The 66,624-nt window shown below is 37.5% G+C and overlaps 1 protein-coding gene and 1 non-coding gene across 2 annotated transcripts; both read left to right on the top strand.

Moving 5' to 3' along the window:
* The first annotated feature begins 23,567 nt into the window (after positions 1-23,567).
* ZC3H15 (zinc finger CCCH-type containing 15) lies at positions 23,568-44,662 on the top strand. The gene is made up of 10 exons (XM_061433398.1): positions 23,568-23,784; positions 32,015-32,116; positions 36,451-36,562; positions 37,200-37,352; positions 37,812-37,903; positions 39,057-39,239; positions 40,632-40,778; positions 41,091-41,192; positions 41,980-42,103; positions 43,852-44,662. Exons 1-10 carry the CDS (start codon positions 23,710-23,712, stop codon positions 44,040-44,042), a joined length of 1,281 nt encoding a protein of 426 aa, XP_061289382.1. The 5' UTR covers positions 23,568-23,709; the 3' UTR covers positions 44,043-44,662.
* Positions 44,663-62,242: 17,580 nt separating this feature from the next.
* On the top strand, positions 62,243-62,315 carry TRNAG-UCC (transfer RNA glycine (anticodon UCC)). Its single transcript has one exon. It is a non-coding gene; the product is annotated as a tRNA-Gly (tRNA).
* Positions 62,316-66,624: the final 4,309 nt, after the last annotated feature.

Raw genomic sequence — 66,624 nt, 5'->3', positions numbered from 1 at the left:
AATGGGTATATCTTTCCCTTTCTCCTTTGCTTTTTGCTTCTTTTCCTTTCACAGCTGAGTAAGGCCTCCTCATGTAGCCATTTTGCTTTCTTGTATTTCTTTTTCTTGGGGGTGGTCTTGATCCCTGTCTCCTGTACAATGTCACAAAGCTCCATCCATAGTTCATCAGACACTCTATCATATCTAGTCCCTTAAAACTATTTCTCACTTCCACTGTATAATCGTTAGGGATTTGATTTAGCTCATATCTGAATGGCCTGGTGATTTTCACTACTTTCTTCAATTTAAGTCTGAATTTGGCAACAAGGAGTTTACGATCTGAGCCACAGTCAGCTCCAAGTCTTGTTTTTGCTGACTGCATAGAGCTTCTCCATCTTTGGCTGCAAAGAATATAATTAATCTGATTTCGGTGTTGACCATCTGCTGATGTCCATGTGTAGGGTACTCTCTTGTGTTGTTGGAAGAGGGTGTTTGCTATGAACAGTGCATTCTCTTGGAAAAACTCTATTAGTCTTTGCCCTGCTTCATTCTTTACTCCAAGGCCAAATTTGCCTGTTACTCCAGGTGTTTCTTGACTTCCTACTTTTGCTTTCTGGTCCCCTATAATGAAAAGGACAGCTTTTTTGGGTGTTAGTTCTAAAAAGTTTTGTAGATCTTAATTCAGCTCAGTCGTGTCTGACTCTTTGTGACCCCATGAATCGTAGCATGTCAGGCCTCCCTGTCCATCACCAAATCCCGGAGTCCACCCAAAACCATGTCCATCGAGTTGGTGATGCCATCCAGCCATCTCATCCTCTGTCATCCCCTTCTCCTCCTGCCCCCAATCCCTCCCAGCATCAGAGTCTTTTCCAATGAGTCAACTCTTCGCATGAGGTGGCCAAAGTACTGGAGTTTCAGCTTCAGCATCAGTCCTTCCAAAGAACACCCAGGACTGATCTCCTTTAGGATGGACTGGTTGGATCTCCTTGTAGTCCAAGGGACTCTCAAGAGTTTTCTCCAACACCACAATTCAAAAGCATCAATTCTTCAGCACTCAGCTTTCTTCACAGTCCAATTCTCACATCCATATATGACCACTGGAAAAACCATAGCCTTGACTAGACAGACCTTTGTTGGCAAAATAATGTCTCTGCTTTTGAATATGCTGTCTAGGTTGGTCATAACTTTCCTTCCAAGGAGTGTCTTTTAATTTCATGGCTGCAATCACCATCTGCAGTGATTTTGGAGCCCAAAAAAATAAAGTCTGACACTGTTTCCACTCTTTCCCCCTCTATTTCCCATGAAGTGATGGGACCGGATGCCATGATCTTAGTTTTCTGAATGTTGAGCTTTAAGCCAACTTTTTCACTCTCCTCTTTTACTTTCATCAAGAGGTTTTTAGTTCTTCTTCACTTTCTGCCATAAGGGTGGTGTCATCTGCGTATCTGAGGTTATTGATATTTCTCCTGGCAATCTTGATTCCAGCTTGTGCTTCGTCCAGCCCAGCATTTCTCATGATGTACTCTGCATATAAGTTAAATAAGCAGGGTGACAATATACAGCCTTGACGTACTCCTTTTCCTATTTGGAACCAGTCTGTTGTTCCATATCCAGCTCTAACTGTTGCTTCCTGACCTGCATACAGATTTCTCAAGAGGCAGGTCAAGTGGTCTGGTATCCCATCTCCTTCCTGGATATGGATGTATATTTCTTTCCTCAAGTTAAGGAAATTTTCAGCCATTTTTTCTTTGAATAAGCTTTCTACCCCTCTTTCTCTTTTCATTCTTTGGCCCCTTTAGGGTAGATATTGGTGCCCCTTAAGTCTCATAAGCTATCTTCACTCTTTTTTGTTTTTCTTTTTCGTTTGTCTGATAGCATGAATTCCATTTCCCTTATTCAAGTTTTCTGTTCCTTTCTTCTACTTTATCTATCCTTTTCTTAACTCCTCTACTGAATTTTTCAGTTCAATTATGAGTTTCCTTCAACTTTATGATTTCAGGATGATACTTTTATTTATATATTTATATTTTGATTTATCTACCTCCTTATTTTGTCTAGTACTTATATTTCTCTACAGTGAAATTCTTGTTTTATTCATGCATTGTTGTCTTGACTTCAGTGAGGACATCTTTATGCCCATTATTTTGAACTACTAGGTAAATCATGCCTCTCTATTGATATTGGTTTCAGGATATTTATCTTGATCATTTGTTTGAAACATATTCCTTTGTTTCTTCATTTTCCATGACTCTCTGTGTTGGTTTCTGCATATTAGATAAAACAACCACCTCTCCAGAAGTCTGTCAAGTCTTCTTGTCTGTCAGTCTTGACAGACTTCTGTACTTCTGTAGAGCTTGAATCTCATCAGTCAGCTTGATTGGAGCTCTGTTTTCCTCTCAGATCTTTGTAATTGTGCAAGTTGGCATCTTTGTTCTTAATAGTTCCTAATATTTAAGGATGTGTTGAGACTCAGCAGTGTCCTGAAGGGGAGGATGGCAGTCAGCACCTAGATGCAGGCTGCATAGAATCCAGACCCTCAAGCAACAGCTGGGGAAGTATGCAGTTAAACTCTTCCAGGGAGAAACTGCTGGATGGGCATTTTGGCATGCTCCCCTTAGGCCGAACCCAGGTGTATAGCCAGGGTTGGAATAGAGTGCTTCCGCACCCACTTAAAAACTGCTTTTTTTGTTGGGCTATAGTCTTGTGGGACTTGTAAATACAAACATTGTTCGCTATCAAAGCTATAGGGTTTGGGGACTTGTCCCTTAGGTCCCTGGGATTTTCCAGGCAAGAGTACTGGAGTGGGTTGCCATTTCTTTCTCCAAAGGATCTTCCCGACCCAGGGATCGAACCCAGGTCTCCTGCATTGTAGGCAGACACTTTACCATCTGAGCCACCAGGGAAGCCTGATCATCCCTTAGGAAGTGGCCATAAAATCTGGGACACCGTATATGTGGACAAGGGACAAAACTATGCCATTCCCTTTCCTGTAGGTTCCCACAACAAAATAGCTTTAATATTATACAAGGTAATGTATTCAGAGATAAAAATAGCCCTTTAACACAAATGCAGCATCTTCACTGTATTGGTCTTCTTTTCTAGCTTCGTGCATTATGAATTATGAATTTAACCAAAAAAGTGTGGTATCCAAAAAAACCTGTTATCAGTTCTGATATATTTCTTAAATAACATCATTAGTATTTTATGTGCTTAATTTTAACACTTCTGAAATATTCATTAATATTACAATTTATTCATTAATCCTACTGCTCTATAGGTAATTCTAGGTCAATATTCTGGCAGAAACCAATGCTCTGAAGGCAGGGAGAGAGAGGAGAGAGAAATGTATTCAATTTGCCTTATAAAATACTCTGAAGAATCTCTTTAAAGCACACTTATACAATGAAATATCCATATTTAGAATTTCAACAGTTTTATGCTTTTAGTGATTGCTTCAATGCTGATGTTATTAAAATAGAGAAATCACATTAAAATTACCATAATAAAGCATCAACATAATTCATTTATTTCACAAAAGATGTTGGCTGCCATCTCCTGGACTATGTCAGTATTATACTTTCAAAAAGAGCAAACAAATTAGGTCTTCAGGCTTTTTTCATTGTTCAGTCACTCATTCAGGTCCAACTCTTTATGACACCCTGGACTGCAGCACGCCAGGCTTTCCTGTCCTTCACGATCTCCCGGAGCTTGCTCTAACTCATGCCCATTGAGTCAGTGATACTATCCAACCTGACATCCCCTTCTCCTCCTGCTTTCAATCTTTCCCAGCAGCAGGGTTTTTTCAGCTTCAGGCTTTACATGGCTAATATTTCTTCAAGAAGGAAATAAGAGGACTTCCCTGGTGGCACAGTGGATGAGAATCCACCTTGCAATACAGGGGACATGGGTTCGATCCCTGGTCCAGGAAGATTCCACATGCCTCAGAGCAACAAAGCCCATGCTCCACAACTATTAAGCCTGTACTCTAGAGCCGTGGAGCTGCAAGTGCTGAGCCCGTGCTCTGCAGGTACTACAGCCAGCACACCTAAAGCCTGTGCACCACAACAAGAGAAGCCGCCAAAATGAGAAGCAGCACACCACAGAGCAGATTAGCCCCTGGTCACCACAACTAGAGAAAGCTGGTGCAAAGCAATGAAGATCCAGTGCCGCTAAAAGTAAATTTTAAAAAAGGAGGAAATAACAAAAATTGTAAAGAGCAACAAAAAATATTATTTGCATATACATATTTCATTAAAAATCTGGCTTCTACAGTATTTATATGTAGTTAAATTTTCCTAGTTGCGTTCAAAGAGATTTATCCAAAGAGGTGCACATGCACACATGTGCACACACACACAACACACACACACACACAACACACACAACACACACACACACAAAGTATACATTATCCTAACTTTAAGCTTTATGGGTTTTTTTAAACAATACTCGTCACATATTTCCATTCAGTGATTCTTTTATATTCTCATATAGTTATAGCTACAACACGGGTCATTTCTCTCCTTAAAATATTGGTTATTAAGGTGCCAAGGCTGATTAGTTTCCTCTGAAGCTAGTTGACAATTGAATCCTCAAGAGATAATTATTGTTTCTCATTAGGATCAAGTTTATTTTTTATTTTATGTACATCATATAGCTGGAATTAATAGGACAAAGAGAAGGATTAATTATTGGTATAAAACTAGAGTACATCTAAATTATACTCACTTTATGGAAGTTAGTGATAAAAACACACACTTTAATCTTTTCGTTACTTAGTCCTTCTGTATGATATCTGTATTTTTAATATTTTATAGATTAGCGATTTTCTAAAAGTTGAGGAGAAAATATTTGAGATGCTTCAGTCTCTAAATACGGAGAAGGCAATGGCACCCCACTCCGGTACTCTTGCCTGGAAAATCCAATGGATGAAGGAGCCTGGTAGGCTGCAGTCCATGGGGTCGCTAAGAGTCAGACATGACTGAGCTACTTCACTTTCACTTTTCACTTTCATGCATTGAAGAAGGAAATGGCAACCCACTCCAGTGTTCTTGCCTGGAGAATCTCAGGGATGGGGGAGCCTGGTGGGCTGCCGTCTATGGGGTCACACAGAGTCGGACACGACTGAAGTGACTTAGCAGCAGCAGTAGCAGCAGCAGTCTCTAAATATGTATATTTAGTTTTACCTAGGAAATACTTAAAAGTACAAGACTGAAAATTAAAACCACAGAATATTAAAACAAAAGCAATTTATCCTTAATTAACCTGCAAATAAGTGAACATTTTAAAATGATTCTGCCTTTCAAAGTAAAAGCGTTAATGAGCTCAAATATAATCTATTTAGTCTTACTGTATGTGAGAAAAGTAAAAATGATGGCAATAAGTAAATTGCAGTAATAGGTATGAAAATTAAAGCACATTTTGTCACTTAAAAAATTTGGTTTTCTGTTTTTAATGTGTTCTACTAAACAATTTGAAAAGGTAAAAAGAACACCATTTAATTGTGCCTGAGGTAGTGAAAATTGCCCAAGTATTTAAAATGATCTAACATGAAAATAATTTTTATTATGTTGTTGAGTATTGCAAGTGCATGTAATTATGAATTATTCTCCCTCTCACTAGGCAGATCATCTCAGGATTACAGAAAAAGTAAGGAATAATGCATCTCACATGCACATCATTTTGAATTCTGACTCATTTGTTTAAGTAGTAAAATCTACTTTGCTTGATTTCTTAATTAGGCAACAAATTCAAGGGAAATTCTGAACACATGGAAAGTCAAAAATACATCAATAGAAATAGAATCCTAACAACTGATATCAAGAGAAGAAAAGTTGTTGATGTCACGGTCTTAAAGTAATAAGCTCATTGTGACACCTGGTGGATATTGTTGAAAAGGCAATTAATAGCAGTTTGGTTCCAACACAGCAGCCACTTGCCTTGTGGCCACTGAGCACTTGAAATGTTGCTAGCCCAAACTGAGATGTGGTATTGAAAGACAATATTTTTAAAAGGCATGATATCTCCCCCATAATGTTCCATATTGATTATATGCTGAAATGATAATACTCTGGGCATAGTGATTAAATAAAACATATCATTAAAATTTATTTTGAAAGTTAAAATGTTAGTCACTCAGTCTGATCCAACTCTGCAACCCCATGGATTGTAGCCTGAGAGGCTCCTCTGTTCATGGAATTCTCCAGACAAGAATACTGAAGTGGGTAGTCATTCCCTTCTCCAGAGGATTTTCCTCACCCAGAGATCAAACCCAGGTCTCTTGCATTCAGGCAGATTCTTTACCATCTGAGTCAAAATTAATTTTATTTGTTTCTATTTACTTTTTCTTATGTGACTACTAAAAATAAGGCTTTTATGTGGTTCACATTTGTGGCTTACATTATATTTCTACTAAACAATGCTGTGATAGCATCTAAGCCTTAGATATTGTATAGGCATTACAGAATTTCTCAACTTCTTTGTGAAAATAGGAAATATATTTGTAATTTAAGATCGATATATGTGGTAGGCAGAATTTTAGGATGACTCCCAGTGATCCACACCCTTGGATAATCCCGACCTGTTGAGTAGAAGCAGGGCCTTCAAATATGGTGGGATAGCATCCCTTTGGTTGGTTACACTATACAGCAAAGCTAAAGGCATTTTTCAGATGTAATGATGGTGACTAATTAGTTGACTGTCAGTTCATCAAAACTGTGCTGTGTGGTGATCTGCCCTAATTAGATGAGCCCTTAAAAGAGGCTCAAAGCAACAGCAGACACCATCGCATTGGTCTAGAAGCAAATTGCTGCCATGTTGTGGAGTCAGGGGAAGGATGGCAGGCAGTCCCCAGGAGTAAAGGGCCTTAGTCCTTCCACTCTAAGAAACTGAATTCTCAGCAACTTTGGCAAATTTGAAAAAAAAAAAAAGCCAAGCCTCAGATGAGTTGCAGCTCCATCTGACAGCTTTACTGCAGCCTTCCAAGACCCTGAGACTGAGGACCCAGCTAAGCTGTGTCTGGACTTCTGACTCATGGAAAGTGCAAGATATAACTGTGTGTCACTTTAAACTACAAAGCTTATGATCATTTGTTATGTAGCAATGGAAAACTAATACATTATGCCTTTGAGTATTTTTAGTTTATTTATTTGTTACATTATTATAGTTCATATTTTTTGTTCTTTTTTCACCTGACATATTCATCACAAGAAGTCAAAATCAGCGGTGAAAACCATAACTGTATTATAACATACACTTTACTGTAACTTGATTCTAGCAGGTGCTTTATCATAGTAAGCACAATGGAAACAGAAATAAATACAAGGAAATAATAGAAAGGCTAATATAAACTTCTCATTAGAGCTGTGCTGCTATATAAATCATGGTAACTCCAACCCAGAGCTCTTTTAAATTTAAGCAGTGATGCATTTTTTTCTTCATCATTTAGTGCTGTTTTGACATTTAAGGTCCCTTGACTTCTAATGCTGAAGAGACAACGGGGTGCTGGTACAGGAAAATGTGGATACGTAGAGAGGTGAAACCAATCCCCTAACCTAAGCTGGGACATTTAAACAGAACTCCTAGCTATATAAAAGTTCATCCATTATCAGAGACCTTTCACTCTGCTGCTTTGAATTCCCGAAATTTATAGCATACTCTTGATCCAAGTTCCTCAAGTTGAAGATTAGCTCAAAGAACAAGAAAGATTAACTCAAAGACTTGTGCCCTGTGACCTCGCCAATGATTCTAAAGGTGACAGCTGTCACTAGCTCCTCCAATCAACTTCCTGTTCATCAAACTCACCATAATTTTTCTATGCTCTTGAGCCTTTGCACATACATTTTGCTTTTCCTGGAATAAATTTTCCATTGCTTCCATGCCTGGGAAAGAGCACTTTTCTTGAGAACTTTTCCCACTATCCTCTGTTGACTTCCTGGGTAGCTTTTGCTTTTTTTCCCAGTCAGAAGTTTCTTCTATTCAATGAGTCCAACTGGGAGGACAAGAGTGGTAAGATTATGTGACCATTTTGTGATTATCTACACTGATTTCATCAGAGTCAGTGAGTGAGGTTACTTTAGGTTTGTATAGTACTCAAAAAGTTCTCAGGCATACAAGCTTGAATATATATATTTATACACACAGACACACACACAAAAAGAACCTCCTCCTCTCCCCTTTGTTTCCTCTCTTGACCACTCACCCAGGGATTTCATTAGACCCCTGCTTCCTCCTATTTGCATATTATAATAATACTAGGAGCTACCTGTCCCCTTGTTATTTCTCCCTAAGGCCTGCTGGTATTAAGCCAATGGGATCTGTTTCCTCACTATCCTTGTATTTTCACTTCTGATTTTTGAAAGAGGCCTTTTTTTCTTAATTTATACTATGTCAACACATTTCCAAAATACTATCACATTACATTTCTTGTCACCCCAAGATACAGCTCATTTTTCTTGGCACTTTGGTTTCAGAACACATTGCAGACTTCTGTTACAGAATTTACAACATTGTATCATAACTACTTCATGTCTATATCCACCATTACTAACAATAGGGGCCATACCTTATTTAATCTGGCATCTTTAATCTCCAAAAGGCAACAAATAAAATAAAATAAAATCTTTATTTATCTTTATTTTTTTATTATAAGCCAAATTAAAAACACTAACTTAGCTTAAGTGAAACATTTAAGACAAACTTGTGCTATCACTGATAGTAATTTTCCTATCCCTCTGCTAAAGCAATAAGCTGATGTTTCAGCTAGCTGAACCAGTGGGGACGGGGGAGGAAGATGGAAGAACAACCATGAGATTGCAACTGCCTCCTTCCCCTCCAGCTCCCACAGTGACTAGATAATTGTCATTATCTAAGATTTCAGAGCCAGAACTTCTTTGACAAGTGCTTTTTAACTTGCTTAAAATGTGACTTCCCTATAGGTGAAGTCGATGTTGTAGATTACAAAAGAAGAAAATAAGAAAAGATGGAAAGCAGGACATAGTTCCTAAGGAGGGGTGGGGGGCGGTGGGGGGGATTAAAACTCTGCTCCACTTTTCCACACTGAAGGTCATGAGTACCCCTCAGGTGTTTTGGTTAGCTTCACTTCTCATTACTGGTGATATTTTGATAATTATAGTGCAGAAAGGTTTTGTAAATGAACATTTTGTGACTCTATATTTACCTCAGTTATTATCTCTGTATGAATTGAGCTATTGTTTGAGCCTATCTCAGCCAAGTTTATTGGCAATTGCAGTCTATTTGCCAACATCTTAGAAGCACTTATTTTAAACTAAAGTACAGCCCAATCTTTAAATGCAATCTTGCCTCAGGTTCATAAAGCCAAATCAATAGGATCATTCAAATCCAAGGTTAACTCTTATCTTGGAACCAAGCTCATTTCTATTGATTAACTTTTATTTTTGTCTTATTATGAAGACCAAAAGGTCCTTGGGATGGCTGTGGAAAGAAATCACCAAAAACAATCTATTTATGTCCCTTTGTAATTCTAACTAATTCATATAATTTTTATTTCCAACTTCATTCTAAATATATATATTTTCTCATATATGATTTCTTTCTGTTTGATGGAAGACTTCTCAAATATCAACTATTATTAGTATTTCCTAAAAATATTAGGGAAACAGAGGAATGTGAATGAGTCAGATGTATAGCACATGAAACAGTCACACAGATTTCTATAAAACCAGAAACATAAAAGTATGTTTGTGGATGCTTATTTCCCAGAATTAGTGTTTTTACATATTTTAATTTACACTAGAACTGTAATTAACACTAGAAACGTATTTGATATTTTTATTCTCTCTACTTTTTCCTTATGGACATTTTGGTATCCTTTTTATTTTGTCCATGATGACAAAAGCAAATATACAGGTAACTGTAAAGATAAAAGATTTATGAAACAAAACTAAAATTTCCTAGAAAAGAAGGAATCCCACCTCAAGATAGTAACAAGATTGCAACACGGACACTTGCCTGAGTTTCCAGCTGCCAGCCTGCCCTACAAATTTTAGACGTGCTAGCTCCCAAAATTATATGAGCCAACCCCTCATCATAAACAAATACACATGTATGTGTACGTGAACACACACACATGCACAAGTTCCTTGCAGAATTCTAACTGATATAGTGAGTATATGAGGTGCTTCCCAGGTGACTCAAAAGTAAAGAATCCACCTGCCAATGCAGGAGATGCAGGAGATGCGGGTCCGATCCCTGGGTTGGGAAGATCCCCTGGAGGAGGAAATGAAAACCCATTCCAGTATTCTTGCCAGGATAACCCCATGGACAGAGGAGTCTGGTGGGTTACAGTCTATAGGGTTGAAGAGTTGCACAGGACTGAGCAACTGAGTGTGCACACATGCATAGTGAATATATACTGTATCTTCAACTACAAACAGGTGTGCAAGAAATGTCAAACTCCATTATTTCTTTAAAATCAAATAATTCCAGGTTTCCATTCCACAGACCAGGAAGAAATTCAACGTAGGTCCTTTAGAGTTCACAAACATCCTCTCAGCTTTATCGTATTCCCCTTTGATATCTTATTTTTCAAGGCCACTTGGCTCCTTAAGGCAGATGGCTCTGCCCATTCCATGTCAAACCTGAGCACTGGAATATCTGTCAAAGCTGGGAGTCCCATTTCCCTGTCCAATCTCTCTAAGAGCTCCACACAGTAAATCCACTCAATGTCTTGCCAGGTCCTAAAGATAATGCCAGGGGATGGAGTGTGGATCACCATTAGTTTTGAAGCTCATAAACCTCCAATCAGTCTTGGGGAAGTCCTCTTTCCTTGTTCACTTCCCTCAAAGGAATTCAACTCTCTTCTTTGCCCTAAATATTCTTCAGAAACTGGGGGCCTCTCTATAAAACAAAAATGAAAAAATAAACAGCTCTCTGTAAGCAATATCTGCTTTCTAGCAGGTAATACAAATTCCTTATGAGATGAGGAATCTGAATCAATAAATTATCATACTGTTACATTAAAATGACCCATCCTGTACTTTGAATGGATCTTCTACACATCTCATTCTATTAATTCATGCTTTGATCTTTTGAAAAATATCAGTTCAATGAGTTATATAGATTTACCAAATGTTTATTATAAAATGATTCTTTTAAAAAATCACATCTGTTGATATCACCACCCTCATCATCAGAAAGGTTTTTAGATATTATGAAGCTGTCAAGTCCATGATGACCAAGTTTTTCAAAATTCTGAATTTTGCTTAAAAGATTAAATTTTATCATTGGCAACAAATGATATCAAAGGTTTTTCTTGAAGTGATAGTCTCACCCAGTTGTTTTTCAAGAAACCATTTGCCAAATACCCAAGTCTAAATAATCATAGTTCATTCATTACTCTGTCAAGTAAAAATTCCGTTCCATAAGAAAAGCAACTAATTCAGCTTCCAACCCAATTTCACAAATGCTTTTTCTTTGAGATTGCCATTATATTTACATGTGCATCAAAAATAATGACTATAAATATTTCTGATTTTTGTCACACAGAATGCTACAAAGATGTGTTTAAGGGCCAAATTTTAATAAAATTAATAGTTTACACTACTTTATCGGGGACATGCTTAAATGAAGCTTGTCTTCTTCTGTACGTTGTAGTGAAGAATACAATGACTGCTAGTACTCTTGGGTGCCATTGCTTTGAAAAAATAGAGTCAAAAAGTGCTTACCTATAGCATTTGACATAATTCCTCTTAAAAACTTTCCTCTCGTGGCTGTTTCAACACTTCTCTTTCTGCTTGTTTCCTTTCCATCTCTCTGATAACTTCTTTTTCCCTTCAGTATCTTTGTATTAGTTATGTATTACTATGTAAAAAAGTACTCTAAAACTTAGTGCATCTAAACAGCAAGCATTGCTTTTCAAAGTATCTGATTGTAAAGAAATTCAGGTACAGCTTGGGGTGGGGAAACTGGGACATTCTGGATCAGGGTCTCTGATGAGGTTGCAGTGAAGGCATTGACTGGGGCTGCAACTATTTAAAGACAAATAGGGCAGGGAGATCCACTTCCAGGAAGATTCACTCACATGACTGTTGGCAAAAGGCTTCAGTTCCTAACTTGTTACACATGTCTCGGTTCCTCACTATATGGGTCTCTCCATGGGCTGCATGAGTGTCTTCATGGCAGGAAAGATAGGCACCCCCACCCAACCAATCAGGCAAAGACAGACAGGCAGACAGACAGAAAAGCTGCAGTACCTTTTATGCCCTCATCTATGAAACTGTCAGAGAAGGAAATGGCAACCCAGTTCAGTATTCTCACCTAGAGAATCCTGTGGACAGAGGAGCCTGGTGGGCTGCCGTCTATGGGGCCGCACAGAGGCAGACATGACTGAAGCGACTTAGCATGCACCCATGCATTGGAGAAGGAAACGGCAACCCACTCCAGTGTAACTGCCTGGAGAATCCCAAGGACAGGGGAGCCTGGTGGGCTGCCGTCTATGGGGTAGCACAGAGTCAGACACGAATGAAGCGACTTAGCAGCAGCAGCAGCTATGAAACTGTACACTGTTGACAGTAAGCACTAAATTCATCCCAGCACTGGAGAAGAATTAGGCTCTACCTCTTAAACAGTATCAGTTAAATTGTGGACATTTTTCCTTACTACCACAGAATACTACATTTCATTCCTTGAATGTTACTGCTACTTAGAGATCTTACCAGTAACTTTTACCATCTCACTTTACTCACTTACCCTGGGTGATCTCAACTACTCCCCTAGTTCCAAGTGCCATCTATATTGATGAATATATTCATCTATATTGAATCTCAAACCATTATTTCAGGTTCATTATTTTAGTCCTCATCTTTCTTCCAAAACCCATAGTTATGTTTTCAACTGCCTGTTACACATCACCTAGAAAGCCATCTTGCTGCTGCTGCTGCTAAGTCGCTTCAGCCGTGTCTGACTCTGTGCGACCCCTGAGACGGCAGCCCACCAGGCTCCCCCGTCCCTGGGATTCTCCAGGCAAGAACACTGGAGTGGGTTGCCATTTCCTTCTCCAATGCATGAAAGTGAAAGGTGAAAGTGAAGTCACTCAGTCGTGTCCGACTCTGAGCGACCCCACAGACTGCAGCCCACCAGGCTCTTCCGTCCATGGGATTTTCCAGGCAAGAGTACTGGAGTGGGGTGCCATTGCCTTCCCTGAGAAAGCCATTTTAGCCTAACCAAAACCAAATATTTGTCTTCCTCTCTCTTTGTTCCCATTCAGCTCTTTCTTTTTGATCTTCAACCCAGTTACCCAAAATAGAAAACATAAAATTATCCTCAGTACCTACCTCGTATCTTTGATGTAGATTTATCCTCATTGTTTATGCCCTCTAAATAACTCTCAATTTATTTCCTCTCTCCATCAGCACTATCTTTGTACAGGTTGTCACCATTTCTAAGACTACTGCACTATCCTGATAATTGATCTTTATGTCTAGTCTCTCCTTTTTCTAATTTATCTTTTGTCAGATTTATCGTGGCTAGAATATATATCTGAGATCATATATCTCTATAAAAACCTTGAATGACTCACTAATAACTTCAATTTAAAGCCCAAGTCATTTAAAATGATACATAAGACCCTTTAAAATCTGATCCTAATATATTTTTAGCTTCATCTTTTGTCACTGTCTCAACACATCTTCCCCAAATCATTGTCACTCCCCTGAAATATCATGTACTTTCATATATTCATATATTTGCACATGCTGTCTTCTCTGCTTGGCATACCCACTAGCTCCACTCTGCTTGGTAAATTCCTATATTCCCAGTGCAAACAGCATCTCCTCCAAGCTTGTCTTTCTGACTTCTCTAGGCGAGAAGTCATTTTCATCTACTGTGGTTTCACATCATCCTGCGTATACTGATGGCATATCTTTGTCACCTATATGTTGTGGACGTTTTTAGAGCTGTTTCGGTTTCAAATGTTCTGTCTTTATGTCCATATAAGAACATGAGTAAATTTATCTGAGTATGCTTCCCAGTTTTAATGCAGAAAATACAATTACTAGTGACATCACTTGTCCCCTCTAGGAATTCCAGAATAACCTATTACAGGAAGAGGCTTTGTTGTCTCTTACAGAATTTTTGAAATCTTTTCTGATTTTATGTTGCAAACCTGCATCTCGAATAAGGCAGAGTGTCATTTAAAGCCCAGAGCACAAGTAAATATTTTATCAATGTTTATATCCTTCTCCACATTGCCTGTTCCCCATTCACCACAATTCCCAGAACACCGTTACAAACCCACTTCCACAATAAGCCCCAGAGTCAGGAGAACCGAAAGAAAGGAAGCCTGCAAGTGTGTCTGTACATCTAATTAAAGATGTTTATCCTCAGAAGTCTCATCTATAGTTTTTTCCTGTTCTTGTAGAATCTTGGCATTCAGTGACACACATCCTCATTATTGCTAGAAAATTCCCCAGCTGGATCTGGATTCTCATGTCTCGGCACAGAGGTTTTTATTAAACTCATCCTCAATAGATAAGATAAATACCAAAGCTAAATACACTCTTGCAGATAAAATGGGAAAGAACCCTCAGCTCTCACCTTAGTTCTTGGCTATCACTCACTTTTTAACACATTGATTGAGATCCTTCTAAGAAGCAGGTTGTGTTAGGCACCATCAATGGAGCAACAAACAAGAGAGCCAGGGTCCCTATTCCCACGAAGCTTACATGCTGGGGTAAGAGACAGCCAATTAAGAAATAAAGAAACAAAATCACAAAGTAGTTACAGATTTTGATAAATGCTATTAAGAAGTGAAGAGAGTGTTGAGATAAACAGGGACTGAGGGAGGGAGGCCCTTCAGATATAATGGTCAGGGCTGGTCATTAGAGGAAATGGCACTTGAGCTGAGACCTCTGGGATGAAAGCAAGCCAGACATGTGGAGATTTGGGAGATTAATATATCCTATAGAGGGAACAAGGGTACTGCTACTGCTACTACTGCTAAGTCGCTTCAGTCGTGTCCGACTCTGTGCGACCCCATAGACGGCAGCCCACCAGGCTCCCCCGTCCCTGGGATTCTCCAGGCAAGAACACTGGAGTGGGTTGCCATTTCCTTCTTCAATGCATGAGAGTGAAAAGTGAAAGTGAAGTCACTCAGTCGTGTCCGACTCTGAGCGACCCCCCAGACTGCAGCCTACCAGGCTCTTCCGTCCATGGGATTTTCCAGGCAAGAGTACTGGAGTGGTGTGCCATTGTCTTCTCCAGGAACAAGGGTAAGCATACCCTAAATATAGTATCTTAATCACCAAAAAACTAACAAAAATTCAGGTTATTAGCAGATGGCAATATCCATATATATAAGAAACACAGGCCAAGACAGCTTGAAATATCTACTAATTTCAGATGTCTATGTCTTAAATTGGATGTTCAGTATGAATTCACCTTAATTCTGATCGAGTAGCCACATTTTTAAGCCAACTCCAGAGTCAAAACTACTCTGCTGACAAGCTCCAATTTGAAAGGCTCTTCTCCTTAAGCATCCCTATCATAGTTGCCTCTTCTCACCTTGCTTCCTGAGCTGCTTTTACTATATTTGCTGTTTAAATTTTATCCCTCACATTCTTACTCTTTTTTGTTGTTTTTGTTCTGTGCAATTCTCCTCAAAGTTCTCCATTCCCATTGGCACCTATATGTTCCAAAGTCTCTCCTGAGTTTCCAAGTCAAATATCCACATTCCACTGGATTTCTACACACGAATGTCCCACTAGCTTCCCTAATTCAACAGAGCGAAAACTGGATACATCACCCCCTGCCCTGCCCAGACACTCCATTCACTCCCCATGTAACCTTCTAGCACCATCAGTGATCATGTGCCCATGCTATCAAGCATGAAAGTCTTCTGTTTTCTGACTTCTACCCCCTCAGCTCCCACGCATAGTCACCCAATCTCCCAGTTTCACAAACTTAGCATTTCTTTGGCATGAGTTCCCTCAGAAATTAACAGGTCAACAATAAATTCTTTACTTCTTTATACTACGACCTGGAGTTATAGTAATATAAACTAATGATGTGCTTACTATGTGTCAGACACTCTGAATGAGTCACATGCACTATGTCATTTCGTCCTTCAAATAGCTCTGTGAGCTATGAACAGTATGATTATTTCTCTTGTATATGCAAAGAAACCAAAGCGCAAAAGTGTTCAGCAATTTGCCTTAAGTCCCCTATGGAAGTGGAAGGGCTAAGATTTAACCTACACATTTCTGACTCTAAAATCTGATCTTTTAAACATGTCATAAAAGTAAAAAATTAGCTTTCATAACAGGAAAATTAAGCAATTAACTTCACAGTTTTTCTAGGAACAAATTTACCACTTCAAAGACTTTTAAAATTCTGGGATAACAGGCACTAAATCTAGCTATGAAGGTGACATGGTGTTTGATTAATTAAATCAGTTATTCTGAAATGTGTTCAGTAGCAGACATCTGAAAATTGTGGTGTTATTTGGGTAATATGCAAAAGAAAAAATGATATGTTGAATTTCACCAAAAGCCTACACATGTTCCTAACAGAAAATAAGACTATATTTTACATAAATAGCTCCACATTATGTGGAATGTACATGAAACACTTTCAGTTACATGAAATATTTTGTCCATCCATTACTACTTGTTTCTTCCTTGTACATGTGTTTTATGACCCAATAACTAAGAATTCTAGCAGCCTACTAATTTTTAAGAACAAATGTGAAGGAGAAATTTTGAAATTGAGGGAAAAAAAGACTTTCTTTAATAGCCCAAGCAAAAGATGTGGCCCTAAAGTAAAGAAGTGAGATAGGAAGAGCATAATTTAAAAGATTAAGAGGTAGAATCAATAGGACTTGACTGGTTTGGAGGTTGAAGAAGGAATCAAAGATGACTCACAAAGTTTCTATGTATGATAGATGGAAGGTAGATAGTTTTTGTTTGAACTTGTATACATAAAACCAGAGTAATTCCCATTTATCCAGTTTTTCTTTCCATGGTTTTAGTCAATTTGGTCCAAAAATATTAAATGGAAAATGCCAGAAATGAACCACAGTTAAGTCCCCTCCGTACAAATAAATTTTGTTCCAAGAATGTGTCTATAAGTCCAATTTGTTTGTAAGTCCAACAAAGTTAGTCTAGTCGCTCAACTAACACATGGCTATATAGTACAGTACTGAGATAGGCTTATAATACTTTCACACAAATAATATATAGGAAACAAACACAAAAAATAAAAACATTTTTAATCTTACAATATAGTATCTTGAAAAGTACAGTAGTACACTACAAGAGGGCTTCCCTGGTGGCTCAGCGGTGAAGAATCCACCTGCAAATGCAGGAGATGCAGGACACTCTGATTTGACCCATGGGTGGGGAAGACCCCCTGGAATAGGAAATGGCAACCCACTCCAGTATACTTGCCTGGAAAATCCTATGGACAGAGGAGCCTCGTTGTCTACAATCCAAGGGGTCGCAAAGAGTTGGACATGACTGAGCACACAGAACACAGTACAAGAGCTGGCACACAGGGGTTGGCAGCAGGTGACCAGGCAAGAAGAGTGACTGACTGGAGGAGGGAGAGGAGGTGGGAGCTGGTAGAAGTGAAGGATCGTCAGCAACAGGAGACGGAGGGCAAGCTGCAATTCCACTCATGCCTGATGGTGATGGCACAGGTTCTGGTTCCTTGCTGGATTCAGTTCTATCTATCCTCTTTAAAAAACAATCCAGTGAGGTTTGGGTAGTAGCTCTGTTTTTCATAGACAACATGGTAGCACTGGACTGCATTCTGAACCTCTGTGTACCATTCTATGTTTGGGTCCTGTGCCTCAAAAGCTAACAGTGTCTCCTCAAATAAAGAAAACCCCCCTGCCATCTGCCATCTCCTGCGTCACGAACCTCTGTTCTTCAGTTTCTTCTTCTTCCTCTTGTCTCTCTTCATCCTTTCTCTGGGCCTCCAATTCCTGGCGATTCTTAGCAGTACCAGCTACATCACTGCTGGTTTTATGCTTGCTTCTCTACACCCTGGGCTTAAAGATACAGTACTACTGTACTCTATACGGGACAGTAAAGGACACAAAAGCACAACCACTTGTAGAGGACGCATGCATGTGACAATGTACACCAGACACTTGAACTAACAACATGATTGGACACAATAGCATGTGTGCATCTTTAAAAGGTCACAACTTGAAGCTTCGTATGTAGGGGAAAGTTTCTATGCAGGGGACTTGCTGTATTTGTAAGTATTAAACTGCACGACATTCTGAGTAGCTGTTCTAAGTAGCATGATGAAATCTTGCACTATCTCCCTACACTACCCCCAGAACTTGAATCATCCATTTGTCCAGCGTATCTGTACTATATATAATATTTGCCCATTAGCAACACATAGGGAAAAAAATTTAAAACATAGTTTATGTAGGGTTTGGTACCACCTGTAGTTTTAGGCATACACTGGGGATACTGGAATATTCATATCCCCCATGGATAAGGGGAGACTATAGTATTTATGAAAAGCTCTAAGGCAGTGCAGAGTAATAGGGGTGTGGAGGTGAGAGATAGGAAAAGCTGACCTAAAATGGGGAGCATAAACTAGTAGAAGATAAAAAGCAGACATTATGGGCTGAGGAAAGCATGGAATCCCTTGTATTACCTTCAAAAAGGCACGGGAAATCATCAGAAAGCTCTTAGTAGGGAAATAACATGATTGATGAGAATCAAGGGAAATGGTTTTAGCTTCAATGAAGCAAAAAAAAATATTTGGAAATTGTACATCTTGATTTCTTGACAAATGCCATAATAACTATTATCATAATGGCACCAAGAAATATTTCAAACAGAAACAGATAAGTCACCCATGTAAGTCACTCATTTAAGAAAATTTTATGTCAGTGTAGCTAAAGTGAAGGTTTATGAATTGAAACTCACACTGACAAGTTAAAAGAGATTTTACATGCGTTACTGAAATAATGGCAAATCTTTTGTAATAGTTTATTATTTTGGAGAAGGAAAAAATGTTTTAAAGGAAACTACCAACATGTCAGAAGCATTTTGAAGCATCCAATATTTAAATCAAAATACTTTCTAATATATACTGCCTCAAGTCACAAAGTAGATCAGCAACTTACAGGACCAAATTAATCCTGTCTTAATGAAAAGAATTTAGATAAAACTAGTAGTCTGGCCTCTGCTCACCATAATAGCAACACCCACAGCATACTTGGGTCCTTTATCAGTTGGGGTCTGTATTGGCATGCTGTGGTAACAAAATATCACAGTCTTGGTGGCTTAAACAACAGAAATTTATATTCATATAGTTTTGAAGGCTAGAAGTCCAAGATCAAAGTATCATCAGGTTTGGTTTTTTCTGAGGCCTCCCACCTTGGCTTGCAGATGGCTACTTTCTTGCTGTGTCTTCATGTGGTATTTCCTTTTTGCACATGCATACCTAAAGTCTCTGTGTGTCCAAATTTCCTTTTCTTAATAGAACACCCATGAGATTGTATTAGAGCTCAAACTGAGAGCCTCATTTTAACTTAATCATCTATTTAAAGGCCTTACCTGCAAATACAGTCACATTCTGAGGTTCTAAAGATCAGTGTTTCAACATATAAATTTGGAAAGGCAGGTATAATTTATCCCATGAAAGAGTCTTTAGGTGCAAACAACTAAAACCAAGCCAAATTTAAGTTTTAAAAAATTATTGGAAATGTTGCCCACAGAATCTAAGGAATCTGGCAATCTTAGGATATCCAGAATTTTGGGAAACCTGGAGAATTCAGGTTAGGAGAACTAAAAGAGCAAGAGATAATAGCAATGGATGTAATTAAAGTATAGAGCAGATGCTGCCACCAGCCTATCACCACTGGATTTGTAATAAAATGTATTCTTCTAATGCTCTGAAGGACTCCAGAACTATTTCTGAGTCTTGTTTCATTTCTTTGAGATTAAAAGCTTAGGCATGGTAGGGAGGTGGCAGGAAGAATCTGTTGGTCAAATTCTAAATTATGTAACTAGAATCTAGGTCTGTGGGATAAGAGCAAAGAAGAAACTTGCCCCTTTAGTTTCTAAAGTGGGAATTTTAATATAATGGGTAACCTCTCTCTCTCTCTTTCTCTCTCTCTCTCTCTCTCTCTCATACACACACACACACACACACAGCACCAAGGACCTTTGGTTTTGTTTGTTTGGGATCTTGAGTCTCTATTCTTTTCTCTTCCCCTCCCTGGTGAGCAGGAAGAGGTTGTATCATCAGGCAAGGGTATGTGTAAGGATCAAGGCAGTAACACTCTTCATTCTTCCTTCTGCAGTTTCAAAAGAGTGGAGTTGCTGAGATTAGGGTGTGTGTAGCATCTTAGGTGGTCCTGTCTCCTTAATCTTGATGAGTCTCTGGTCCCTTTAATCTTACCTCAGTTGGTTCTGTTCTTCTCCTTTGATTAGGAATTGTTCTGCCCTTCAGGCTTCTCTAGGGCTTCCCTGGTGGCTCAGAGATCAAAGCATCTGCCTGCAATGTGGGCGACCTGGGTTCGATCCCTGGGTTGGGAAGATCCCCTGGAGAAGGAAATGGCAACCCACTCCAGTATTCTTGCCTGGAGAATCCCATGGACGGAGGAGCCCGGTGGGCTACAGTCCACGGGGTCGCAAAAGAGTCGAACATGACTGAGCGAGTGACTTAAATTTAGGCTTCTCTGGTGGCCCAGATGGTAAAGAATCTGCCTGCAATGGACTACAGTCCATAGGGTCACAAAGAGTTGGACGTGATTGAGTGACTTTCACTTCTTCCACCCTTTGGAACTTGGAGACGGTCATAGAGGCTGGAGTCATGCCTACAAGGAATGGCAGACAAAAAGGCCTTCATGTCCAGGAGTCCCATAGGGCCCTGCTCAGCATCACCAGGTCAGGAAGATCCCCTGGAAAAGAAATGGCAACCCATTCCAGTATTCTTGCCTGGGAAAATTCCATGGACAGAGGAGCCTGGCAGCCTACAGTCCATGTGGTTGCAAATAGTAGGACAGAACTTAGTGACTAAACAACAATTTTGCTTTGTATAAATACTAATAGGCCCCATTTATTCATCTACTTTTGTTTTATCAGTGATATGTATTTAGACTTTGAAGTGGAAGCTTTGTGACTGAGATTGGGACTTGAACCCATGGTCTTTTAGATGAAATCACTCATCTGGTTTCAGAACGTAATGAAGCTCAGATGTCTCATTTCAGAAAGAGTTCAGTGAGAGACAAAGAGATAGGTAAAAAGTGGATTTACCTAGAGAGAAATACATTCGACAGGAGTGCAGCAGTGGGCCATATCAGAGAGTGGCTCAGAAATACGGCATGGTTAGTTCTTTACGGGCTGGGTAATTTCACAGGCAAATGAGTGGGAGGATTATTTGGGGGGAAAGCATTAGCCAGTCAGTTGCGTGGGATTCTTTGCGGGCCCCATGGACTGTAACCTGCTAGGCTCCTCATCCATGGATTTTCCCAGGAAACACTGGAGTAGGTTGCCATTTCCTTCTCCAGGGGATCTTCCAGAGCCAGGGATTGAAGCCAGGTCTTCTGCATTGCAGGCAGACTAATCTTTACCATTTGAGCCACCAGGGAAGCCCATTTGTGGGAAGGAGCAGGGATTTCATGGAATTGGGCCAACACCCACTTTTGGTCTTTGATGGATTTAGCAAGCTGATTTGTTACCATTGAGTTAGCCACCATCTTGGACGTATTGGGTTCTAATCAGTTTCTGGCACAAGTCCTCCAGCTATGGCATTCTTTCAAAGTTTGTGGCCTGCCTCCTCCTGCCCCCATTTGAAGTTTAACTGCCAAAGTTGGAATTTCTAGCTTGGCCTTTATCAGAATCCTGAATATGTTTCTTCTTTTCTGTGCTTCACTTTAAAATGCTAACAGTAGCAACTTCCATCTCAATGTCAGTGTGATAACCAAATGAAATAGTGTGTATGCTCTGCCAACTAGTTTCTGGATTCAGTTCAGTTCAGTCACTCAGTCGTATCCAACTCTTTGCAACCCCCATGGACTGAGCACACCAGGCTTCCCTGTCTTTCACCAACTCCTAGAGCTTGCTCAAACTCATGCCCATCGAGTCTGTCACTGTTTCTAAATTACCAAGTATTTAAATGGTATCCGGTCCCATCACTTTATGGCGACTAGATGGGGAAACAGTGGCAGACTTTATTTTGGGGGGCTTCAAAATCACTGCAGATGGTGACTGCAGCCATGAAATTAAAACACACTTGCTCCTTGGAAGAAAAGCTATGACAAACCTAAACAGCATATTAAAAAGCAGAGACGTTACTTTACCAACAAAGGTCCATCTAGTCGAAGATATGGTTTTTTCCAGTAGTCATATACGGGTGTGAGAGTTGGACTATAAAGAAAGCTGAGCGCCAAAGAATTGATGCTTTTGAACTGTGGTGTTGGAGAAGACTCTTGAGAGTCCCTTGGACTGCAAGGAGATCCAACCAGTCCATCCTAAAGGAAATTAGTCCTGAATATTCATTGGAAGGACTGATGTTGAAGCTGAAACTCCAATACTTTGGCCACCTGATAGGAAGAACTGATCCACCTGATGCTGGGAAAGATTGAAGGCAGGAGGAGAAGGGGACAACAGAGGATGAGATGGTTGGATGGTATCACTGACTCAACGGACATGAGTTTGAGTAAGCTATGGGAGTTGGTGATGGACAGGGAGGCCTGGCATGCTGCAGTCCATGGGGTCCCAAAGAGTCAGACACGGCTGAGCGACTGAACTGAACTGAAGCATTTAAAGAAAGTTGTTGACATGTGCCCTCCACCCTCAAACTAGGTTTGGTAACCTCTCATTACAAAGATTTTAGGAATCATCTAGGCACTTTCCTAAAGCCTGAAATTAACTCAATAAACCTAATACACCAAAGGAGTTCACCGTTAGGCACTCCTCAAATAAAAGGAAACCTTCTCCATTTCTTCATAAACCTCCACAATAATCTGAGTGCACGCCGCACTCGCCAGTAAACTGGCCCTGCTCCACCTGGGAACGAGAAGAAGGTAACTCCGTACCCTGCCCTCCAACCAGCCCTGAGTTGCTATTGATGTTCGGCAGTCATCCAGAATCGGAGAAGGCAATGGCACCCCACTCCAGTACTCTTGCCTGGAAAATCCCATGGACAGAGGAGCCTGGTAGGCTGCAGTCCATGGGGTCGCTAAGGGTCGGACACGACTGGAGTGACAGCAGCAGCAGCAGTCATCCAGAATGGAGATAATACAGATGACTGCTAATCCAGCCGGCAAGAAGAGCCTCCACCCAAGACGAAGATGGGCAAAAGTCGCACATCGTCAGCGAAACAGACTGTGTAGGGACAACACAAACGCAGTGGGTTCCAATCTGTTTCCCCCAACTATCACCGAGCCTGCGGCAATCTAGCAAAGGCCAGGCGACTGAGCAACATGACGTGTAACGCGCAGTCATTTTCCCACGTCTCGTCTCCTCCCCCTCCTGGCCCGCCGACGCATAAACGCAGGCGCAGATTCGCTTCCGGGTTCCGGTCCTCACTACCCACCATGCTCTGCAGCACCAACCTGTCGCAAAGGCCGCATTCCGGCGGCGCGTGAGCGAGTAGCTTTACGTGCTGTGCGGCGGCAACGGCGGCGCGCGTCTTCCTCCTCTTCCTACCGCGGGGCCGGAGTCCCTGAGGGAGTCCAGCAGCGCTTAAGTCTGGCCGGCGCGACCTGTCTCCGCAATGCCCCCCAAAAAACAGGCTCAGGCCGGGGGCAGCAAAAAGGCGGAGCAGAAAAAGAAGGAGAAGATTATCGAAGTGAGTACCTAGTCCCCTCCCCCACTCACGCCGCGAGTTCTCAGGAAAGCAGCCTCCCGGTTCCCCGGTCCCCGACTACTCCTGTTCGCGTCTTCCGGGCCCACGTGCCCCTTGCTTTGGCTCTGTGTGCCCACAGCCCCTTCTCCAGCCTCCTGCTGACGCTCGCTGCCTCTCATCGCTATAGTGACGCCGCGGGCGCCCCCGCACTCAGCCTTTGCTTCTCCGCCCCACACAGCCGCCTTCAGCGACTCCCGTACGAAACGACCCCCACCCCCACCCCAGTGCCCTCACAGGGTTGTGTCCGCTAGTCACCGAAATTGAAGACGTTTCTAGGCTTGTGTTAAAAAAGAAAAATACGCTGAACTGTCTGGGACCACACTTTTTCTGGAAGGTCGACTTATTACGAGCCTTTGTGTTTCGTGTTTCTTTACCCATCACCTAGGAGTAGTGGTTACTTCCTTCAAGCCAACAGATTACTTCTTCGTGACATTTTTCGATCCACTTCTAACTGTTTGAGGTCACATGAAGAGAGGAGATTTCTTTCATATCGTGTCACACCGTCTTGTACATGACGCTTGTCACATAGGTTCTGGATTAAATTAAATCGAAAGACGTTTTAAGGGAGATGAGGTTTCTTGTCACTAGCTGTGTTGTATCTGAATTTGTTATATATTTATGTAAATTCATTTAGTTCACTGATTCTATTGCCTTTTAATGGCAGAGCGACGCTATTGACGTTCTTAAATGTTTTATGTTTGTAGTCCAACGACTGTATCAGTGAATTTCCTTAAGATAATGAACCGTGTTTGAGATAACATAAACGTATCGTATGGACTTCTCTGGTGACTCAGTGGTAAAGAACCCGCCTGCCAATGCAGAAGACGCGGATTCAGTCCCTGCCTCAGGAAGACCCCTGGAGAAGGAAATGGCAACCCACTCCAGTATTCTTGTCTGGGAAATCCCATGGGCAGAGGGCTGGCGGGCTACAGTCCATGGGGTCGCAAGAGTCCGACGCGACTTAGCTACTAAACAACAAGGTATTTCTTCCCGTATTCCTGCTATTAATCACTCCCAATTAAACAGTTCCTCGTGTGCGTTAGAAGTAGTTGGAAAAGCCATGACCATTTTCCTACATGATATGTATCTGAATAATTAATGGAGAGCCGTTTCTGGAATAGTTAACTTTTCATTAGAACACGAAAAACATATTGGGTGTTTTGAAATGAGATATTTATTTGTAAATGATTATTTTAATATTTGGTATTTGTAGCCTTGAAAAATAATAGCAGTGAAAGCCCTCAGGGTTTCATTGTATAAACCTAATCAGAACTTGTGTTTGTCAAAATTTCACAAAATTTTTAGTGTGTTAATTGGATTTAACTAACATGCTTACTTAGAATTCTAGTAGCTTTGGCCAGGTTCCGGCTCTGAAGCAGAACATATATTCTTACCGCCAATTTGTGCTATTTAAGAACTGTCATGAAGTAGCATAACTAGAGATTTGAAAACAGTCATTGTCACCTTCACATCTGTGTCTGCTGTACCTTTTTGAACAATCTGGACTCTTGACTCTTGGTAAATATCTGGGGATGGTTACCTGATGGCATTTGGTGCTATGTAAACCAAGGGCATTTTAGGGATGGCATTTCACTTGTTAGCTTCCTTTACTGAGGTTGAATTAACACATTCAACCATGATGCAAAGTAAAACTCACATATAGACATGGAATTAAATATTACATGACAGTTTAAGTATACTTTATGCATTATTGAGTTTTATCTGTGTACAGTTTTTATTTTTAAATAAATATTTAATTTTGTTTTAAGCAGTTGTATTTGAAAATTATAGTATTCCCATAACTAAAAATGATAGCTATGGATTTATTCATCTTGTAACAAGGTTATTTTTAAGGTAAAGAGAAGAGGACTTTAGTTTCATTAATGAAGACTTCACCAAAGAAAAATGGAAAATAGACAGCTGTATTCTTTAGCCAAAAATATTAGAATAGTGGGATTAAGTCTTTCTTAGTAAATTTTTTTTTAAATGGTAGTCTGCTGCTTAGATGTCTATTGTAAATTGTAGGTATAAGTTTTATCATTTTTTTGTGAAACTAGATTTGTAGAGAATACTATGTTATTCAGCCTGGTTAGGAAACAGTATATTCCATTTCATCCAGAAAAGCACTTCTTTCATTTTTTGGTACAATTTGCATAATCTGAATACTGTTAATAGAAAGGCTTTTTATTTATTACCAAAGCCTTTAAAAGTTAAGATGAAGTAAAATATATATATATATTTTTTAACACATACTACACATTTTTAATTTTATATACAACTTCTAAAGGTTACTTTCCATTGACAGTTATTACAAAATATTGACTATATTCCCCATGTTGTACAGTACATCCTTGAGCTTATCTCACACAATATTTTGTACCTCACATTCCTCCACCCCTATATTGTCCCCCCGTAACTGCTAGTCTGCTTTTTTTATAATTTTTTTTTTGTATTTTTAGAGTCCACATATAAGTCAGTTGTCTTTCTCTGTCTTATTTCACTTAGTATAATATTCTTCAGGTCCACCCATGTTGCTACAAATGGCAACAGTTTATTCTTTTTTGTGGCTAAGGTGTATTTCACACTATATATACCACATCTTCCTTATCTATTAATATGCAATGGACATGTAGGTTGCTTCCACACCTTGGTAATTGTAAACAATGCTGCTGTGAACACTGGGTTCCATGTATCTTTTCAAATTAGTGATTTGGTTTGGTTTGTTCCTAGGGGTATACCCAGGAGAGGAATTGCTGAGTCATATAATCTGTTTTTGGTGACAGTATACTTTGCAACAAACTTACAGTGAACATGTGACAGTTGAAATCTGGTTCATACTGATAATTGAATTTTATTACCATAATTTTAGTTGAAAAAGTATTGTCTATATTTGACACGTGAAAGGTTAACATTTCAGAGTCTGGTTAATTTTGGAACGTTTATAGGCGTATGACCAGAAATTTCTAAATTCACCAAAAATTGAAAGTTAAGTAAAACATATGCTTTTAAGCAGCACTTTTGAAGAGATTTAAAATAAGTGGTTATACTACCCACCTGTCCCCTCTTCTATACCTCTGTTGCTTCCACTGCCACCGTCTTAGACACCCACTGTAGAACAGCAGCATACATAGGTTTTGAGAACTTTAGGAAGTAAAAAGAGGCATGAGAGGCAGCATAATTTAATGAAAGAAGCAGCAGCTCGAGGCCAAATAGACCTGGGTTTGAGTCCCATATTTTGCATTAAAATTTCAAACTAGTTTAGGCAAGTTACCTGACCTATCTAAACCACAATTTCTCATTAGCAAAATGGAGCTAATTCCTATTATTCCAGAACTGTGGGTTAAATGAGATGACATGTAAAGTACCTGACATATGTTCAATTAATAACAGCTGTTGTTAATTCATTACTATAAAAAGAACTAGTTAGGGAAATTAATCAGACTGACCACTGTTTATACAGTGCTTACTTTCTGTCACTTAAAATAATTAACTTATAATGTCTGCATTTTTTACTTTCCCTGTTTAAACTCCCCCAAATTTCATGAATTCATTTGCATTTATAAGTATTTGCTTCCCTGGTGGCTCAGATAGTAAAGAATCTGCTTGCACTGCGGGAGACCTGGGTTTGATCCCTGGATTGGGAAGATCCCCTGAAGAAGGGAGTGGCTACCCACTCCAGTATTCTGGCCTGGAGAATTCCATGGACAGAGGACCCTGGTTGGCTAACAGTCCATGGGGTCACAAAGAGTCAGACGGGACTAAGTGACTTTCGCTTTCTTTATGAAATGAATATATCAGAAAGGGTTATGGTTCTGTTCAGCATTCATACAGTTGTCTCAAATGGCATATACTATTTGCTTTCTTTGGCTAAAATTTAATAAACTGAAATCAACTTTGGGAAATGGAAGGTTTGTTAATGGAAAGGGGGAGATAATCTGGGTTAGGGCAGGCAAATAAAGGGTGCCCAGCTAAGGCCTTGTAGTAGCAAAGAAGTAGTAATTGAAACTTAGAGGGGCAGGATCCAGGTGTGTAAAGGATGGAGAAAGAAGTGATTCTTGTTGCCAGTGAAAAACTTCGGCTAAGGTCAACTGTTTATTACCTGAAGCTGGATTAACCAGAAGCAAAATATCCATTGCATAGATGGACAAAAAAAAAATACTAAGAGGGCATGTGGGGATGAAACTAATAAGGTAGAACAGTGCTGGCCTTTGTTCACACTGGTGAACAAAAGGAGGACTCCAGTTATGTTTGAGCACTGTTTATTATTGACCTGCCCTCACACCCTCTTCCTTTTTTCAAATATCTTAATTTAAGATGTAGAGGCTGGTCTGTAAAAGAAGTAGGATTACTTAAGGGTAAGAAGAAGGGGGAGAAAGTGTCAGTTTTAAGTCAGGTTTGGAGTTCACTTAATGTTAAGGCTTTTGAAGCCTCTGGGAGCCATCCTTTTAGAATTACTGCCTGATCACTAAACTCCTTTGTATTTTATTTCCCATGCCTGAAACACACATTGTTCTTTCCTTATCACCTTACCTTTGGGACCTTATTAATCTAATGAGAACCACTATTTCCCTAGGGATGAGTGTAACCTCTAGTCTTCCCATCTACTATTCCCTCGACCCTTAAATCCAGGTTAATCTTGAGATAAGGGTCTCGCCTATATTCAAGAAGGGAGAGGGAGGCTTTTAAGTATTCCAAATTGTAAACTATCCTGTTTTCAAGAGGTACTGTTGGTGTGTCAGGTCCACAGTGTAGTATTCAGAAAACTTTGTTTACCAACGGACCCTGTAACTTAACTGGTTTCTCTGGGAAGTAGTTTTTCATGGTGGAAAGAACAAGAACTTGGCTTAGACTCAAATAATACCTGAACCAGACACGGATCTCAGTGTCTGGTGGAAAGAAAGGAAGAGAAGCAAGCCATCTACAAGTGATAAATTTTACACAGCTCCTTTAATTCCCTCACTGAAGTAAGTATTATTAACCTTTTTGCATTTGAAGAAAGAGAAACAGGTTAAATAATTTGCCCAAGGTTATTATTAAGGCAGCAAGTGGCAGAGTTAGGATTTTGGTTCCCGAGTCCTTCCTGTTAACCACTGTGCTCCACCTCCTTGTAATAAGTCTTTTGACTTGCACTGCAGTCCTGAGATGCTACTAAGTTGAGACCCAATCTACAAATAAGAAAACTGGCAAAGAAGGTAATTTGTCCAGTTCTGTTTGGTACTGGAGCTTAGGCACTCTAACTCCAGAGCTTATACTCTATAAATCGTTACACTGTACAGCCTGCCCCTTATTAGCAGTGTTACTTCAGAAGAATTGAGTTTCAATATTCACATTTACAGAATGAGATAATATGATCTTTAAGAGGATTCAATAAAGTTATATATTCAGGAGTTTATATTTAGTGAATGCTAGATGTAAATAAGTGTCCTTTATCTCTGGAAAAAACAATAATTTCCAAGTTCTAATTAGAGACTTTCCAAATACAACTCATTCATTATCTCTTTAGACTGGTTAATTATGTGCTAACGCAGTGTAATTAAACGTGGAAAACTGTTTTTCTTCTGGGATCTGGAGCCTTACACCTCTACCAGAAGTTCTTGTCATGAATACTTACTTTCTAGCTGGCCAGCACCCGTTAGAGGACTTTTTTCTTTCCTAAATCTTCATATATCAGTACCTATCTTTCTGTTTGGCCTTGCTTAATTCTTAGTTTGCTTCTCCTCTGTATTAATACGGAAAGCATGAACTGAACCCCAGACAGGCTCTTCTCTGGCGAGGCATGTGTAGATGGTGTTGCACTTCCATGCTAGTAACACTTTAATCTGAGGTTTTCCATCCCTTCATGAGACCTCATTTTTTTGTAAAAGGAAAGTACCTTATGGCATTTCATACCTGGTTGCTGTATGCAGTCATCTCTCCATATGTCACTTTACTGTTAACCATTTTTTTCTTCTAATTGGATTGTGTATTAAACTCTATAAAAACAAGGGAAGCCAACCATATTTAAAAAAAAAAATACAGAGAATATCAGTTTGTATATGCCACCTACTACCTTTTTTTATATGCATAGGCTGTAGGAAATTCATGTAGAATTTTGTAATATAATGCAGTGTTAAAGCATAGGCATTTAAGTAGGGAAACTGAAGTTTTGCTATATGGATGGATATAGATGAGATGAACAAAGAGCTGTTTCCCAATGAGATATACTCTTTTAGAACTAAAATCCTCTTGAACTTTGTGATCTTGAGAGCATTGAAAGATATGTTTTATTAATTTTTTCCACTTCCAGTTTGTTCGCATACATATATAAGTATTCTTTACCTATAATAACTTTCTTCTCCCTACCCTGTCCCTTCCCTTAGAAATAATATCTAAAATAAAGGCTTTAAAATAGCCACTTAATTTTTTTCAGATTGAATGCCTCTCAAAAGATCTCAGGTGAATTTAAGACCTTTTTGCCTCTTTCTTCCTTTTGGAGACTCACTTATAAACAAGAGTATGAAAGAAATCCAAACTCTGACTTGAAATTAGGAGACATCTATAATTTTGAACCTCAGCGTATGAAAACTGATAGTGGATGGATGATGAATTGGTTAACTGATCTTGTAGAACAGAGCAGTTGGGCCTGAGTGCCCACCAGGAGTGTGCCATTGAGAAGTAAGTAGATTTGCTCTGCAATTTTTTGCAGAAACTCAACTGTGGCAGGTACTAGGTAATGCAGAAGGCAAGTGATTGAAAATTGAGGGTTTAAAGTACAGAAGTAGCTGATAGTTTTTGTTTATTACCCCTGCAAGAAAGAGGGTGGAGGTTATAAATAAGGAGGCCTCTCTGCTTCTGTAACTAGGCACAAATGATGTGGGAGGCATGGTTAAAATGTGAGCCTGAAAAGAGCCACTAAGATGTCCATGTAGTAAAGTAAGAGACACCTTATCCTACCTGCTCTCTTTTACAATCCTCTAGCCAGGCTTGTTGCTGTCCTCACTGAAAGATCCTTCTCAAGAGAAAGAGAAAAGACAGGAGAAAAGACTTTCAGATACCAGTGTTTGGTGGTTTCCTAATAGGCTTTTCACCTTGGGGTGAAGCTCACTCAGTCTAGCCTCCTGTGTTACTTTCCTAGGGTTCTCATACAAATTACCACAAATTGGGTGACTTGAAAAAACAGAAATTTATTCTCTCACAGATACGGGGGCTAGAAATCTGAAATCTGGTACAGGCAGGACAGTGATCCCCCTGAAGACTCTAGGGAAGAATCTTCCCTTGCCTTTTCCCAGTTTCTGGTGGCTTCCAGCTGTCTTTGGCATTCCTTGGCCTGGAAGCTGTATCACTGTAATCTGTTTGCCTCTTTCTGCACATTGCCTTCTCTCTAAACCTGTTTACCTTTTTCTTCTCTTATATAGATACTAGTCATTGGATATGTAATCCAGTGTGTCTTCGTCTTAATTTATTATAGCTACAAAGACCTTTTTCCAAATAAAATCACATTCTGAGGTCTAGGTAGACATGAATCTGAGGGGGACACTCTTCATCCTACTGCAGCATAAGTAGTCAAAGACTATCATTTAGTACATATAATGCGCATTCCACAAGTGATAGCTGCTATGTATTAATAGCTTTCCCAAAGTACTATTTGATAATATTCCAAATTTAAAGTGTTGCTTTTTAGTTAGAAATACTTCAATTTTAATATTCCCATTTTAGCAACAGCTAGTAATGCATGCATTTTAAATTTGAGTTCTTTAAGTGTTTAGAGAGGATAGTTTATTACCCAAGAAACCAATTCAGAACTTAATGTATCTGCTTATGCAGTATTCCCCAAAATGTGTTAGTAGTAAGTTCATAATCCCTCATTTTTTGCTGAGAAAAATGCTTTCTGAGGTAAAGTCAGATTTAGAAGATTTAGGATGGCTGCCTTCTCTCTGGGTAAAGGTTTTCAGATATCATGTGCTTAAGAATTAGAAACCCTGTTGAATAAGCATTTTCCTAAACTTACTTGATTGTTGAACTAATTATCCTGCTGTAACAACTCTGCATATCCTGTAATACTGATATTCTAAAACAATTCAGAAAAAGCATCATCAACTAACAAGTTTAATGATGATAGTTATAAGAATGTATTGAATTCTAATGTATCATTAATATAAATTGCTAACATATTTCAATACTGTTTCTCCTTTAGGACAAAACTTTTGGTCTGAAGAATAAGAAAGGAGCAAAGCAACAGAAGTTTATCAAGGCTGTCACTCATCAAGTTAAATTTGGTCAACAGAATCCACGTCAGGTAAGTAACTTAAATTTCTGCATTTTCTTCATATGGATGTAATACAACATTGTTGCAGATAAAAATGTTTGGTGCCATAATTGTGTTTCAAAACAGAATCCTACTCTGTAAACTTACCTGCATCTTGTCTTGGTTACTCAGCAATATCTTCTAGATATTCTTTCAAACCATTTTTATATAGCTCTAATTTATTGTAATGGCTGCATACTGTTTTATGATGTGGATGTACTATATCCATTTTTTCACCCTGTATAAGTAATCACTTTGTTTCCAGCTTTCTGACTTTAAGAACAGTTCTACAAGAAATTCTCTTGTACAGGTGTTTTTACGTGCATTTGTGCTTTTTATTTATGTAGCATAAATTATCTGGTGACACATTTCTAAATAAAGGGAAATGAACTTCTAATTTTAAGAAGTTTGCCTGATCATTCTCCATAGAGATTGTAATACTTGACATTTTCATTTGTAGTGCATGAGTTATACGTACTAAAGCTCTTTTTAATGTTTTCCAATCTGATTAAGTATAAAGTGATACCTCATTTTTCTTTTCCTTATTCCTAGTGAGTTTGAAAATTTTCTTAAGCTTTTTGACTGTTTGAGTCTCTACTTCTCTGACTTTTCTATTCACATCCTTTGTTTTTTTGTTTTTTTGTCTTTTCATTGGCAACTTGTGAGAGAGATATAGATAATTTGTGATGTTTCTGTTACATTTTGCTGTACAACAGTCTACATTATAGATAATTTGTGATGTTTCTGTTACATTTTTCTGTGCAACAGTTTTTAGTTTTTGTACTGTCAGATATGTGTAGCTTTTCTTTTATATGGTTGAAGAGGTCTCCCCTGCCACTAGATGATGTGTTTATCCTAGATTTTTTTCTGACTATTTACAGTCTATAATTTATCATATAAATTCATTTTGCATCGTATTTCCTTTCAAATAAATAGCTAGCATCGTTTATCACACTGAATTGAAACATCCCTATTGACATATATGAAAGTCTCATATATGTTCAGATCTATTTCTAGATTCTCTTTTCTGTCTTTGCCTAAAGCAGTACTGCATCGATTTTGATTCTAGTGGCCTAGTAACATATTCTGTTAGCTAATAAGGCAAGTCCTTTCCCTTAAGATGTTACTCCTTTTCTGTTTTTCTTGGCTGTTCTTAGGCATTTATTTTTTCAGATGAATTTTGGAATTATTTTTATCAATTGGCAACTCATTCAAAAAACTTTAAACACATTTTCTTCAAATCTCTGTATTCTCCTTTCTTTTTTTAAAATGTAGATCTTTCGCTTTGAGTTTAGGATTTTACAGACACAGACATTTATTTTACTTTTTTCACCACCATATCTCCTTTTCCTTAATTTGGAAACACTTTTTTTTCCATCTGAAAATACCAGAATATATATTCATAAGATGGTTAACTTCTATCACTGATTCTGTCTACAGATTAGTACTTCCAACACTTTTCTTTCTCTTATACATGGTTTGACTCAAGAGCCAAAAGCTTGATCCTGTACATTGCTGACTTAGCAGCCTGGTCTAATAAAAACGTATGCTCAGGCTTTGGAATCGAATCTGCTTGAGCATGCATCCCTCTGTCTTATTTGTTTTATGATCTTAAATTTGTCCGACTCTCTGCGACCCCATGGACTGTAGCCCACCAGGCTCCTCCGTCCATGGGATTCTCCAGGCAAGAATACTGGAGTGGGTTGCCATTTCCTTCTCCAGGTATTTAATGACACTGGTCTTCAATTTGTAGTACAGTGAAAGGTCAATTACCCTTGCAGGGTTTCTGTGATAGTTAAATGAGAAGATAATGTAAATCTTCTGGCATAATGTAAGGATTCCTTTCAAACATGTTTCCTCTTCCTATTTTTTCTTCCAGTGGGAAGTATCTTGACTGGTAATTTAAAATTTCATCAACCTGAGAAAGCCATAAAATGTTTTGTGGACTTGAGAGTACTTTCAGTAATACATTGTTTATAATCTCTTGGGTAACTGGCCTTTTATCTGTGAACTTGAGGTATCTAACCACCATACTTAACACTGGAAATGAGCAGCAGTCTTACTGTTAGAGCCAGGCAAAAGATCCTCCCCCACCCCCCCCCACCCCCACCAAACCCTGTGCTGCAGAGGATGACCCTACTTTGTGTCTCTCCTAGACATGTTTCTCCCCACACCAGCTCAGGGCCTCAAAGTCCCTTACCCCGAGTCCATCTTAGGATATACTGACTGCCTGTGTGGCTGAAGTAGTCACAGCGAGGGTATGTCCTGGGAGTATGGGCAGAGTCTGGATCCAGACCATGTCCTCCGCTGCTCCTTCTGTCTCCCCACACACATGTGGTGGGATGAAACTCGGGGTAGAAAGAGGAGCAGCCAGAGATTGATTCTTGCTTTACTGCCGTGCTCCATGTGCAACTCCATGAAACCTGAGTGTTTTAAATTTGAACCTGCTCTTCCATGCCACAAGGTATGTTTGTCAAGTAGGGGTACAAATTATACTTTACTTAACAATAGTTTGATTTCTGACATAAATACTTGTAAAAATGGTTCTGGTCCCCACAAACATCTGATACAAAGAATACTTTTATTAAAAATAAAGTGACTTAAATTTTTATTTTTAGAAAACTTTTCTCATTGTTCTGTTTAAACACATCTGACCACATCATCAAAGCCAGGATTTAGAATGTCTTTAAGCCTATTATAATACTTGCCCAGTTTTTTCCTAAAATTTCCTTTCCCTTTAATACTGTTTTTGTCCTGGATTTCTACTTACTTCTTTGATGTTTCTTTGTTCCTTTAACAGGCTTTTTAGGTTCTTTTGGCTTGTTTAATATTAATATTATTCAGGGTACTGTTCTCTGCTCTTATACTTTTTTATGGTGCCCAGGCATAATCTCATACACACCCAAAGTTTATTATCTGTAAGCAGCTATTTCTAAAATCTTTATCTCAAAGCAGACTTCTGTCCAGGAATCAAGATCCATGTCCAGCTGCCTTCTAAATAATCCACCTTTCTGCCCTGTCAGCATCTCATACCAAGTATGTCTAAAACTGAGCTCATCTCCACATCCTGCCATGAAACCTGTTCCTCCTGTATTCCCAGTCTTGTTTAGCATCACTAACCATACAGATGATAATCCTAGACTCCTCCCTCTCCCTGATACCTCATGTCCAGTCAGTCACTTAGTCCTAACAGTTTTATCCTTAACAGCTTTATTCCACCTTTTCTCCATCCTTGCTACTAGGGCCTGTTTTAAGCGCCTATGCTTTCTTGGCTACAGCAATTGCATTAGCCTCCTAATTTTCCTTGCCTTCTTTCGTGGACCCCTTACAGTCCACTCTTCATAAAGTTGTTATTGTGATCTTTATGAAATGCAGTCTGATTGTGTCACTTGGCTTACTTTAAACTCTTGAATCTCACCCTGTCCACCTGTTGATACAGTCAACATTTTTCATTGATGTCTATCATACCTGATTCATCTTTGCATTGGTTGGAGCTTCTGTTTCTGCATTTCTTGCTTATTGAAAGAATTCATCCGTAAAGTATTAGCTCAGTCTAATTTTCTTAGGCGTATAAGCATTCTTTGTTTCCAGAGCACCGTGTATTATATTATAGTTGCTGACATGTCTGTCTTCCCACTAGATTCTGAGCTTCTTTAAATAAGCATCTTTGTCTTTTCATCTTTGTATTCCCTGTCATCTAACATAGGACCTGACATATAAATGTTTGGATGAAACCTCTAATCATATTAGGTATGTAAATTGTGTGCCTGGAACTACGTCATATGTCATGTTTGTTTTGTTTTGTTTGGTCTCCCACATTGACCTAGCCCAGTGTTTTTCCCAAGGGTACTTAAAGGTGTTTGGGTTGGTGCAGTTCTTTATTTGTGTGGGACTGTGCATTTTAGGATGTTTATATCTCTGATCTTCAAAATGCACCTACTTATTTCTGGGGAGTAGGTTGTTGTCACAAGAAGAAATTTCCAGGTGAGAACCATTTGCTAAAAAATGCTGGGCATGTAGCATATGCTTAATAAATGCTATCGCTGCAAGCTTTTAAATACGCTCTTAACTCGGCATGGTACCATGTATAGGTTTTTTTATAAGAGTCAATTGCTCTACAAGATTTAGCAATTTCATTTACTAGTTTGACACACCATTTAATATATACTGGAAGGCCATTGTAACATTGATATTAAGAAGTAAGAACTATATACATGTAATATGTGATTGTCTTTGTTATGTCAGTGATATAGATATTACTGTGTAGTGAAAACAGTTTTGTTATATTACATCAAATTTATATATCATACCTGGTAATATTATAGGTAGCACAAAGTGAAGCTGAAAAGAAGTTGAAGAAAGATGACAAGAAGAAAGAATTGCAAGAGCTAAATGAGTTGTTCAAACCTGTAGTTGCTGCTCAAAAAATAAGTAAAGGTAAACTTTAAATTTCAAAAGTGTTTTTACCCATGTAATTCATATTTGAAAACTCTTAAATGTTTTCATCAGTTGTATATGCTGTGAAAATAATAACTCTGTCAAAATTATCAATGTCGATTCTTATTCCTTTTACATGTGCATGGCTGTGTCATACAACTGTTAAATCCAGCCATTAGCCCTCCACCCTGCATAAGGGAAAATTAAGGATTTCGGCAGTCTACTAGTTGATTTATAACCTTTGATCTTTGGTAGTAGACAAAACAAACCTGTGGTTATAAAAACTACAAATCCCAAACTCTTGGCACTGCAAGTACATTTATATTTATATTTCTCTTTTGCCTCTTACCTCATTGACTCCAACTAGACAAGTAACTATAGAATAACATGCACTTACTTGGTTTCCTACCCCCTTGCTCTCTTTTTTGGTAAGAATAAAGGAATCAAATACAGATATAATATGCTATAGAAAGAACCTCAAAGAAATGTCTTAATATTCATCTATATGTGTGGTATTTCCTTTCACACCAGTGAACAGAAAATAACAAATTAACCAAAAGTAATTATATCTTACAAAGAAGCTGTACTTTGTTATCTGGCAGTTTTTAATGTAAATACCATGTGCTATTTGACTTAGGTGCAGATCCCAAATCCGTAGTATGTGCATTCTTCAAGCAAGGACAGTGTACTAAAGGAGATAAGTGTAAGTTCTCTCATGACTTGACTCTGGAGAGAAAATGTGAAAAGCGAAGTGTTTACATTGATGCAAGAGATGAAGAACTTGAGAAAGGTATTTTTTTTTTTAAGATATATTCTTAAATATATTTTGATTTGTTGTTACTAAAATATTTAGTAGCTTGAAGACCATTTCAGTCTTAGTAGGACTGTGTTTGTCCTGAAGAATAGTTTGTTGTTTTTTGTAAAATCTGAATTTATCATATTATGTCCTTTAAGTAAATGAAGATATTTAAAAACCGGTGGCTTGTTTTGTATTTGTCTTTCACACTTTGTTCTAGTACTACCTTCTCATTTGCCTGAATTACTTAGATTTGGTGAAAATCTCACAACACCGTTTATTCTTACCTTTGGTGTTTTAAAGGAAATGTGTTAGGTCATGAGTTTTATATGACTTTATAAAAGTCTTTATATACTTTATATACAGCTTTCTTGTGTAAGGATATATGCAAAGTATTTTGGGGACAGTAAACAAAATTAACAGTATTTATTCTCCACATCACTCTCTATTTAGATACTATGGATAATTGGGATGAGAAAAAACTGGAAGAAGTTGTGAACAAGAAGCACGGTGAGGCGGAAAAGAAAAAACCAAAAACTCAAATAGTATGTCCTTTTCTTGAATTGAGTTGCTTTGGTGTTTATCATTAGGGAGAGTTATATGGCAAGATATTTCTGGTATTTTCTACTAGATTATTATTTAAGTTACTGGACCTTTTCATAAAGATAAGGTGATCAGGCTTTGTGTTTGCAATATACAAGTGTCAGTTATACATAATTCTTGGTCAAAAGTGACTTGAAAATCATGTGACTAAAGTTCTTCAAATGCTATTTTCTGAGATGGTTTTACTTTCTCAAACATGGATGAATACACGTTTTCATATAAGAATTCTTAACTTTTTGTACAAAACAAATGGAGAACTGTTAAACTACCGTGTCTAATTCATAACTTACTCTGTTTTAATGGTAGGGAGACATTTACTCATAAAGGTAAAAATATTATTACGTATGAATTGCAAAATGAGTTTTTGGTACAAAATAGATCTAGTATTATTCCAGGAAATGTACTTTTACAAATCAGAGTCTTATTTCTCAGATGCTACATTCATGTCCACATACTCATTCTGTAGGTTATTTACAAGTGAAAAACCTTGCTGTGTTAGAAAAATTCGGAATATTGTTTTTACTTATCTCTTGTAGCCTTTTAGGAAAAGAGTATTGCTTATTAGTTAATGTTTCCTTCTTATTTGTAAAGTGCATTACCTAAAGCTTCAGTACAGTTGCATCTTGCACCCATTCATGCCTTGCTCCCTTATATAAAATTGACTATAATTTCAGATAATTGAAATAATGTTTGTATCTTTACTGCATGTGGTTAGTTTTCAGAAAAGATCAAACCAAAACAAAGTTACTGGTTTTATTTTCTTGTAACCATTTTTAATTTCTCATATTTAAACACCACTCTTTGGATCCCATTTACAAAGACTAAATGGCAGCAAATCCTTTTGTGTAATTCAGTTTAGAGCATTGTCAAAAATAAATATTTTATACAAATCCTCTCTAAAGGAAAGTTACCATTGTATTAGATATTTTAAGATTAATGTATATTTACATTTCTGTACACAGGGTATTCTGTACCTAAGTGGTTAGCTTAAAAAAGATGTGAATTGAATGTACCTATTCCATATACCTAAGCATTTACCTTTGAAACAGACCACACTGAGCCACTACTTGTGTATTAATAATACTGTCTCTCTAGGTGTGCAAGCATTTCCTTGAAGCTATTGAAAACAACAAATACGGCTGGTTTTGGGTGTGTCCTGGAGGGGGTGATATTTGCATGTATCGTCATGCACTGCCTCCTGGATTTGTCTTGAAAAAAGATAAAAAGAAAGAAGAGAAAGAAGATGAAATTTCATTAGAAGATCTAATTGAAAGAGAGGTAACTGGTATCTTTTTCTAGCATAAAACTCTAAAGCAGTACTGTGAAATTCTAATATTTACCACTTGGGGGCAACAATAGCATGTTGTTATGAAAGGGAAAAAATAATACGAATTTTTCTCAAAGCTTCCTTACTTTTTATTTGATTACTCTTACATGTCAAAAATGCAAACCTAGCCATAATCATGATATTAATTTTAGGATTGTGAAACAGTTTTTTTAAGTGCTAGCCACTGGCTTATCAAATAAATTGTTTTCATAAGATTCATATACTGGTACATCAATTCATGAAAATGCTTAGTATTCAGAATGACTGAACTTGAAGTTTTAGATGTTTTCCTTGATGTCTTTATTTTTTCACCATTTTACCTAGTTATTTATTGGTTATTTTAACATGTGAAAGGAGCCACTACAGCTTTTCAAGTATGTTTCATCACTCTCGGACTCAAGGACTCTTCATCTGCTCATCTCTGGTTCAACACAAGAATTTTGTCCTTTGAGCTAGCAGATAGGTTTACTGAGTCAACAGATAAGGCTCCTGGCTGCTGCTAAGTCGCTTCAGTCGTGTCCGACTCTGTGTGACCCCATAGACAGCAGCCCACGAGGCTCCCCCATCCCTGGGATTCTCCAGGCAAGAACACTGGAGTGGGTTGCCATTTCCTTCTCCAGTGCATGAAAGTGAAAACTGAAAGTGAAGTCGCTCAGTCGTGTCCGATTTTTAGCGACCCCATGGACTGTGGCCCACCAGGCTCCTCCGTCCATGGGATTTTCCAGGCAAGAGTGCTGGAGTTGGGTGCCATTGGCAGTGACGTGAAAATGTTGAGATTATTGGAAATATTAGATTTAGGGTTGTGTGCTTCAAACAGTATCCATTTTGTCTTGCTATGGCTGGTCTAAATATGTTTTTGTAAATGTCTAACTTTGAAGTTATATACATTTGTTCTTGAAAGGATGTATCATTTGGTGTCTCACACAGGAGGCAATATATTGTGATAAAAAATGTAGACTTGGAGTCAGATGTATTTGGAGTTTGTATCCTAGTTCTGCTACATTCTAGCTAAAACCTCATCTTTGAGAATCACAAATGAAACTTGGATGTATTGCTGCTTTTTCCTATTTCTTATTTCACTATTTCTCATGACAAGTTTTACTCACCTTCGATTTTGAAAAGACATCTAGCTCAGAATAATATATTTTATAATGTTTGGAAATGTTTGTATCTGTGGACAATCATTTTGCTCCTTGCCATGTAAAGTAAAGATAAAGCAGTTAACTCCAGATTTAATGTCTTCTTAACAGTCATAGCAAGGACTTAATTGAACTAAGAGAAAATGATTAGATGTTATCATAGATAACTTTAGGGGGAGAAAATTAACTTTTTTATCTTTGCAGCGTTCTGCCCTAGGTCCAAATGTTACCAAAATCACTCTAGAATCTTTTCTTGCATGGAAGAAAAGAAAAAGACAAGAAAAGATTGATAAACTTGAACAAGATATAGAAAGAAGGAAAGCAGACTTCAAAGCTGGGAAAGCATTAGTGGTATGTCCCAAACTCCTGATTAGGTTTTCTATTCTCTCTTTCATTTTATAATTTCTGTATTATGGAAGATTTTATCTCTATTTAATTGTATATGTCTAAAGTCAGTGACCAGCAGAGATTTCCCTGGCAGTCCAGCAGTGAAGACTCCACACTTCCACTGCCAGGGGCATGGGTTCAATCCCTGATGGAGGAACTAAAATCCCACATGCTGTGTGGGACTGCCAAAAAAATAAAGGCTTTTTAAAAATAAAACCAGTGACTAAGAAATGTTTGAAGTTTGTCCTGAGTTGATATATGTGTGTATTTGAATAGATCAGTGGTCGTGAGGTGTTTGAATTTCGTCCTGAACTGGTTGACGATGATGATGAGGAAGCAGATGATACCCGTTACACCCAGGGAACAGGTGGTGATGAGGTAAGAAGGATGCCTTGGCACTTCATTTTCTCATGTTGATTGAGAGAAACAATAGAGAGTGACAACAGAGCAGTGCAGTTAAGAGTACTAACTTGGAGGCCTTGGTTCAAATCCCTGCTCTACCCTGGGAAATTAGCTACACTCTAGGCCTCCACTCTCATCCGTAATACTGCCATAATGATAATCCCTCTGGTCACAAAGTACTTCTGAGAATTAAGTGAGTTAGTACATTCATATTTGTTTATACTTCTTTATACAACTTGGGACAGTGCCTAATATAGTGTTCAATGCTTGAGTGTATTAGCTGTAAAATGTTCTACTCTCCCTCTCAAAAAAAGGTTTTTGTTTAACTACTTTATAGTAAAAAAATCATGAGACAGAGACACTAAAAAGTACAGAGAAGGGAGCAGAAGACAGCAGCAGAATTATTGGTGATAGATAAACTTAGTATTATTAATATTTTAATTATTAACTATATTGATTAATAAAATAGCAAATAGCTTTTGATTTTTCATATGAATATCATAAAATTCTGACTTCTGCCTTTGAGTTAAAAAATTAAAATATATTGTATATGTAAAACTGTGATGTCAGGAAGAAGCGTCAAGTATGACATTTCTATTCCTTTCTCAAGAAGTGTATAAAAGAAGTAAATTTGGCAATAGTCATTTGTTTTCATTTGGCACTATTAATTTTCTATCATTAAGATAAATGTCAGAGGTAAAGGGCAAGTAATGTATGAAAACTATTTTTATTAGTAACATTCCTTTTCTATGTGTTTTTAAAGGTTGATGATTCAGTGAGTGTAAATGACATAGATTTAAGCCTGTACATCCCAAGAGATGTAGATGAGACAGGTATTACTGTAGCCAGTCTTGAAAGATTCAGCACATACACTTCAGAAAAGGATGGTAAGTATGCTGAATTTCCGTGTAATTCTACAAACTAAGAAACTGTCTAAAGGAAGTTAGACCAGTCTTGGCAAACTTAGATGTCTGCAGGTACCAGACCAGTAACATAAATGTATGATCTGGCTGAATATAAAAGTAGTAAATAGTGGAGGCTGTGGAAATGGGTGGCTGATTGAATATTGAAGCCATTAACTGAAACTTGAATGAAAATGAGTTTGGACATTTAGCTAATGAGTTCAGTTTGGGAGCACACGAGTATGAGATATTTTGGTTATCAAAAGTGGCATTGTCTAGGATGCTGTGTAGACATTCCTAGGAGGAAAAGGTTTGAAAGTCATCTGCATTCATAGCTAACAGTGAATGATTTCACCCAGACACCATACATAGGATAAGAATGTTCTAGAACAGACTTCTGAAAACATTAATGTTTTAGAGTAGTAGAAAGGAAAAGGCTTGGGAAAGTTGCTGAGAAGAACAGAATTTCAGGAAGATTAAGTTGGATGAGAATTAGAAATAATTATGACTAGGGAAAGAATTCTAAGAATAGAGTATACAGTTTCCATTGGGACTACAGTGGTATGAGGAATGAGGAGAAAAAGTGAATATAAATCACTCACTTTTAAGAACTTTTAGAGGGAGACATGGTCATGAGAGAAGGGTCTTTTAGAGTATGGGAAATCTAAATATTATCTGTTGGCCAGAGAAAAAGGATCTGAAAAAGACAGAAAAATTGAAGATGAAACAGTGCTAGATATAGAATCAAGATCTGGAACTGTAAGTAGTTAACTTCAATTAAGAATAAAAATGGAAGGGAGGCTGATTTACGTATATTTGGAAACAAAAGATAGCTAATACAATTTATATCTAACTGTGTCTTGAGTGAGAATTAAAAGTTTGGCACAGTTGCTGTGAAAGAAAAGAGTAGACAAAAGTTGAGAGGGGAAAAAAAAGCTAAACCTTATTTTTACACTGAAGGAATACAAGTTATAACTGGAAAAACTGGCCTGTCCTGAGGTTTGAGAATGCTGTCAGACTATTGTCTTAATGCCAATTGCAAACTAATTTGCTCCTTTTAGAAGTAGGGCTTTGGTGGTAATAGGTACAATTGCAAGTATCTCAGAGGTTTTAATTCCTAAGAGTTTGTCATCAGAGATGTATGAAATAACTTTAAGCTATTGAAAATTCTCTTCTGTTCATTATTGGTGTTATTGAACAAGAAAGGGAAGCATTTTTGTTTTGTCAGTCATAATAACTATAGCCTGAAAGAAATAGCTGCATAGCCCTAGGGTTTTTTTCCCCACAATTTGATGACAAGGTAAAATGTTGCTGTATTTACACCATTACAACTCATGTGACTTAACTACTGTTTGTAAAACCAAAAACTCAGTAGCTGCTTGGATCATGAACATTTTCTAGATCACATGATCATTTATCAAAGCACATGGAAGTTGACTTTAAAAACCTAATTGTTGGGTCATGTAGAAAATACAGAGTTGTATAAGATAAATCTTGCCCTCAGATGTATGAACCATTGAACAATCAGCTGTCTTCAGTGAAAGACGTATTTTATAGTAGGTTTAGAAAAGTGATACAGATAAGCTCAAAAAAAGAAAAATCAGTTCTTATTAGAGTAATCTTAAGGAAGGTTTTCATGGAAAAAGGAAAAGAACTGTATCAGTCTGTAGCTATTCCTGATGGACTAGTGTGTTCTTTTTCTAGGCCTTATTGATTTTAATTTTTATTTTTAGAAAACAAATTAAGTGAAGCTTCCGGAGGTAGGGCTGAAAATGGTGAGAGAAGTGATTTGGAAGAGGACAACGAAGGGGAAGGACAGGAAAATGGAGCCATCGATGCTGTTCCTGTTGATGAAAATCTGTTTACTGGGGAAGATTTGGATGAACTAGAAGAAGAATTAAACACACTTGATTTAGAAGAATGACACCAAACAAGTCAATGAAAAAATTGAGCCAGCTCAGCAGGAGTTGAAATTGACTACATTAATTTTTTTCCACCTAAAACTCTTCAACAGGATGTTTGTTTCCCATGCTGATTCTGGAGGGCTTAGTTCCTCCAAAAAAGGAATATTCTCCCTACATCTTGTTTTCTGACTTTGGCTACATCTCATAGTAAGTTCAGAGTAGTTCATGATAAATTAAAGATAAATGGTCATTGCAGGAAATGATTGATTATTGTAATTGTCCACTCAAGTAGGAAGTGTAAACTACTTTTCCAGCTTTTGATTTTCATTGGGCATGTGTTGTTATAAGGACAACATAAATTTAAATTACCCTTCATTTAATGCAGTTTTTAATGAGTGATTCTATTTCCTTTGTATTTATATGTTTAAAAGACTGCCTAAGATATGAGCCTGTACTTCATCAAGGAAACTGCATATGCAGGTTCAGTATTATATATCTTTGGACAATTAGATGGTCATTTAAAATGAAACTTCATTAATCTGACAGGATCAACTGCAATGCCCTGTGTTAAACTGTTTGAAACTACTCCCTTTTCTTTTTTTGCCAATAAAGTTGTAAATAAAAACAGTGATACAATAAATTCCAAATACAGACTTTTTTTTTTTAATGTTTTTCTATGAAAGTCTTCTGACTATTTCTAGCTTGAGAATTTTTACTAAATATCTGTTAAAATTAACTATCACAAAAGACACACTTAAAGTATTCTCTTAATACCGATTACAAGATTGAGTGCTGATAGCACTACTATGAGTTTAGTAACACAAATACTTAGCCTCAAAAAGAGGCTATAGATGGTGTTATGTGAAAGGGTAATTACTGAATTGATAGATCATCAACCTAATTAAGTATCGCCTACATGCATATGTGCTAGCAGTGCAGGTAAAGCAGTTGTACCAAATACTACTTAAGCATCATTGTGGAGATTCAATGTGTTACAGTAGTGTGCAATGAAGTTTGATAACCTTGTTTAAAAGAGTGTAAAGAAATCCACCAAAAAATTGAGCTGGGGGCCTTTGACATTGATAAATTTTCAAATACGAATACAGTGCTGCTTTTGTTATTTGCTAACCTAATGGATTTTAAGGCAATTAAGTAATAAAGTAAAAGGTCAGGTGACCTAGGCCCTAATTATATGATTTTTAAATCTCTGAACCTTAGTTTCTTTGTCTGCATAAAGAAGTTAAAGTGTTTCTGAATTGTGAAAGCTAAGAAAACATGATTGTAAATCTTATCAGCGATAACATCAAAGTTGATAGAGAAATTGAGTTCTTGACAGTTTAGTACTATTAAGGTTTAGATTATCAGGAGCCAAGCTTCCCATCTGCAGTGGAAGTATGCTTTCATACTTTCTATGAAAGGTTTATTTCATTCTTTTTATTAAAAAGCTCTAAATACTTTAATAATGAAGCATTTCAATTTGAAGTATTATTTGTTTACAGCAAGCATTTGATTTTGAAAACCAGTTTTCTTTAATCAGTGAGTTAAAAGGAAAATGCTATAGTGTGAAAGTAATTTTCATTACCCACGATTTACGTATAAGACAGCCTTCATCTAATTTGCCTGTGTCTTCTATTAGGAAAAAAAATATGCTCAGAAAATGCAAAAAAAAAAAAAAATCTGAAAAAAATCAGAATGCAAAATTAAATCATATACAGGCATACCTCAGATATTTTGAGTGTTCAGTTCAGACAACTGCAGTACAGCAAAATATTCCACTAAAGCAAGTCACACAAATTTTTTTTTCCTGTTGCATAAAAAAATTTTATTTACACTATATTGAAGTCTGTTAAGTGTGCAGTACCATTATGTCTATAGAACAGTGTACATTCCTTCCTTAAAGATATTGCTAAGAAAAAAGGCTAACCATCATTTCAGTCTTCAGAAAGTCACTGTATTAATATAAAAAAATCACTTACCACAGATCATTAAAACATATTATAATAATGCAAAAGTTGACAATGTTACAAGAATTATCAACGCATGACAGACACAAAGCAAGCAAATGCTATTGGAAAAATGGTTCCGATAGACTTGTTGAGCAAAGTACAGTTTAAAAATGCAGATGCTGAATGTTTATCAAATTGAAGGCCTGTGGCTTCCCTGCATCAAGCAGGTCTATCAGCGTTATTTTTTCACATGTTATTCTTAATGTTTGTTTTTGTTTTTTAAGATGTAATACTATTATACACTTAATAACTTAATAAGCTTCAGTGTAAACTTTTATTTGTACTGAAAGTGAAAGTGTTAGTTGCTCAGTTGTGTCCAACTCTTTGCAATCCCATAGACTAGCCCACCAGGCTCCTCTGTCCATTGAATTCTCCAGGCAGGGATACTGGAGTGGGTTGCCATTTCCTTCTCCCACAGATCTTCCCTACCCCCAGGGATTGAATCTGGGTCTCCGCACATTGCAGGCAGATTATGGTCTCAGCCACCAGGGAAGCCCTATATGTACTGGGAAACCAGTAAATTTGTGTGACTCACTTTATTGTAATAAGCACTTTTCTTGCATATTAATGTAGTATTGCATATATGTAATATGTGGTGATCTGGAACTGAACCTGCAGTCTCCAAGGTGTTCCTGTATTGTTGACAGTGCAGTTACGCTGTCTTGGTACAACAAATCTGACATTGGCACTTGTTTTTCAAGACCATTTACACATAACTTTAGGGTGGGTTTTTTTTCACACATTGCTCTTTTGTATAATTTCCATTGTTAACATAGTAGGTCTCTGTCATCTAATTTTAATTATTTGATGACTTAGCTTCATTTTTAAAGATTTGTGGTTTAGAAACTTAAAATGTAAGCCCTTCACAGAGAACTGTGACTTTAGCCTTATTTCCCTTTAGTTTGTTAATGAGATCATTTTCCCAAACCTAAGGCCTTTTTATTTTCTTTAACATCTAGGGGGTTTCATCAGTCAACACTTTTTATCCTGTACTCAATAATTGTTACTGTCATGATCCCATGTTTGCCAAAATGTTTCTAATGCAAGCTAATTAAATTATAATATTAACTTCTTTTTGTACAGATAACTTACATACTACTATGGACCTACCATGGATGGACTAATGCAAAATTGTGCAATTGTTATATTTTTTTAATATTTGAATTATGCCATTCTGACCATTAAGTGGTTTAGAATGTGGTAAAAAGGAATCTACAGCATCACATTTACATGTAGCAGATCATAAAGCATTGCATCCATCCTCAGGTTTTAGCACAAAAGGGAGTTTGTGACAGAAATGATTACAGATAATTAATAGTATTGAATGAGTTCTATTCATATTCTGTGTAGTGAACTTTGTATAAAGAGCTTTCAGGATCACAGGCTAAAAACTGGTCTTTATATATTAAAGTGGAGATCTGAGATTCTGATACACATACAGATATCTATCTGATAACTATACAGATACATATATATATACTGTTAATGTTCAAGCTTCCAGGTATGTACACACTGTTCATACTGTATGAACTTAGGTACATGTAGCAATGAATGTATTACTACAAGGAATACCATGTGAGAGGTAGTAGGTGGACTACCAAAATCTTGTGTTTTGGGTTTTTGTCTTTTTTTCAGATGCATATCCCATTGGTAATAGTATTTTCTGAATGAGGATAATACCTTGTTTCTCAATTAATAAAAACTACAAAGATAACTTTAAACTAGAATTTAGTACCATCCACAAAATAAACTAGAATTTAGTACCATCCACAAAATTTCATGGCCTCCCTGGTGGCTCAGATGGTAAAGTATCTGCCTGCAATGTGGAAGACCTGGGTTCATTCCCTGGGTTGGGAAGATCCCCTAGAGACGGAAATGGCAACCCACTCCAGTATTCTTGCCTGGAAAATTCCATGGACAGAGGAGCCTGGTAGGCTACAGTCCATGGGGTAGCAGAGAGTTGGACATGACTGAGCCACTTTACTTCACAAAATTTCATAGTATCTTTAGAAATAAATCTGAATACAGCTGAGTGTACAAGCACACACACAAACCTGAATGGCATTAGTACAAAATGCATTTCTAAATACCTCCCCCCATTGTAATGTATGTTTACCTTTTCACTGTTCATTGCTTTCTGTTAATAGGCAATTCATTCAATTAATAGGTTTTTGTGCCTTTTCACAAATACGATACTTCTCGTATGCACTGTAGTATGACTTACCTCAAGACTTTGTGCCTAATTTGAGTATACATTTTAGAAAAGGAAGGTCACAGCTATGTAAGGCTATGAAATATGAAACTAAAATAGCAAGTACAGAGCTGTTAATAGAAATGGCTTTTCTATCAGACTATAGGCAAACTTTTCAGTCATTTTGTATTTACATTTCATTGAGTATTTAGATTTTTTTTATATATTTATATATATATATATATTTATATATTTTTTATATATTTTTTTTATATATTTATTTTTTAAATAAAAATGTCTTTTGTGAAAGTATTGTGAAGGACATTCTTCAGGTGGTTATTTTATACTTGGTACCCAGAGACATATATTGGTTTTGAAACAAATGTATGTAAAATTAAGTGGTACTTAGGGACTTAAGCACTAGGACTTAATTTTGTTAGCCCTGTCTAGTTGGCTTTGTGCTATAATTCAGAAGACAGTTAATACCTGACCACTTTTTTTGACACTTAATCTTGAGAAAAGGGTATGCAAATGTTTTCAAAGGAGCATATATATACCAGTTTCAATTTTACATGTGCAGTTGTGTCTCTTTTTACCTATGAATCCTTAAAACTGCACTTAATCTTACCTAATTTTTAGAGAACTGTGTATTTCAGTGACAAAGATCAGTACTACTTTTACATATTTTAAGAATTTTGTGATGCTGTTACTGTGTTTATTTGGTAGTTATTTATTTTGAGTAATCTGTTTAACTTTACAGCATGTATAGAAATGTATCAAAGAATGTGTAATTGAAAGGTGTATAATACACTAATTGTGTGGATCACCTCATGATTATGCATTATTGCATATATTGTATGTGTGTGTGCATGCATGCATGCAGACTCAATCATGTCCAACTCTTTGCAACCCCACAGACTTAGCCTGCCAGTCTCCTCTGTTTCTTAGCCTGCCAGTCTCCTCTGTCCATGGAATTTTCCAGGCAAGAGTACTGATGCTATGCTAAGTCACTTCAGTCGTGTCCGACTCTGTGTGACCCCATAGACAGCAGCCCACCAGGCTCCCCCATCCCTGGGATTCTCCAGGCAAAAACACTGGAGTGGGTTGCCATTTCCTTCTCCAATACGTGAAAGTGAAGTCGCTCAGTCATGTCCAACTCTCAGCGACCCCATAGACTGCAGCCTACCAGGCTCCTCTGTCCATGGGATTTTTCAGGCCAGAGTACTGGAGTGGGGTGCCATTGCCTTCTCCGAAGAGTACTGAAGGGGTTGCCATTTCCTTCTCCATAGGATAGGCCCAACCTGGGGATCGAACATGCGTCCCTTGCATCTCCTGCTTTTGTAGGCGGGTTCTTTACCAACTGAGCCACTGGGGAAGCTCATATTGTGTATATTTTAGTTAAGAAATGTGGGAGAAGTAGAATCCATTGCATTCGTAGGAATATTCATCCTTTAATTTTTATTCGTCATTGAACAGATAATGAAAGTTAAGACTATATTAACTAAATCTTTTGATAATTTTTCAAATTAAAGTGATTGAGAAGCAAGTTAATTTCTGTAGATAATCATAACTAAACCAGCTCTCACTGATTCAACTGTATATCAGCTGATTGACCACATTGTTTGTTCACTCCATGGACCTTTTTTGTCTGATAATACTATTCCTACACCTCTTGCACTGGTTACCCATCATAAGAAAGAAAAGTGAAGTTGCTCGGTCGTGTCCGACTCTGCGACCCCACGAACTGTAGCCTACGAGGTTCCTCCGTCCATGGGATTTTCCAGGTAAGAATACTGGAGTGGGTTGCCGTTTCCTTCTCCAGGAGATCTTCCCGACCCAAGGATTGAACCCAAGTCTCCCACATTGTAGGCAAATGCTTTACCATCTGAGCCACCAGGGCAGTCTAAAGAGAACACCAGTCATAAAGGAAAAGTAAATATTAGCTTATTTTCTACTTACTCCAAACTTATCTTTCAGCTCTGTGGTGAGTGGGGTGGGGCGGTCATTAATAGCTCCAACTTGTTTATCTTCAATTTAAAACTAGGACTAAAAAGAATTATATCAACTTTGAACCATTAATTACAATTTTTAAATTACTTGATTGGTCTTTTGAACTTTTTCTCCAGAACAGTCTTCTAGTGGGAAGGGTAAATTCTCAACTATCTAATATGTAGCCTTTAAGAACCATTTGATGTATGGAATGGCTTATATACAGGAGACCCCATTCATCCCTTGATAGCCACCTCACTCCTTTTCTTCCCAGGAAGATTTCTGGCAGCAAAGAATTATTTTAAATTATTAATCATTCAACATTGGAGGTAACTAAAAAGATTACTTAATTTGTAGGTTTACTACAGTAGTTTCTGATTGATGATATTTATAAAAAAACTGTGAAGGATGAAAGTTGATACCCTTATTTATTTAAAAAAATATATTAGAAGTGACAGAAGTATGAACACAGATGAGTTGTCTTATCAGAAGAAAAGTTAAGTGGACCAATTGGATGTCAGGTTTTTGTCAACAAACAGGCTACTAACAAGTTTATTCCAGCACTTATATTTTTATATTTGATTTAAATGCATACATAAATATGATTCACCATAAGTGCCTGTAGAACCGGGAATAAGCCCTTCTGTGAGAACTAGAACTGTATTTGGGACACTGGAACAATTAATTTGTTGTGCAATGGCTTTCTTGTGGGAGAATTTTGCCAGCATTTTAAATGAACTATTTAAATGAGCTTATTAAGTGAGTTAAGTTAAATTTAAAGATGTAAAATCAGTCAAATTTCAAAGAGATAAATTGATAGAAGCATCTCTATTAATTCCTCTATTCAGATAAAATGGTTTTTCACAGATTTTTACTGAATTATTTAAACAGCTTCATTGAGAAGGCATAATTAATACAATAAATTTATACATGATTAAAGTGTAAAATTTAATGTTTGACAGATGTATATACCTGTGAAGCCATAATCACAAGACACAATATGTATGTTCATCTCCACTGAAAGATTCCTCATGCCCTTGTGTAATTTTTCCCTCCCCAAGCAAATACTCATAACTAAGTTAATTTACATTTTTTAAGATTTTATATGAATGGAATCATACAATATGCAATAGTACTCTTATTTTTTTCTCTTTGCTTTCATGCAGCATAATTATTTGGAGATTTATCAATGTCTCAGATACTAGTAGTGCATTCTTTTCTGTTAGTGGTATTCTTTTGTATGTATATTAACACTATCCATTCACCTGTTGATGACATTTGAGGTTGTTCCAGTTTGGAACTATCATTTTAAAAAGTTACTATGAACTTTCACATATAAGTCTTTGTATGAACATATAATTCATTTCTTTTAGGTAAATGCATGTGGAATATTTGGTTCATATGTTTAATTTCTTAAGGAATTGCCACAATGTTTTCAAAGTGATTACATCATTTTACATTCCCATGGCAGTTTGAGTTCTGCTTGTTCCACATCCTTACTAACACTTGATGTGATCAGTTTTAATTTAAATCTCATTCATTTTGGGTTAATGTTTTTATATAGTCCAAAGTATGAATAAAAGTTCTTTTTTTTTTTTTTTTTGCATTTGGTGAACACTGTAATCATTCTAGCACCACTTATTGGAAGGGTTATTATCTCTCTCTTGCTGTCAGTACCATACTTTCTTGATGACTGTAGCTTTATACTAGTAAAGCCTGAAATTAGGTAGAATAAGTTCTCCAACTTTGTTCATCTTTTACAAAGTTATTTGTATTTTCATGTGCATTTTAGAATGAGACTGTTGATTTTTGCCCAAAATGATACTGGAATTTTGACTGGGCTTGCATTAAATGCATAGACCAGGGAGTTCCCTGATGGCCTAGTGGTTAGGATTCCAGGCTTTCACTGCCATGGCCTATATGCAATCTCTGGTTGGAGAACGGAGGTCCCAGAAGCAGTGCAGCACAGACCAGAAAAACCATACATCATATTTGAAAACAATATGCATCTCAGTATTGAGTCTTCTGATTCCTGAATCTGGTGGATCTCTCAATTTATTTAGGTCTTTTTGAATTTCAGCAGGTTTGTAGTCTTTAGTATACAAGTTTCAGACATCTTTTGTGGTATTTAGTATTTGTCATACTAAAGTATTTCATATTTCTTAATGCTGTTGTAAATGATACTTTTAAAATTTCAATTTATAATTGCTCATCCCTACCATATAGAAATATAATTTTTGCATTTTGATTGTACTCTGCAGCCTTGCTAAACTCATTCTACTTTTTTTAAAATAGATTTAACAGTCTTCTACATAGATGATCATTTGATAACCATCTGTGAATAAAGATAGTTTTCTTCCTTTTCAATCTGGATACATTTTTTTTTCTTTTTTCCATTATTTCATGAGTCAGCAAACCTGTTCTTATAAATAAGGTTTTATTCAAACATATTTATATATCCATTATCTCTCCTGCTTTCATGCTACAGTAGCAGGTTGGGTAGTTGCCATAAAGACCAAATGGCCTCACAAAGCCTGACTTACCATCTGTTTCTATTTTTAAAAAATTGAAGAAATGCTTCCTTATTGTCCTGGCTAGGACCTTTAATTAAGGTATTAAATAAAAATGGTAAGAGCAAACCTTCTTGGCTTTTCATAATATTAGATAAAAACATTCAGTCTTTCATCATTAAGTAATGATGTTCAGTCAGTTCAGTTCAGTCGCTCAGTCACGTCCGACTCTTTGCGACCCCATGAACTGCAGCACGCCAGGCCTCCCTGTCCATCACCAACTCCAGGAGTTCACCCAAACTCATGTCCATCAAGTCAGTGATGCCATCCAGCCATCTCATCCTCTGTCATCCCCTTCTCCTGCCCTCAATCCCTCCCAGCATCAGGGTCTTTTCCAATGAGTCAACTCTGCATGAGGTGGCCAAAGTCCTGGAGTTTCAGCTTCAGCATCAGTCCTTCCAATGAACACCCAGGACTGACCACGAGGATAGACTGGTTGGATCTCCTTGCAGTCCAAGGGACTCTCAAGGGTATTCTCCAACACCACAGTTCAAAAGCATCAATTCTTTGGCGCTCAGCTTTCTTCACAGTCCAACTCTCACATCCATACATGACCACAGGAAAAACCATAGCCTTGACTAGACGGACCTTTGTTGGCAAAGTAACATCTCTGCTTTTGAATATGCTATCTAGGTTGGTCATAACTTTCCTTCCAAGGAGTAAGTGTCTTTTAATTTCATGGCTGCAATCACCATCTGCAGTGATTTTGGAGCCCCCAAAAGTAAAGTGTGCCACTGTTTCCCCATCTATTTCCCATGAAGTGATGGGACTGGATGCCATGATCTTAGTTTTCTGAATGTTGAGCTTTAAGCCAACTTTTTCACTCTCCTCTTTTACTTTCATCAAGAGGCTTTTTAGTTCCTCTTCACTTTATGCCATAAGGGTGGTGTCATCTGCATATCTGAGGTTATTGATATTTCTTCCAGCAATCTTGATTCCAGCTTGTGCTTCTTCCAGTCGAGCGTTTCTCATGATGTACTCTGCATATAAATTAAATAAGCAAGGTGACAATATACAGCCTTGACGTACTCCTTTTCCTATTTGGAACCAGTCTATTGTTCCATGTCCAGTTCTAACTGTTGCTTCCTGACCTGCGTACAGATTTCTCAAGAGGCAGGTCAGGTGGTCTGGTATTCCCATCTCTTGAAGAATTTTCCGCAGTTTATTGTGATCCACACAGTCAAAGGCTTTGGCATAGTCAATAAAGCTGAAATAGATGTTTTTCTGGGACTCTTGCTCTTTTGATGATCCAGCGGATGTTGGCAATTTGATCTCTGGTTCCTCTGCCTTTTCTAAACCAGCTTGAACATCTGGAAGTTCACAGTTCACGTATTGCTGAAGCCTGCCTTGGAGAATTTTGAGCATTACTTTACTAGCATGTGCTATGCTATGCTAAGTCACTTCAGTCATGTCCGACTCTGTGCGACCCCATAGATGGCAGCCCACCAGGCTCCCCCATCCCTGGGATTTTCCAGGCAAGAACACTGAAGTGGGTTGCCATTTCCTTACTAGCATGTGAGATGAATGCAATTGTGCGGTAGTTTGAGCATTCTTTGGCATTGCCTTTCTTTGGGATCAGAATGAAAACTGACCTTTTCCAGTCCTGTGGCCACTGCTGAGTTTTCCAAATTTGCTGGCATATTAAGTGCATCACTTTCACAGCATCATCTTTCAGGATTTGAAATAGTTCCATTGGAATTCCTTCACCTCCACTAGCTCTGTTCATAGTGATGCTTTCTAAGGCCCACTTGACTTCACATTCCAGGATGTCTGGCTAGGTGTAGGTTTTTCATATAATACTTATAAAAGATTGAGCAAGTTCCCTTTTAGGGGGTGAGTGGTATTTGTTTTGCTTTAATCAAGATTGAATGTTGGTTGTGTCAAGTATTTCTCTGTATCTATTGAAGTGACCATATGGCTTTTAAATTTTTTAAATATGATGGCTCAGTCTGTAAAGAATCTGCCTGCATTGCAAGACACTTGGGTTCAATCCCTGGGTCAGGAACATCCCCTGGAGAAGGAAATGGCAACCACTTCAGTATTCTTGCCTGGAAAAATCTCATGGACAGAGGAGCCTGACATGAGGCTGCAAGAATTGGATATGACTTAGCTAATAAACCACCAACATGGTGAAACTAACTTTGAATTTCTATAATAAACCCTACTTGACTCCAAAATATGATAAAATTTTATTTAAAATACTTATGTCTCTGTTCATTATTGATGAGTTGGTCTGTAGTTTTCTTGTAATGTCTTTGAGTTTGGATCAGGGTAATACTGTCAGAGAATGTGTTGGGATGTATTTCTTTCTCTTCAATTTTCTAGAAGATATGTGTTCAATATTATATCTTCCTTGAAATTCACCAGGGAAACCATCTGAGCCTATAGTTACCTTTATTAAGGGAAGATCTTTTTATTACAAATTCCAATTATTTTTTCTTGTATGAGCTTTGTTAGTTTGTATGCTTTGAGGAATTTGTCCATATCATGTTTTCAGTGTATTAGCATAAAGTTTTTCATAGTTTCCTTTATTATCCTTTTAGTATACTACTGCAGAATGTGAAGCAGTATTAGCTCTCATTCTTAATGTTAACAGTTTGTGTCTTCTCTTTTCCCTGATAAGTCTTGCTAGAGACTTACCAACTTGATTGTCTGAGAGAAATAGCTTTTGATTTCTTTGATTTTTTGTGTGTGTAATTCTGTTTTCTGTTTCACTGATTTTTTTACTCTGATCTTTATTATTTTTTTCTTCTGCTTGCTTCAGGTTTAATTTGCTATCTGTTAGTTTCTTAACATGGTAACTGAGGTTATTAATCTGATACTTTTTTTTTTTTTTGACTGCACCACACGTTTCGCAGGATCTCAGTTCCCTGACCGAGGATTGAACCATGGCCACTGCATTGGAAACCTGGAGTCCTAACCACTAGGCTACAAGGGAACTCCCAGATTTGATATTTTTTAAATCTAGTGATTGAGTCCTATAAATTTCCCTCTGATTACTGTTTTAGCTATGTCTCATCTCATGTTCTGCTTCTCTTGTGGCTCAGCTGGTGAAGAATCCACCTGCAATGCAGGAGACCTGGGTTCGATCCCTGGGTTGGGAAAATCCCCTGGAGAAGGGAAAGACTACCTACTCCAGTATTCTGATCTGGAAAGTCCCATGGTTTGTATAGTCTGTGAGGTCGCAAATACTCCTACACAACTGAACAACGTTCACTCTTCACTTTCGTGTTTTGATATGATATATCCCATAACTTTTTCCTTTTTAATTCAGATCAAAATTCTTTATAATTGCCCTTTGACCATGTTATTGACTCTTAATTCTATTGTGGTCAGAGAACATACTTTCTATGACTTGGATTCTTTTTAAATTATGGGGACTTGTTTTACGGCTTAGAGTATAGTTCACCTTGGTGAATGTCCCATGTACATTTCTGCTGTTTGTTCTTTACATGTTTATTAGGTCATATTGATCAGTAGTGTTTTTCAGTAATTCTGTATCCTTTTGACATGTTTTTTCCTCCTTTCCACTTAACCTATTTGTGTCTTTATTTAAAGGGTTTCTTTTAGGCAGCATATAGTTGGGTCTTGCTTTTTTATCCAATCTTATCTCTCTATCTTTTCACTGGAGTGCTTAGACCATTTACATATAATAATTGGATTCACAAGAGTGGGTTAAAGTCTATAGTCTTACTATTTTCTATTTGTTCTATTTCTTTGTGTCCCTTTTTAATTTTTACTACCTTTGGGGGAGATTGAATATTTCATATGATTTCCCTTTTTTCCATTCACTTACTAGTCATAATCTTTGTTAGTTTTGATTGACTGAATTTTCTCCTCCTTATGGGTTGTATTTTCCTGCCTTTTTTTTTCCCTGATAATTTTTGGTTGGATGATAGACACTTTGAATTTGTTGAGTGCTGGTATTTTCGTATTTCTCTAAATATTCCTAAGCTTTGTTTTGTATTCACTTAAGTTACTTGGGAAGATTTGCTGCTGCTGCTGCTAAGTCGCCTCAGTCGTGTCCGACTCTGTGCGACCCCATAGATGGCAGCCCACCAGGCTCCCCCATCCCTGGGATTCTCCAGGCAAGAACACTGGAGTGGGTTGCCATTTCCTTCTCCAATGCATGAAAGTGAAAAGTGAAAGTGAAGTTGCTCAGTCGTGTCCGACTCTTAGCGGCCCCATGGACTGCAGCCTACCAGGCTCCTCCGTCCCTGGGATTTTCCAGGCAAGAGTACTGGAGTGGGGTGCCATCCAGGTCTAATTTTCTACAAGTGAGGCAAAGCCTTTCTGAATATTGTGCCAGATGCCCCATGAATTTATGAGATTTTCCTGTCTGATAGTTGAGAACAGGAACTGTTGTAGCCTGTGTGAGCTGCAAGTATTAATTCTCTCTAAAACTGTCAAGTGTGGGTTTTTTTGTTTGTTTGTTTGTTTGTTTCTCCAGCCTTAGGTAGTTTCCATGCATGGGCTGGTCATTAGTACTCAGTTGAAGACCTAAGAAGGGACCCTTGGTGTGGTGTGTGGCTCTCATCTCTGGCACTTTGCCTTACAAATTCTAGCTGCCTGGGCTTCCCTAGACTCCTTCTGGGTTTCCTCTTCCTATCCTATAACTAGAAACTCCAGGCAGTAAACTTGGAAAAGTCATGGGGGTCACTTTCTTTTCCCATCTCTCAGAAATCATTGCCTATTGTCTAATATTTGTATCTTGAAAACCATTTTTTATTATTCTTTTTAATTTATTTTAGTTGGAGGCTAATTATAATGTGGTAGTTTTTGCCATACATTCACATGAATCAGCCATGGGTGTACATGTGTTCCCCATCCTGACCCTCCCTCCCACCTCCCTCCCCATCCCATCCCTCAGGATCATCCCAGTGCACCATCCCTGAGCACCCCGTCTCATGCATCAAACCTGGACTGGTGATCTATTTCATATATGATAATATACATATTTCAATGCTATTCCCTCAAATCATCCTACCCTTGCCTTCTCCCGCAGAGTCCAAAAGTCTGTTCTTTACATCTGTGTCTCTTTTGCTATCTCACATATAAGGTCATCATTACTATCTTTCTAAATTCCATATATATGTGTTAATATACTGTATTAGTATTTTTCTTTCTGACTTACTTCACTCTGTATAATAAGCTCCAGTTTCATCCACCTCATTAGAACTGATTCAAATGCATTCTTTTTAATAGCTGAGTAATATTCCAGTGTGTATATGTACCACTGCTTTCTTATCCATTCATCTGCCTATGGACATCTAGGTTGCTTCCGTGTCCTGGCTATTATAAACAGTGCTGCAATGAACATTGGGATACACATGTCTCTTTCAATTCTGGTTTCCTCTATGTGTATGCCCAGCAGTGGGATTGCTGGATCATAAGGCAGTTCTATTTCCAGTATTTCAAGGAATCTCCATACTGTTCTCCATAGTGGCTGTACTAGTTTGCATTCCCACCAGCAATGTAAGAGGGTTCCCTTTTCTCCACACCCTCTCCAGCATTTATTGCTTGTAGACTTTTGGATCGCAGCCATTCTGACTGGCATGAGATGGTACCTCATTGTGGTTTTGATTTGCATTTCTCTGATAATGAGTGATGTTGAGCATCTTTTCATGTGTTTGTTAGCTATCTGTATGTCTTCTTTGGAGAAATGTCTATTTAGTTCTTTGGCCCATTTTTTGATTAGGTGGGCTTTGTTTTTTTTTTTTTTTTTCTGGAATTGGCCTGCAGGTGTTGCTTGTATATTTTTGAGAATAATTCTTTGTCAGTTGCTTCATTTATTATTATTTTCTCCCATTCTGAAGGCTGTCTTTTCACCTTGCTTAGAGTTTCCTTCTTTGTGCAAAAGCTTTTAAGTTTAATTAGGTCCCATTTGTTTATTTTTGCTTTTATTTCCATTACTCTGGGAGGTGGGTCATAGAGGATCCTGCTATGATTTATGTCAGAGAGTGTTTTTCCTATGTTTTCCTCTAGGAGTTTTATATTTTCTGGTCTTACATTTAGACCTTTGATCCATTTTGAGATTATTTTTGTGTATGGTGTTAGAAAGTGTTCTAGTTTCATTCTTTTACAAGTGGTTGACCAGTTTTCCCAGCACCACTTGTTAAAGAGATTGTCTTTTCTCCATTGTATATTCTTGCTTCCTTTGTCAAAGATAAGGTGTCCATAGGTGCGTGGATTTATCTCTGGGATTTCTATTTTGTTCCATTGATCTATGTTTCTGTCTTTGTGCCAGTACCATACTGTCTTGATGACCGTAGCTTTGTAGTATAGTCTGAAGTCAGGCAGGTTGATTCCTCCAGTTCCATTCTTCTTTCTCAAGATTGCTTTGGCTATTCGAGGTTTTTTGTATTTCCATACAAATTGTGAAATTATTTGTTCTAGTTCTGTGAAACATACCATTGGTAGCTTGATAGAGATCGCATTGAATCTAGATTGCTTTGGATAGTATACTCATTTTCACTATATTGATTCTTCTGATCCATGAACATGGTATATTTCTCCATCTATTTGAGTCCTCTTTGATTTCTTTCATCAGTGTTTTATAGTTTTCTATATATAGGTCTTTTGTTTCTTTAGGTAGGTTTATTCCTAAGTATTTTATTCTTTTCATTGCAATGGTGAGTGGAATTATTTCCTTAATTTCTCTTTCTGTTTTCTCACTGTTATTGTGTAAGGATGCAAGGGATTTCTGTGTGTTAATTTTGTATCCTGCAACTTTACTATATTGATTAGCTCTAGTAATTTTCTGGTGGAGGCTTTAGGGGAAAACCATTTTTTATATACTACATATGATTTTTTGTTTCAAGCAGGGGTATATCTGATTCATTGTGTCATTTTGGCCAGAAGTGGAAGTAAAATCTAAATTTAGACATGCACTTTTTCTTTAATACAGGAAATTTTTGAATGAAACTTGACTTTCTCTACACAATTTGGTAAGAATGTGGGGGTTCACAAAGTACCAAACCCCTAATTAATTCTTCCCCATATTTCCTGTGTTTACTTTGGATAGCTTATGTTTTTCAGTCAGTACTACTCATAAAAATCTATTCGACAGTAATAGCTTTGCTAATACTGCTGCTGCTGCTAAGTCGCTTCAGTCGTGTCTGACTCTGTGCGACGGCATAGACGGCAGCCCACCAGGCCCCGCTGTCCCTGGGATTCTCCAGGCAAGAACACTGGAGTGGGCTGCCATTTCCTTCTCCAATGCGTGAAAGTGAAAAGTGAAAGGGAAGTCGCTCAGTCGTGTCCGACTCTTCGCGACCCCATGGACTGCAGCCAACCAGGATCCTCCATCCATGGATTTTCCAGGCAAGAGTACTGGAGTTGGGTGCCATTGCCTTCTCTGTTGCTAATACTAAGAATATTCATATTCAAAAAATTGTTATTTTCCCTTAAAATTCTTTGTTTAATGATTAAGCATTGCAGTATATATTCTCTGTATGAGAATATAGTATAAAGTATTAAAATCTCATGAAAATTATTTTTTGAATGTGAAAATAACTCAGGTGTAATATAAATGGGTGTCACAAACTTCAAGGGAAAGAACTTCAGGAGTCTACTGAGTGGCTGAGAAAATGCTCTTTTACATAGTTCTTGAGTTCACTGTTGAGATATATCTGTATTTAAAGTGATTTTATGAAACATGGAAGATCTCTCGAAATTACTGCTTTATCTTTCCCGGATATTTTTATGTAAAACCCACAATAACTATAAAACTTTATAGAAGTGAGTGACCTTCTCAGAGAAAATACAAATATATCTTTATGTCTTCTTTTCATTTCCTTATGCTTAAAAACTGTTGCTTTAAATTGGATCTTTTGGTATACAAAAGAATTCTTTGGACACATTTGATCACTTTGGTTTTCTTGTTTCATTTACTTGCCCATATGTTAATGAAGCAAACTGAAGTTAATAGCACCCTAAAATTGAGGAAAACACTTGAAGTGATAATAACCTGTTCAAGATCTCAGCTTTAAAACGTGAGCTTAGAAATTCAGGGAACATAGAAAATAAGTTTATTTTGCCTTATCCTCTGAACATATTGACATAATTATTTAGCTGTATGATCATCCTAGGATGTTCAACATCTGCATAGATTGTTTACTATACATATTAACTTGCCAAAAATGGTTTGCAGAATTTTTCTAATGGCGTGAATATTGCAGTTCATTTTCAAAAAAGCAAAGATAAAACCATTAATAATGTCAAACAGGGTATTGTCTAGAGAAATTCTAGCCAGTCATTTAGTTACTGTTTACAATTTATTACTGAATGTGCTTTACCATCAGGAACAAGCTTCCCATGGTGGTTGTATTAAAAATTAGCAGTTTTACACTGAGAGGCCCAGTGCCAACCTGGAAAAATTGGTTGCATTGATGAGTAATAAACTGCATGTTGCAGATTCCCATACTGCTTGAATTCATTTCACAGTATTGGCAAAGAATCTGAATTTTAACTGGAAACACACGGTTCTCTTCCAAGCAGGTATTAAAAACACATTGTCTACTTTTCAGAGAATCATAATAGAGTTTCTGCACTTTGTCATTTTGACCATAGTTTAAGATTTAAAAGGTTTGAAATTTCTTGAAAATATTAATTATCCTTCTCTATTTTCTCCTTCATAAAGTTAATATGATTCCAGTGCAATGTACCATTTGTTTTTAGATATATGAAGAAATACGTGGCCTACTTTAAAACTGTTTTTCCTCCAAAAAATGAATTTTTAAAATGAAGGAAAAGATAGTTAAATAATTGCAAAGCCACTGTTTTCAGTTAGACTTGTAGATTATGTATATACTCTCGATACTGAAACATTGAGGTTTCTTTGAAAGGAGACAAGCTTAAAAGTAGGCCAGTATTCCTGTGGTTTAATTTCAACTTTCTGGACAGTTAAATAGAATTTTGTACTTAAAATATTTTCATATGGCTTTGTTTTAAGAGCAAAAAAATATGAATTTGCCTTACAAAATGTAAAAGTTTTAAATGCACTTTTTTTCCTCACTTGTCAAAGCAACCTTAAAATTAAACTCAAATGTCCTTATATATATGTTTATCAACTCCATATAGTAATTTTAAAGTGTACATGGTCTTTCCTAGGTAAAATTTATATCTCCCTGTAAGTGAAACAGTAAATCCTGGGCTTTCATATATGGACACTAAGCAATTTGTCAATATACCATATAGTTCTGAATGCACTAATAATACAAAGCTTAATTTTGTTCTTTAGTCTTGATGTATTCACTGATAATGGTGGGAGAGACCTCAGCCTGGCAATCTACAGCAAGTTAGTTAGGAAAAGATAACATTATTCATACACATATGCTGAGAAAATGAGTGACAGAATGTCACTGCTCTGTTTATCTTGTATCAATCACTCTAGTCCTGAGCTAGAAGTACATTTATAACATAACACTCAGAAGTTCACATTCAAAAGAAAAATGTTAGGGATTTCCCTGGTGGTCCAGTGGTTAAGACTCTGCACTTCCATTGGAGGGGCCCCAGGTTCAAGCCCTGGTTGGGGAACTAAGATCCCACAAGCCACATAGCGTGGCCAAAATATATAGTCAAAAGGAAAAAGTTGATAAAAGTTTTTAAATGAAATGATAACAAGCAGGAAACAGTTTGTGAAGTCGCCATTTGGTTTCCTGATCAGCTACTTTCAAACTCAGCATTCTGCATCTGCAGTTGGTAATTTTGACTGAGTTCAAGATGATCAAGAATTATAGAACTGTTAACCCCATTTAGTATTTACAAGATGAGAGTTGTAACTATGTACTCCTTGACATCCTCCAGGCCTCTTTGCCACCTTTGATTACTCTCTATTCCTTGGCAGTGTCATTCACTTTATGATTTCAGTTATCATTTCCATATGTGCAGCTATATCTCCAGCCTCACATTTCCCATAAACTGCCATACAGCTCAGCATATCCTGCCAGTACATCAGATTCCAAACTGAAGTCATCATTTTCTCTCCTAAATCTTTTCTTTTTCTTTTTTTTTTTTCACTTTCTTTTTTAACCCATTATTGAGGTTTTTTTTTTTTTTTCTTTTTTTCTATCCAGCCACTTGAATCAAAAAAGTGCTTATTATTCTACTATGCCAAGATTTCTCTCACGTCCTTCCTCCCTTCTATTCACCCTGCTACTATCCGATATCACTGAGGTTCTCATTTCCCTTCATATTTGGTCACATGGTTATGTCTCTTCCAAACCAGGACACTTTTGAATGTAAAAGGGACATTATAGAGAGTGAAGAAGGCTCTTAATACATACAATAGGACAACTGTTACACAAACTATCCTTCGCAAATCTAGGTATATGATCACCGTTAATCTATTTCCTTCCTTCCTGTAACTAATCCATTAGTTTATAGCCCTGCCAGATTTATCTTCTTTTTTTTTTTTAATTGATGTATAGTTGACTTACAATATTGTGTTAGTTTCAGGTATATACCATACTGATTTGATTTTTTATTTTTATTTTTTTGCAGATTATGCTGTATTATAGGTTATTACAAAATAATGGGTATAACTCCTGTGCTATACAACATATCCTTGTTGCTTATCTTTTTATGTGTAGTAGTTTGTATCAGATAATGCCATCACCTTAATTTGTCCCTACCTTCTCCCCTATCCCCATAACCAAAAGGGACATTTTGAAGAGTGAAGAAGGCTCTTGTAATACTTAAACTAAGACAGATGTTACACACTCAGACTGTCCCTTGCAAATGTGGAACAGTTTTAATCACTGTACTCTGGTTAATCTATTTCCTTCCTTCTTGTAGATAATCCATCTACTGCACTACCAGACTTAACTTCTTTTTTTGAATTGATGTATAGTTGTTTGTTTTCTGTGTCTCTGAGTCTGTTTCTGTTTTGCATATAATCCATTTGTATTATTTTTTAGGTTCTATATATGAATAATATCATAAAATATTTATCTTTATTCAATTTATTTCACTGAACTTAATATTCTCTAGGTCTATTCACATTGTTGCAGTGGCAGTATTTCATTCTTTTAATGGCTGAGTAATATTCCATTGCATATATGTAACACATTTTTGTAATCTAGTCACCTGTTGATGGGAATGGGGCTTGCTTCCATATCATGGCTTTACACATGGTCCTGCTATGAGCATTAGGATGTAAGCATCTTTTCCAATTAGTGTTTTTGTTTTTCCAGATACATATCCAGGAGTGGAATTGTTAGATCATACAGTAGTTCCACTTTTGTTTTTTTAAGGAATCTGCATACTGTTTTCCAAGGTGGCTGCACCAACTTACATTCCCCCCGACAAGATGAGCTTTCCTCATAGCTCAGTCGGTAAAGAATCTGCCTGCGATGCAGGAGACCTGGGTTTGATCCCTGGATTGGGAAGATCCCCTGGAGAAGGAAATGGCAACCCACTCCAGTATTCTTGCCTGGAGAATCCCATGGACAGAGGAGCCTGGCAGGTTACAGTCCATGGGGTCGGACACGACTTAGCAACTAAATCACCACAGCAGTATATGAGGGTTCCCTTTTCACCACATCCTTTCCAACATTTATTTGTAGACCTCACTGCTTTGCATTTCTCTAATAATTGATGGTTTTGAGCACTTACTCTTAGGCCTGTTAGCCATCTGTGTGTCTTTGGGAAAATGTCCAGATCTGCCTATATTTTGATCATTTAGTTTTTTGATATTAAATTCTATGAATTGTTTGTCTATTTTGAACATTAACCCCTTGTTAATCACATTGTTTGTAAATATTTTCTCCCATTCTGTAGATTGCCTTTTCATTTTGTTGATGGTTTTCCTTTACTGTGCAAAAGCTTTTAATTTTAATTAGGTCCTATTTGTTTATTTTTGCTTGTATTTGTTTTGCCTTGGGAGACCGATCCCAGAAACTATTGCTGTGATTTATGTTAAAAAGAGTTCTACTTGTGTTCTCATCTAGGAGTTTTATGGTTTCAGATCTTATATTTAGGTCTTCAAACAATTTTGAGTTTATTTTTTGTATATGCTGTGAAAGAATGTTCTCATTGTTTTACATTTGGCTTTCTAGTTTCCCCAGTACCAATTGTTGAAGAGACTATCTTTTCTCCATTTTATAGTCTTGCCTCCTTTGATATAGATTAATTGACCATTTTTGTGTAGGTTTATTTTTAAAATCATTTTATTCTGATTTTTCATTATTAGTATATAGAAATATACCAGATTTCTGTATATTAATCTTGTGCCCCACAACCTTGCTGAATTCATTCGTTCTGGAGACTAAATTTCTCTATATATAGAGTATTATGTCATCTGCAAATAGTGACAGTTGTATCTCTTCCCTTCCAATTTGGATATATTTTATTTCTTTTTCTTGACTTATTACTGTGGCTAGGACTTCCAATACTGTTATATAGAAGCAACAAAAGTAGCCATTGTTGTTTTGTTCCTGAATTTACATGGAAGGCTTTCAGATTTTCACTGTTATTTTCGTTGTGGGTTTGTCATAAATGACCTTTGTTATGTTGAGATATGTTCCCTCTATACCCACTTTGCTGAGAATTTTTATCATTACTGGATGTTGAATATTGTCAAATGCTTTTTCTATCTATTGAGATGACCAAATAGGTTTTTCTTTCCTTTTGTTGATGTGGTGTATCACATTGATTTATTTACATATGTTGAACCATCCTGTGACCCAGGAATGAAGCCAACTTGATCATAGTATATGATCCTTTTTATGTATTGTTGCCAATATTTTGTAGAGGATTTTTGCCTCTATACTCATCAAAACTATTGACCAGTAATTTTCTTTTTTGCAGTGTCCTTGGTTTTGGTATCAGGATAATAGTGGCCTCATAGAATGATTTCTTTCTCTTTGAATTTTTAGGAATAGTATGAGAAGGACAGGTGTTAGTTCTTCCTTATATGTTTGATAGAATTCCCCTATGAAACTGTCCGGCCTACACTTTTGTATACAGATTCAATTTCACTTCTAGTGATTTTTGTAGTTGTTTCGTCACTCAGTCATGTCTGACTCTTTGGAACCCCATGGACTGCAGCACACAAGGCTTCCCTGTCTTTCACCATCTCCTGGAGCTTGCTCAAACTCATGTCCATCAAGTTGGTGATGCCATCCAACCATCTCATCCTCTGTCATCCCCTTCTCCTCCTGCCTTCAGTCTTTGTGAGCATCAGGGTCTTTTCTAATGAGTCAGCTTTTCATATCAGGTAGCCAAAGTATTCGAGCTTTCATCTTCAGCATCAGTCCTTTCAATGAATCTCAGGATTGATTTCCTTTAGGATTGACTGGTTTGATCTTGCTGTCCAGAGGACTCTCAAGCGTCTTCTCCAACACCACAGTTAAAGAGTATTAATTCTTCTGTCCTCAGCCTTCTTTATAGTCCAACTCTCACATCCATACATGACTACTGGGAAAACCATAGCTTTGACTAGATGAACATGTGTTGGCAAAGTAATATCTCTGCTTTTTATTATGCTGTCTAGGTTAGTTATAGCTTTTCTTCCAAGGAGCAAGTGTCTCATAATTTCATAGCTGCAGTCACCATCTGCAGTGATTTTGGAGCCCCAAAAAATAAAGTCTGTCACTGTTTCCATTGTTTCCCCATCTATTTGCCATGAAGTGATGGGATTGGATTCTGTAATCTTAGTTTTTTGAATGCTGAGTTTTAAGCCAGCTTTTTAACTCTCCTTTTTCACTTTCATCAAAAGGCTCTTTAGTTCCTCTTCACTTTCTGCCATAAGGGTGGTGTCATCTGCATATCTGAGGTTATTGATATTTCTCCCAGTAATCTTGGTTCCAGCTTGTGCTTCATCCAGTCCAGCATTTCACATGAT

This window comes from Bos javanicus, chromosome 2, assembly GCF_032452875.1.
Source record: "Bos javanicus breed banteng chromosome 2, ARS-OSU_banteng_1.0, whole genome shotgun sequence".
Taxonomy (NCBI): Eukaryota; Metazoa; Chordata; class Mammalia; order Artiodactyla; family Bovidae; genus Bos; species Bos javanicus.
The sequence above is the reverse complement of the archived record's forward strand: the minus strand, read 5'-3'. Positions and strand labels throughout refer to the sequence as shown.

Excerpts from the sequence above, each read along its gene's own strand:
- ZC3H15 (XM_061433398.1), top strand. The coding sequence starts at position 23,710 with ATGCCCCCCAAAAAACAGGCTCAGGCCGGGGGCAGCAAAAAGGCGGAG. Across the intron at positions 36,563-37,199 it reads TGCTCAAAAAATAAGTAAAG|GTGCAGATCCCAAATCCGTA; the intron begins GTAAACTTTAAA and ends TATTTGACTTAG. Across the intron at positions 40,779-41,090 it reads AAGCTGGGAAAGCATTAGTG|ATCAGTGGTCGTGAGGTGTT; the intron begins GTATGTCCCAAA and ends GTATTTGAATAG.